Below are 72,089 nucleotides of genomic sequence, written 5' to 3'. Positions count from 1 at the left end.
ATTGGCCGGGAGGATTGATTACGCAGAATGTCTACCACTGTCAACTAGGCGACCAATAATTCTGCCAAAAGACCACCCTATATCCCGCCTTATAGCCAAACACTATCATGAAGTTTTCCATCACCATAATTTTGATGCAGCACTATGCGCAATACGTCGGAAGTTTTGGATTCCAAGCGCACGCCGAGTACTAAGGTCAATTAAAGCTAATTGTCAAATGTGCAAAAACTTATCAGCTGTACCTGAACCACCAATCATGGGCCAAGTACCCAGCGATCGAACTACGCCCTTCGTTCGCCCGTTCACGTATTCAGGGGTCGACTATTTCGGGCCCATATTGGTATCCATAGGCCGGCGTCGAGAAAAACGTTGGGTCGCGCTTTTTACTTGTTTAACTATCAGAGCCATCCATTTAGAACTAGCTAAGGACCTGTCGACTGATTCCGCCATAATTGTCTGTCGTAATTTTGTAAACCGAAGAGGTGTCCCGGTGCGACTTAGGAGCGATATGGGAACAAATTTTGTCGGCGCGAGCAAGGAAGACTGGGTAAGTGTGCAGGTTGGCATGCAATCGGAATGCGATCGTAGAGGAGTTGAGTGGGTTTTCAACACACCTGCCAATCCATCTGCAGGAGGCGCATGGGAGAGAATGGTAAGAAGCGTAAAACGCGTTTTAATATTCACACTTAAAGAACGAGCGCCACAGTTGGAAACGTTACAGAGTCTACTGATTGAAGCAGAAAATTTGATAAATTCGCGTACATTAACACATGTTCCACTAGAAAACAAAGACGCCGAACCTCTAACACCAAATCATTTTTTGCTAGGGTGCGCAAATGAAATACAAACTCCTGCACTCTCATACAAAAAATGTCTGCGCAAACAATGGCATATAGCGCAGCAACTGAAGCAAACCTTCTGGAAGAGGTGGATACTTGAGTATCTTCCCACTTTGACACGTCGTACTAAATGGTATAAGAAAGTAAAGCCGATAGCGGTAGGTGACGTTGTTATAATCTGCGACGACAACGAAAGCCGAGGGCACTGGAAAAGGGGCATCGTCACAGAGGCAAAGCCAGCTCCAGATGGTCAAGTCAGATCCGTTTTAGTTAAGACATCAACCGGAGTCATACGAAGGCCAGCATCCAAAATTGCAATACTTGACGTTGGTAGTGATTCTCTTACCAGTGACGTGAATCACGGGGGGGAGGATGTTACAGTTTAAACCATAGAATGCTCGGAAATATTCCTTAAGAACGTTACAGTATTTTAAATCTTATTTAAATGAAACTGCTTGCCAATCACTTCGAAACTGAATTTGAATTATCTTATTATTTATACAAAAAATTGCAACTTATCTGTATTGATACTCAAAAATGCAACCGTGCCAAAAATGTAAGCGCGTTTGAATTAACCGAAACGTTCCTTCGAGGAGTTTAGTTTGCTACGAGAATTCAGACGCGTACGAGGCACGAAAAGATATAAAAACAAACGAAACCAAACGAAACCAAACAAAACCGCCACTAAGCTGAGCTGTTTTAAACGATTTACCAATTTAACTAATTTAAACAATTTCTCTATAACTATTAGTAAAGCGCAAAAGTGCGCCATATATTGCATTTAACTATTCATTTTAAACTAAACAATATTCACACGTTACAAATAATAAAAGCGAATTCTGTAAAACTCAGTAAAGCCTGTTCTTTATACTTTCGAAAGCCTCGTACATTTAGCCAAAAGTTGTTTAGTCGCAACACTGATCATAAACCTTTAATTCATGTTCTAAATTCTAAAGTAGATAGATCTCCTCGTCAACTACGTCATCTTGAATACATTGCTCAATTTACAAATGATATTCAATATATACGTGGAAAAGACAACATAGTTGCCGACACACTTTCCCGTATTCCAGAAATAAATGCAATTTCAACTCAAGATATAAATTTAGAAACTTTATATAAAGAACAACAAACTGATACATTTTTACAAAAAACCATTTCTGATCAAAATTCTAAAAATAATTTAAAGGAAATTCATATTCCAGTTATTAATTTAAATATATGGTGTGATGTTTCTCTACAACCTTTTCGACCTTATGTTCCACATTCTATGAGAAGAATTATATTTGACAAAATTCACTCATTATCTCATCCAAGTATAAGAACAACTAGAAAATTAATTCAAAATAAATATTATTGGCCTAACATGCGTAAAGAGATTAACGATTGGACTTCATCTTGCATCAATTGTCAAAAATCCAAAATTTCAAGACATACTAAATCTCCTATCCAAAAAATTCAAATACCATCAGGCCGTTTTGAACATATTCATATGGATATTGTTGGACCTCTTCCAGTTTCAAATGGAAATTGTTATATTTTAACAATTATTGACAGATTTTCACGTTGGCCTGAAGCTTATCCGCTTAAAGATATTTCAACAAATACTATAGTAAAAACTTTTATTCAAAATTATATACCACGATTTGGTATACCATTAAATATTACAGTAGATCAAGGTTCACAATTCACCTCAAAATTTTTTACAGAATTAACTAAACTTTTAGGTTCTCATAAAATTCATACATCTCCTTACCATCCCCAAGCAAATGGCATGATAGAGAGATTTCATCGAACTTTAAAAGCAGCAATTATAGCATCAAACGACTCGGTTCATTGGTCTGACACTTTACCATTCATTCTACTTGGTTTACGAACTTCTATCAAAGAAGATTTAAAATGTTCATCTGCTGAACTTGTTTATGGCCAAACACTTAGAATATCTGGTGAATTAATTATTTCAAATAGTAATAAAGAACATGATTTTTCTAATGACGCTCTTCATAAAATAAGAGATTATTATTCCCTTGTTCGTTCTAAAGTTTTTCACCATAGCAAAGAAAATTTTTTCGTTCCTAAACAATTAGAAAATTGTGAGTATGTTTTTGTTAAAGTTCTTCGTAAATCTAATTTAGAATCACCTTATGAAGGACCTTTTAAAGTTATCTCTAAGAAACATAAAACATTTACAATTCAATACAAAAATACTATTAAAAATATTTCAATTGATTTACTTAAACCAGCAAACATACTTATTAACACTAATTTAAATATAAATACATTAAACAACAAAAAACAAAAAAAGGTTACATTTAATATTAATTAATAATTTGTTTGTTTCAAATTTTCTTGGAGGGGGAGTAAATATAGTGTTAACTACTTTGTACTCTTTACTTTAATTTTTAAAATAATTTTAATTGAGTTTTCGTGTTAACTTAAAATTTTGAATAACTTCAAAAAAAGAAAATTCTAATTAGTTGGAAAATATCTAAACTCAAAAATAAACAAAAATAAATTTTTATACTTAAAATCAAAATAAAAGATTTTTTAAATATAAACTTGAATGTTGATATACGGAGTATATATATGCATAAACAAATATAAAGTAAACATACAAAAGTTAAAACTAAGTAAATTATACTGCATACGCATACGGCTGATAGTCAGCAGTAAAGTCTTAAATCATCATTCGTTGATATTTCCACTGCTACGGACTCTTTGGTAACTCTTCCAAACACCTCACCTCGAAGTGTAAATACAGAGACAAATTTGCCTGCGCGTCTCAGCTTGATAGCTTCTTGAAGCAGCTTTCTATTTTCTCGTGATACGCTCTCATATATTCTAAATTGGCCATCAATACCAAGCGGAGCAGAGAGATAATAGATTTTGTTCGCTTTCGATCATAGCGGAATGATACAGGTGGCAGCATGGTGACATACCTACAAACATAAATAAAAATTCCATGTACTTTGTTTTTGTAAATTCTATGGACAAATGTCAAAATCGTACTGCGCCTGAATTTGATGTATCCAATCAAAGAAAAAAGTTTATAATCAGCTGTTCCATGCTTCCACCTTGTATCGTTGCGCCATGCTTTCGATGTTCACTAAATGCTCGCAGCGTACGATTTCGATCCATCGGACTATAAAATTTAATTGTTATTGCGCTGTCTGCATTTGTTGATGAGCGCGCAATTCTAAAAATATCTCTTATTTGCGGCGAAAAGAAGTCAATCGACAGGCAGATTTGGTTGTATAGACTTTTCAAGTTTTCTCCCTGTATATGCGGCACACCAAAGATTACCGCATCAGAGGCAAATTCCGGCATCGCTTTCGCAGTTTGCAAACTCTTCAGTTGATTTTGCAGGTTACTCATTTCACTCTTGCAAACACCAACCAACGCTTCCAAATTGTTTACGCGCATCTCTGCTTCGACCGCTTTTTCTTTAAGAGCACCAACTTCCTCATCAACTCTCTTAGTAATGCTAACTTCAAGTGCAGTTAACTTACCAGATATGTTGTCAAAGAGAGACTCCAATTGGACCGCATGTTGTTGCAATTGGTCTGATTGTTGTTGGACCTTTGCCTCCAAATCACGAAGCGCAGCAAGAACCGTACTCTCCTCCAATTTTGCTGTTTTAGCTAATGGAGAGCCCTTGCTTGACCGGCGTTTGAGAGGTGGAACGTTGGCAGAGGTAGCAGACATCATATGAAAAATGTAAAATGTAAATTAAGCGCGAAGCAACAAAAAAATAAACACAGAAGACACAGCGATGATGTATATTATTTTTTTTTTTTTATTTTATTTTTTTTTTCGCAATCACACAATTATAATGAAAATAATTGGTAACACGAACAAACTTCTTGGAAAGTTGCTTATTTTCAGTTTTTGAGTTTGTTATATTAAAACCAAACTTTATCGTCCATCAATATAAATATTTGCACGGAGCTAACAAAAACACGTCCGTACACGCCTTCGATTCACTTCTATTTGGGATAACCTTTTATGCATCAAATCATAAGGGTTAAAATTAATTCATAAATAAATAGGCTTCAAACTTCGTTGCATAATATTTTCAATTCAAACTAACAATCACATATTTTGAAAAAAAATAATATACCTTGTATAATAAGACCATAATTTCTTGAGAACCATTTAATCTATTGTGATCTGTCAAATAAAAATAAAAAATGTATTCAAATAATTTTATACACCAAGCGTACCAGTAGGAAATGAGCGCATGTTTGGCAAAGTTTCTGCAAGCCTATCTAATGGGGATTTCCTTTCTTTCTTATCGTTACTATTTAATAATGTAACGATCACTAAATGTGTACAAAATGATGCTTTTTTGGACAATATTTTATTAAATGAGGACGGAAACTTTCGGGAGAGCAACGAAAATCGTGCAATATTTATTCCAGAAAAGAACACAAACATGTCCACTGCCAAGAGTGGGAAAGGGTTTTATAAGTTTGTTTCATAAACTTTACCCTTAAATTCAACAACTGAAGTCTAAGCACTCTCGCAGCATTACTTTAGCAATTTTTTTTTGCATACTGACGACCCCACCGTACACATTAATTCTGCTTAACCGGTTCCCCAAATATTTTTTTCAGAAAATACGTACTTATTTTCAGTACTAAGAAGTTGTTTTCATGATATAAACCAAAGTAGAAAATCATGATCTTAATGTACGTTTTAGCACCATCAATTAAAGGACTTAAAGGATTCAAGTATTTTATTACTATCATTTTAAATGACCCCATCAAGCAAATGGAGCATTTTAGAAAAATTTTCCAAAAAGTGTTCAGAACGGAGTTTTTGTATTTTTATACTCAGTTGAGCAGAGCTCACAGAGAATATTAACTTTGATTGGATAACGGTTGGTTGTACAGGTATAAAGGAATCGAGATAGATATAGACTTCCATATATCAAAATCATCAGTATCGAAAAAAAATTTGATTAAGCCATGTCCGTCCGTCCGTCCGTCTGCCCGTTAACACGATAACTTGAGTAAATTTTGAGATATCTTGACGAAATTTGGTATGTAGATTCCTGGGCGCTCAACTCAGATCGCTATTTAAAATGAACGATATCGGACTATAACCACGCCCACTTTTTCGATATCGAAAATTTCGAAAAATCGAAAAATTGAGATAATTCATTACCAAAGAGGGATAAAGCGATGAAACTTGGCAGATGCGTTGAACCTATGACGCAGAATAGAAAATAAGTGAAATTTTGGACAATGGGCGTGGCACCGCCCACTTTTAAAAGAAGGTAATTTGGAAGTTTTGCAAGCTGTAATTTGGCAGTCGTTGAAGATATCATGATGAAATTTGGAAGGAACGTTACTCCTATTACTATATGTATGCTTAATAAAAATTAGCAAAATCGGAGAACGACCACGCCCACTTTTAAAAAAAAATTTTGTTTAAGTGAAATTTTTACAAAAAATTTAATATCTTTACAGTATATAAGTAAATTATGTCAACATTCAACTCCAGTAATGACATGGTGCAACAAAATACAAAAATAAAACAAAATTTCAAAATGGGCATGGCTCCGCCCTTTTTCATTTGATTTGTCTAGGATACATTTAATGCCATAAGTCGAACAAAAATTTACCAATCGTTGTGAAATTTGGTAGCGGCTTAGATTTTAGGACGATAACTGTTTTCTGTAAAAAAGGGCGAAATCGGTTGAAGCCACGCCCAGTTTTTATACACAGTCGACCGTCTGTCCTTCCGCTCGGCCATTAACACGATAACTTGAGCAAAAATCGATATATCTTTACTAAACTCAGTTCACATAATTATCCGAACTCACTTTCTATTGGTATAAAAAATGACCGAAATCTGACTATGACCACGCCCACTTTTTCGATATCGCAAATTACGAAAAATGAAAAAAGTGCCATAATTCTATACCAAATACGAAAAAAGGGTTGAAACATGGTAATTGGATTGGTTTATTGACGCAAAATATAACTTTAGAAAAAAACTTTGCAAAATAGGTGTGACACCTACCATATTAAGTAAAAGAAAATGAAAAAGTTCTGCAGGGCGAAATCAAAAGACCTTGGAATCATGGCAGGAATACTGTTCGTGGTATTACATATATAAATAAATTAGCGGTACCCGACAGATGATGTTCTGGGTCACCCTGTTCCACATTTTGGTCGATATCTCGAAAACGCCTTCACATATACAACTACCATCACTCCCTTTTAAAATTCTTATTAATACCTTTAATTTGACACCCATATTGTACACACACATTATAGAGTCACCCCTGGTCCACCTTTATGGCGATATATCGAAAAGGCGTCCACCTATGGGACTAAGGCCCACTCCCTTTTAAAATACTCATTATCACCTTTCGTTTGATACCCATAATGTACAAACGCATTCTAGAGTCAACCCTGGTCCACCTTTATAACGATATCCCGAAAAGACGTCCACCTATAGAATTAAGGTCCACTCCCTTTTAAAATACTCGTTAACACCTTTCATTTGATACCCATATCGTAAAAAAATTCTAAAGTCACCCCTGGTCCACCTTTATGACGATATCTCGAAAAGGCGTCCACCTATAGAACTAAGGCCCACTCCCTTTTAAAATACTCATTAACACCTTTCATTTGATACCAATATCGTACAAATTAATTCTAGAGTCACCCCTGGTCCACCTTTATGGCGATATTTCGAAAAGGCGTCCACCTATAGAACTAAGGCCCACTCCCTTTTAAAATACTCATTAACACCTTTCGTTTGATACCCATATTGTACAAACGCATTCTAGAGTCATCCCTGGTCTACCTTTATGGCGATATCTCGAAAAGGCGTCCACCCATAGAACTAAGGCCCACCCGCTTTTAAAATACTCATTAACACCTTTCATTTGATACCCATATCGTCCAAATTAATTCTAGAGTCACCCCTGGTCCACCTTTATGGCAATATCTCGAAAAAGCGTCCACCCATAGAACTAAGGCCCACTCCCTTTTAAAATACTCATTAACACCATTTATTTGGTACCCATATCGTACAAACTAATTCTATAGTCACCCCTGGTCCACCTTTATAACGATATCCCGAAAAGGTGTCCACCTATAGAACTAAGGCCCACTCCGTTTTAAAATACTCATTAACACCTTTCATTTGATACCCATATCGTACAAACAAATTCTAGAGTCACCCCTGGTCCACCTTTATAACGATATCCCGAAAAGGCGTCCACCTATAGAACTAAGGCCCACTTCCTTTTAAAATACTCATTAACACCTTTCATTTGATACCCATATCGTACAAGTAAATCCCAGAGTCACCCCTGGTCCACCTTTATGGCGATATCTCGAAAAGGCGTCCACATATAGAACTAAGCCCCACTCCGTTTTAAAATACTCATTACCACCTTTCATTTGATACCCATATCGTACAAACAAATTCTAGAGTCAGCCCTGTTCCACCTTTATGGCGATATCTCGAAAAGGTGTCCACCTATAGAACTATGGCCCACTCCCTCTTAAAATACTCTTTAATACCTGCCATTTGATACGCATGTCATACAAACACATTCCAGGGTTACCCGAGGTTCATTTTCCTACATGGTGATTTTCCCTTATTTTGTCTCCATAGCTCTCAACTGAGTATATAATGTTCGGTTACACCCGAACTTAGCCTTCCTTACTTGTTTTTTATATTTTTTTATGGACGTTGAGACAGCGCACTGCCCCCAAGTCGTCCAATGAAACCAGGTTAATCCTGTTCATGCCGAGTCGTTGTAAGGCAATGGTTTGTTAACCGTCGAAATCTAAAACTGCTCAGCTACAGAGGAAACCTCATCAGCTAAGTAAAATAAATACCGTATTAGTAATTAATATATCTAATCTAATATATATTATAAATGGGAAAGTTTGGATGTTAAGATGTTTGGATGTTTGGATGTTTGTCCAGACGTTTGTCTTTGTGACTCAATAACGCAAGAACGGCTGGACCGATTTGGATGAAATTTTGCACACATATAGCCAATAGTCTAGAAGGATCTACTAGCTATGTATTTTTCAAAATGGGCGTGGTCCCCGCCCCCTAGGAACAGTTATAATTTAATTATTATATTTTTTCGTCTTTGCGACTGAATCACGCCAGAATGGCTACACGGATTTTGATGAAATTTGGGACACAGACAGTAGTCTACTAGCGAAATTTTTTTCGAGCATGGAAAGAGGGGTGGGGGTCCCACGACCCCTTCGAGAAATTATTTTTCATAATTTTTACACATTATAACTTTACGTATACTGGCCTTCACCAATATCACAGACTCAAGGGGTCAAATAAGTCGAGGGCTTACAAAGTAAGCAGTGATACCCTCCGCCCGCCCCCCTTTATCTCCCCCTCTGGTGTAAAATCCATAAATTGTTATAACTCAATCTAAATTTTCTCCTAAATCAATAGTTTTTGGTATCTGGTACATACAGAACGAGATCTAGACAATTTTGGAGGAACGGTCAGTGGTCCTCTCCTCTACTCCCGCCATCCGGCATCCTTCAATTGTTTTTATTAGCACGCTTTTATTAGCTTTACCTGTATGTTTCTATCTAACTTTTTATTCGCTCCAATGCGCCTGCTGCCTTATTAACATGGTTTTATAATTAGCTTCACCTTATTTGTAATCCCGTAAGGGTCATATCGAGACCCTTCCGGGATCATTTCTGGATGGTTTTCGGGATCGGTCCGGGATTACGCCGGGGTAATTTCGGGACTTTTTCGGGACTATTTCGGGATCATTTTGGGACCCTTCCGGGATCATTTCTGTATAGTTTACGGGATCCGTCCGGGATCCCGTCGGGGTTATTTTGGAACATTTTCGGGACTATTCCGGAATCATTTCGGGACTATTTCGCGATCATTTGGGGACCCTTCCGGCATCATTTCTGGATGGTTTTCGGGATCCGTGCGGGATCTCGTCGGGGTCATATGGGGACTTTTTCGGGATCATTTGGGGGCTCTTCCGGCATCATTTCTGGATGGTTTTCGGGATCCGTCCGGGATATCGTCGGGGTCATTTGGGGACTTTTTCGGGATCATTTGGGGGCTCTTCCGGCATCATTTCTGGATGGTTTTCGGGATCCGTCCGGGATCTCGTCGGGGTCATTTGGGGACTTTTTCGGGATCATTTTGGGGCTCATCCGGCATCATTTCTGGATGGTTTTCGGGATCCGTCCGGGATCCCGTCGGGGTCATTTCGGGACTTTTTCGCGACTAATACGGGATCATTTGGGAACCCTTTCGGCATCATTTCTGGATGGTTTTCGGGATCCGTCCGGGATCCCATTAGGGTCATTTCGGGACTATTAGGAGATCATTTAGGAACCTTTCCGGCATCATTTCTGGATAATTTTCGGGATCCGTCCGGGATGCCGACGAGGTCATTTCGGGACTATTTCGGGATCATTTGGGATACCTACCGGCATCATTTCTGGATGGTTTTTGGGACTCGTCCGGGATCCCGTCGTGGTCCTTTCGGGACTTTTTTTCGATTAATACGGGATCATTTGCGGACCCTTTCGGCATCATTTCTGGATAGTTGTCGGGATCCCGTCACGGTCATTTCGGGACTATTAGGGGATCATTTGAGGACCTTTCCGGCATCATTTCTGTATTGTTTTCGGAATCCTTTCGGGATCCCGTCAGGGTCATTTTGGGACTTTTTCGGGGCTAATACGGGATCATTTGGGGATCCTCTAGGGGTCGTTTCGTCACTTTTTCTGTTTTATTTCGGGATCATTTGGGGACCCTTCCGGCATAATTTCTTGATGGTTTGCCGGATCCATCAGGGTCATTTCGGGACCATTTTGGGATCATTTGGGGACCCTTCCGAGATCATTTCTGGATCCGTCCGGGATGCCGTAGGAGCCATTTCGGGATTTTTTGTTACTTTTCCGGGATAGTTTTTGGACCCTTCCGGGATCATTTCTGGATCTGTGCGGGATCCCATCTGGGTCATTTCCGGACTATTTCGGGATCATTTTGGGATCCTTCCGGAATCATTTCTGTATGGTTTTCGCGATCCGTCGTTGATTCCCTCGGAGCCATTTCGGAACTTTTCTGGAGTATGTCCGGGCCATTTGGGGACTTTTTCGGGATTATTTGAGGCTCTTCCGGCATCATTTCTGGATGGTTTTCGGGATTCGTGCGGGATCTCGTCGGGGCCATTTGGGGATTTTTCGGGATCATTTGGGGGCTCTTCCGGCATCATTTCTGGATGGTTTTCGGGATCCGTCCGGGATCCCATCAGGGTAATTTCGGGACTATTAGGGGATCATTTGTGGACCTTTCCGGCATCATTTCTGGATAATTTTCGGTATCCGTCCGGGATATCGTCGGGGTCATTTCGGGGCTTTTTCGGGATCATTTAAGGATGGCTTTCAGGATTCGTCCGGGAGCCCGTCAGGGTAATTTCTGGACTTTTCCGATACTATTTCTGGATCATTTTGGGACCTTCCCAAGATCATTTCTGGATGGATTTCGGGATTTGTCCGGGATGCCCTCAGGGTCATTTTGGGACTATTAGGTGAGCATTTGAGGACCGTTCCGGCATCACTTCTGGATGGTTTTCGGTATCTGTTCAGATTCCCGTCGGAATAATTGCGGGACTTTTTCGGGATCATTGGGGTCCCTTCCGACATCATTTCTGGATGGTTTTTGGAATTCGTCCGGCATCCCGTCGGGGTCATTTCGGGACTTTTTCTCGACTAATACGGGATCATTTGCGGGCCCTTTCGGTATCATTTCTGGATAGTTGTCGGGATCCGTTCGGGATCCCGTCAGGGTCTTTTCGGAACTATTGGGAGATCATTTGAGGACCTTTCCGGCATCATTTCTGGTTAGTTTTCGGGATCCTTTCCGGGTCCCATCAGGGTCATTTCGGGACTTTTTCGGCATCATTTAAGATTGGCTTTCAGGATTCGTCCGGGATCCGTCAGGGTAATTTCTGGACTTTTCCCAGACTATTTCGGGATAATTTTGGGACCCTCCCAAGATCATTTCTGGATGGATTTCGGGATCTGTCCGGGATGCCGTCAGGGTCATTTTGGGACTATTAGGTGATCATTTGAGGACCTTTTCGGCATCACTTCTGGATGGTTTTCGGTATCCGCTCAGGATCCCGTCGGAATTATTGCGGGACTTTTTCGGGATCATTTGGTGTCCCTTCCGGCATCATTTCTGGATGGTTTTTGGGATTCGTCCGGCATCCCGTCGGGTTCATTTCGGGACTTTTTCTCAACTAATACGGGATCATTTGCGGGCCCTTTCGGCATCATTTCTAGATAGTTGTCGGGATCCGTTCGGGATCCCGTCAGGGTCTTTTCGGAACTATTAGGTGTTCATTTGAGGACATTTTCGGCATCATTTCTGGATAGTTTTAGGGATCCTTTCGGGGTCCAGTCAGGGTCATTTCGGGAATTTTTCGGGATCGTTTAGAGATGGCTTTCAAGATCCGTCCGGGACCCGTCAGGGTAATTTCTGAACTTCTCCGAGACTATTTCGGGATAATTTTGGGACCTTCCCAAGATCATTTCCGGATGGATTTTGGGATCAGTCCGGGATGCCGTCAGGGTCATTTTGGTATTAGGTGATCATTTGAGGACCTTTCCGGCATCACTTCTGGATGGTTTTCGGTATCCGATCAGGATCCCCTCGGAATCATTGCGGGACTTTCTCGGGATCATTTGGGGTCCCTCCCAAGATCATTTCTGGATGGATTTCGGGATCTGTCCGGGATCCCGTCAGGGTCATTTAGGGGTGCGTTCGAGATCCCGTCAGGGTCATTTCGGGACTTCTTCGGGACTATATCGGGATCATTTCTGGATGGTTTATGGGATCCGTCCATGACCCCTTAAGGGTCATTTCGGGACTATTAGGTGATCATTTGAGGACCTTTCCGGCATCACTTCTGGATGATTTTCGGTATCCGTTCGGGATCCCGTCGGAATCAATGCGGGACTTTTACGGAATCATTTGGGATTCCTTCCGGTATCATTTCTGGATGGTTTTCGGGATTTGTCCGGGATCCCGTCGGGGTTATTTCGGGACCTTTTCAGAGCTAATACGGGATCATTTGGCGATCCTCTAGGGGTCGTTTCGTGACTTTTTCTGTTTTATTTCGGGATCATTTGGGGACCCTTCCGGCATAATTTCTTGATGGTTTGCCGGATCCATCAGGGTCATTTCGGGACCATTTTGGGATCATTTGGGGACCCTTCCGAGATCATTTCTGGATCCGTCCGGGATGCCGTTGGAGCCATTTCGGAATTTTTTGTTACTTTTCCGGGATAGTTTTTGCACCCTTCCGGGATCATTTCTGGATCAGTGCGGGATCCCATCTGGTTCAGTTCCGGACTATTTCGGGATCATTTTGGAATCCTTCCGGAATCATTTCTGTATGGTTTTCGCGATCCATCGTGGATCCCCTCGGAGCCATTTCGGAACTTTTTCTGGAGTTAGTCGGGATAATTTAGGGACCCTTCCTGGATATTTTCTGGATGGTTTTTGAGATCCGCCCGGGAGCCCGTCAGGGTCATTTCGGAACCTTTTAGGGATCATTTTGGAACACCTTCAGGGATCATTTCTGTGTGGTTCTCTGGATACGTCTAGAATCGTGTCGCTCTCATTTCGGGTTTTTTTGGGATTATTCGGGGAACTTTTGGAGACCCTTTCGGGGCATTTCTGGATGGTTTTCGGGATCCGTCCGCGATAGCGTTGGGGTCATATCGTAGCTTTTTCTGGATAATTTCGGGATCATTTGGGATCCTATCAGGTTATCAGCTTTAGTTCTTTTTTTTACTCAATTACAAAAATAAAATGCATTAGACAGAAAACAAAATTTTAAACAGATAATAAGCAGGCTAACGCGAATAGCCCATATATTTAAAATTTTCCTTGCGGACGGGGCCGCGGGTAAAGGCTAGTATACATATAAAGTAGAAAATTAATTCAATATGTTAATGCATACACTTAGTTACTATTAAGAGAGGAAAGAACAGATTTTTTAATATAAAAAAGCGAGTCCGAAACATCAAATGTGCTAGAGTGGGAGTTGTAATTCTAACACAAACAGCGGAGGGGCTCATTTATTTCAAAATTTGTTCTACAATATTTTAGTCTTGAAGGCCGGGAAGGGACACTAAAGTTGTTTACTTCGCTGAACAGGAATGAGTTAGAGACCGAACCATTTAGTTATTTAATCATAAATACAATTCCAAACATTTCCCTACGACTAGTAAGGAAATCTCTTAAGGAGAAAAGTAAGAATTATTTTTGGACTGATTCTAGGCGATCAGTATGAACCTGGTAGCTCGGTTTCCAAATTATTGCACCATATTCTAATATCGGCCTGACTAATGTTGTAAAAAGAGCTTTAGTAACGTACGGGTCGCTGAATTCTTTATACCATGGCTTTTCAAATGCCAGAACACCTCTAGCCTTATTAACAGTTGCAGCAATATGAAGGTTGAAGTTAAGTTTACTGTCCATATCAACCCCAAGGTCTATAAAACTGTATACATACCTGTTCTAGATTATAATTGTTAAGAGTGTAAGAAGCTGGCTGAAGTAATATATTGTTACGAATATTAGCAAAACTAAGGAGTGCTGCCAGCTCTAAGTGATGCTAAGCAGTGACGTGAATGCACATCAATAATTCAATCATCATGTATCTACTTAAACGAAACAATAATTGCGTCTACACATATGTACCATGTACGTATACGAGCAGCGGAGAGTCAATGCACAAACACATGCATATATCTGAGATACTCCTATAAGTATGCAATGAGAAAAACTATAAAATTGTGCAATTGTAGTTACAGCTGAGAAGTTTGAGAGCTGCTGGACTAATAGATTCTGGAAGCGACTAGAAGATGCGAATGTTACAATCAGAGAGTATAAAAGGCGACAGATGTAGAGGCGCTGTAATTCAGTTTGATTTGAGCTGTCAAGCAGTTACGATTAAGCGCTATCTAGCGAGCTATAGCAGTATTATTTTGAATAGTAGAGTTTCATTTAAGCTATCAGTTTGGTTATTAAGCTATTCGTTGCACAGTTTGAGTGTTATTGTGAAGTATTTTAATAAAGGCCATTTTTCCATTATTCAATATTGGAGTTATTTATTCAACAGTTTAGCGATACGAACCTAGCAAAAGGGCAAATAAGAGGATTTGCCGCAAATTCGTTACAATATGTACACAAATTTGCATTTTTTTAGATTAAGTGGCACCAATTGAGCAATGTGTCCAAATCTGATTGCAAAAGAGACCTTTCTTCGCTTGACGCATAGGATAAAAAAAGATTTACATCTTCCTTTGCAAGAGAAAAACTAAATATTATTATTAACTTATTTATTTGGGCGAAATCCAAAATTTGGTTTGCTAACGTATTCTTGGAAAGGACACGGCGATATATATTGTATGAGCAATAAAGTTTGCAATTGGGTAGGTAGTCCAATATTGTGCTTATGTCATTAATGCAATTTTTTTATTTTTATATATTTTTTTGTTTAGAACAATAGAAAAAACATCGCCTTCCAGACACAGTGTAGCATTTTCAACAAACACGAAATATAAAGCAAAAAGCTTATAGCCAGCTAACGTGATTAAAAGTACAATATTGTTACGAATATTAGCAAAACTAAGGGGTGCTGCCAACTCTAAGCCGATGCTAAACAGTTATATCATGCACATCCATAGATCAATCATTATGTATCTACTACATAAACGAATCAATAAATGCGTCTACACATATGTACGTATACGAGCATAGGAGAAGCAATGCACAAACACATGCCTATATCTTATCTGAATTGCTCACAACAGAGGGCAATAATTTGTGCAAGTATTACTCAAATGAGAAGTTATAAACGTAGTTGTGGCTGGCGATTTTGTAGCTGAAACTCACTAGTAAGTTCTGGAATGGAAAAGCCTGGAAGTATGCAATGAGAAATCAAAAATTATAAAAGGAGCGACAGTAGAGGCGAAGAGTGGGTTTCATTTGAGCTATCAATCAGTTTGGTTGTTAAGTTATAAACGTAGTTGTGGCTGGCGATTTTGTAGCTGAAACTAACTAGTAAGTTCTGGAATGGAAAAGCCTGGAAGTATGCAATGAGAAATCAAAAAGTATAAAAGGCGCGACAGTAGAGGCGAAGAGTTAGTTTCATTTGAGCTATCAATCAGTTTGGTTGTTAAGCAAGCTAGTTGCAACGTATAAGTGTTATTATGAAGTACTTTAATAAAGGCCATTTTTCCATTATTCAATATTGGAGTTATTTATTCAATAGTTTAGTGATTCGAACTTAGCAGAAGGGCAAATAAGAGGATTTGCCAGTAAATTCGTTACAATTGGTGTCAGAAGAGGAATTGTTGAATAAATTCCAGAGGACAACAAGGACATGGCAAAGTTCAGTGAATTGAAAATCCAGCAACTGAAGAAGGAGTTGGAGAGCCGTGGATTGAATACAACCGGCATTACACTCGAACTTCAGGCACGACTACGAGAGGCAATGGAAGCAGAAGGAATTAACGTGGATGAGTATGTCTTTCATCTTGATGTCGAAGAGACAACAAAAATTGAAGAGAAAAACTAAAAATCGCAGACAGTTACGAGCACAGACTTGAACATGATATTGGCTGCAATATCTGCTCAAACATCGACAGTGTCATCTCAACTGGCAGAACAGAAGACATGTATGCCATCCCAACTGGAATCACAGGAGACATCCAAGATGGAAACTCAACTGGAAGAACAGAAAACATATATGTCATCACAGATGGAATCACAGGAGACACGTATAGCATCTCAACTGGAATCGCAGGAGAACCGTATAACATCGACGATTGAAGCACAAGAGGCACGAATATCCGAAATGTCAGCACACAAATATCAGCGCAGATCTCTGCACAACTGGAAGAGCAAGAAGGACGTATTTCTTCGAAGATGGAGGCGCAAGACACAAACATTTTGCAACTTGAGAACAAAATCGATGCTGAGATTGAAACGTTGCGAGCTCATATACAGGAGTTGCAACTAATTCGTCCAGTTGTTTCAGCAAGCAATACCAAGGTAAAAACTCCATCTTTTGACGGCTCTGTTCCTTTCCAGGTGTTTAAGATTCAGTTTGAGAAGACCGCAGCAGTGACAAATGGAGTGCTGAAGATAAAATTACTGCACTATTCGTGACATTGAAAGGATGTGCTGCTGAAATCCTTCAGACTATTCCCGAGGGAGAGCGGAACAACTACGAAACATTGATGAGCGCTCTAGAGAGGCGATACGGAAGCGAACACAGGAAGCAGATACACCAAATAGAGTTGCAAAACCGCTACCAAAAAGCTAATGAGACTTTGCAAGTGTTTGTGTCAGATGTCGAAAGGCTTGCACATTTGGAGAATGCCGACGCACCCGTGGAATACACCGAAAGAGTAAAAATTCAGAGCTTTATAAATGGCATACGGGACGTCGCAACGAAGCGAGACACATACGCAAACCCAAAGCCAACATTTGCAGAGACGGTATCACATGCATTGACTCAGGAAACTGCCTCACTATTGAGTAAACCAGCATACAAAGCTCGTCGTGTGGAAGTGGAAAGACCAGATTGGGTAGACACAATTTTGGAAGCACTGAAGGGATCACAACAGAAAAATGTCGGAGTTATTAAATGTTTCAAGTGCGGCAACCCAGGTCATATTGCACGACATTGCAACACCAACCCTAACAGTTCCAACAATGTGGGTGGTCGTAAACGCAGAGCTGAAGGAGATGAGCAAATCTCCAAGTCCACTCAATCGTTAAATTAAAGAGAGTCAGCCGCAAGGGGCGACAGCTGGCTCCCTCAGTTGAATGCCCCATAATCTCTATCTCGCAAATTGGAAAAAGATCAAGCAATCTTACTGTCGGAGGACATGTGGATGGAAAAGAATGGTTACTGACTGTAGATACGGGTGCATCCCATTCGATCATTCGATCAGATTTAGTCAACAAGGAGATAAGACCATTGCTTGGAGCAAGATTACGTACAGCCACGGGAAAGGAGTGGACTTCTTAATCAACCAAGGCACCATACTCGATATGCAAAGCAAGACGATGCGATATAAGAACATGGATGTGCCACTTAATGTCGGCTACGAGAGAGGCTACAGCAGTAAACGAGTGCTGGTGGAAGAGAGTCAGCAAATACCACCAAAACCAGAAGCAGTCATCTGGGCAAAGGTTGATGGAGATCGTGGGACAAACAAATGTTTGGTTGTGGAAGCAGCAAATAAATCAGCACTGAACATACTTGTAGGAAAAACCCTGGCTATGACAAAACAAGATGGACGTATTCCGGTAAGAGTACTCAATGAGTTGAAGTCACTATTCAATTTGACTAAAGGAGCTATTTTGGGAAGATGCCAAGAGGCCGAAGTAGTTATTAACTGTGAACAGCTCCAGGAACACGTTTCATCTAGTAATACTGATCTTTCAAATGACATCACGGCATGGACGCAGGGGCTAGAGGAAGCCTATCAGGGTAAGGCAAAACAACTGCTCCTAAAGTACGCGAGCACATTTGACCAGGATGGTTCCAAAACTGGCCGCACCAATGTTGTGAAACATCAAATTGACACTGGAGATGCGAGGCCGATCCATCAAGCTCCACGTAGTGTTCCACTGGCGAAGCGGGAAGTTGTGAGTCAAATCATACAAGAAATGAGCGACAGCGGCGTCATAGAACCATCAGCTAGTCCATGGAGCTCACCGGTAGTACTTGTAAAGAAGAAGGATGGAAAAATGAGGTTTTGTGTGGAGTACCGGAAGTTGAATGACGTTACGAAAAAGGATAGCTACCCATTGCCAAGAATTGACGACACTCTGGAATCGCTAGCTGGTACGAAATGGTTTTCCACACTGGACTTGAAAAGCGGCTATTGGAAAGTTGAGGTGAAGGAGGAAGATAAAGAGAAAACAGCCTTCAGTGTCGGTGATGGTCTTTGGCAATTTACAGTATTGCCTTTTGGACTTTGTAATGCACCAGCTACTTTTGAGAGACTCATGGACCAGGTACTGAAAGGACTACATTGGAAAACATGCTTGGTGTACATGGACGACATCGTCGTATTGGGCAAGAAATTTGATGAACATCTTAAGAACTTGGAGGAAGTTTTCCAGAGAATAGCTGGCGCTGGTCTGAAGTTAAGTCCCAAAAAGTGTGCGCTGTTTAAAAAGGAAGTAAATTATTTGGGTCACAAGGTAACGACAGAGGGCATCTGCATTGCGAACGAAAAGATAGAGGCTGTAAAGGATTGGCCAAGATCACAGAACCTACATGAACTGAGAAGTTTCCTTGGGCTGTGCACATATTACCGCCGATTTGTACCAAATTCTTCCAGCGTAGCCCACAGCCTCCATGAGCTTACAATAAAAAATAAAGCTTTTGAATGTAGCAAGAAGTGGCTTTCCAAACATTGAAGGAGCGTTTGTGCACTGCCCCAATGTTGGCATATCCGATTCCAGGAGCAACATTTATTCTAGATACAGATGCAAGTGGATATACTATAGGAGGCGTTTTATCACAACTGGTCGATGGAAAGGAGAAGGTAGTTGCATATTACAGCCGTTCGATTGGAAAACCAGAGAGGAACTACTGCGTTACGCGGAGAGCTGTTGGCATTGGTAGAGTGCATTAAACATTTTTACAAATACCTCTACGGCCAGCGATTCCGTGTCAGGACAGATCACGCAGCGTTAAAATGGCTTCTGCAGTTCCGTAATCCGGAAGGGCAATTGGCACGGTGGATCGAGCGACTACAAAGCTATGAATTTTCCATTGAGCATCGAAAAGGTAGTACCCATGGCAATGCCGATGCAATGTCACGAAGACCATGTAGTTTGGAATGCAAGCACTGTTCAAAGATCGAGGCTAAAGAAGACATTATAGATGTCCGGCTAATGACTATAACGTGTACGGATGAATGGGACAGGGAACAACTAAGAAAGTGTCAGCTAGAAGATACAGATCTGTCACATGTTATGCAAGGGCTCGAACGACACGAAAGACCAAGCAGAGAGGAGATGTCAGCAGAGAGTCCCATTGCGAAATCATATTGGGCACAGTGGGGCAGTTTAGAATTGATATCCGGTTACTTGCATCGAGTATGGGGGAGTGAGGATGGTCAAAGAAAAAAGAAACTGATAGTTGTTCCCAGAAAGAGGATTTCTGGCGTGCTCAGTGAGCTGCATAATGATCCAAGCGGAGGTCATCTTGGAATCACGAAGACGCTCGAGAAGATTAAACAGGGATTCTATTGGGTTGGTTGCCGTCAGTTGGTCACTGAGTGGATTGCGAACTGCGAGGTTTGCAGCAGAGCGAAAGGGCCCAGAACCCGAAGTCATGGCCAGATGAAGCAATATAACTCGGGTGCGCCATTTGAAAGGATCGCTATGGATGTCGCCGGTCCATTTCCTACTAGCAACGACGGAAAAAAATATGTACTGGTAGTTATGGTTTATTTCAGCAAATGGCCAGAGGTATACCCAATCGTAAATCAAGAAGCGGAAACAATAGCAGAAGTGTTTATAAACAATTGGGTTGCAAGGTATAGTGTATAAGAGTTACATTCTGACCAAGGCAGAGTGTACCAATGGAGTTACATTCTGACCAAGGCAGGAATTTCGAATCATCTGTGTTCCAGGAAATGTGTAAATCATTGGGCATTCGAAAAACACGGACAACTGCATTGCATCCTCAATCCGATGGTATGGTAGAACGATTCAATAGAACATTGGAGGAGCACTTAAGGAAAGTAGTAGACAAGTACCATAAAGAGTGGGATACCCGCATACCATTATTATTGATGGCTTACCGATCAGCAGTGCATGAGACAACGGGCCAAACCCCTGCAAAAGTAATTTTTGGCAATGACCTTAGACTGCCAGCTGATTTGAGGTTTGGGATAGATGCCAATGCGGAGAGAAATTTCAAGAAATCCACTAGTGATTTGGAAGAAGAGCTATGAGAAATACATGACCTGATAAGGCAACGAACAAAGATTATGAGTGACAAGATGAAAGCCAGATACGATAAAGCAATTAATTCGGAAGGTTTTCAGGAAGGAGATTTGGTGCTGTTATTCAACCCACAACCTAAAAAAGGTTTGTCCCCGAAATTGCAGTGTAATTGGGAATGCCCATACAAAGTTGTAAAACGGATCAACGATGTAGTGTACCGCATACAAACCATCGGTAAACCACGAACCAAAATGAAAGTGGTCCATTGGAAAGGCTGGCAACGTTTAGATCGGGAGATTTGTCTGATCGGGACGATCAGACTTAGGTAGAGGGCAGTGTTACGAATATTAGCAAAACTAAGGGGTGCTGCCAACTCTAAGACGATGCTTAACAGTGATATCATCCATAGATCAACCATTATGTATCTAATACATAAACGAATCAATAATACACATATGTACGTATACGAGCAGCGGAGAAGCAATGCACAAACACATGCCTATATCTTATCTGAATTGCTTACAAGAGAGGGCAATAATTCGTGCAAGTATTACTCAAATGTGAAGTTATAAACGTAGATGTGGCTGGCGATTTTGTAGCTGAAACTAACTAGTAAGTTCTGGAATGGAAAAGCCTGGAAGTATGCAATGAGAAATCAAAAAGTATAAAAGGCGCGACAGTAGAGGCGAAGAGTTAGTTTCATTTGAGCTATCAATCAGTTTGGTTGTTAAGCAAGCTAGTTGCAAAGTATAAGTGTTATTGCGAAGTACTTTAAAAAAGGCAATTTTTCCATTATTCAATATTGGAGTTATTTATTCAACAGTTTAGTGATTCGAACTTAGCAGAAGGGTAAATAAGAGGATTTGCAAGTAAATTCGTTACAATATAGTTACACTATTAATAAAAAATCACGTTGTTGTCATGCGAATTTCATCTTTTTATATAAACAAATTTTCAAAAAGCCTGCAAAACGATACCGGTCATATTTTTCATTAAAAATAGTGGTAAATTTTGATACCATTAGCTGCCAAAACTTTCTAAACTTTAAAAACTATTGCAGGGGCTCCAAGAAAACAAAAAAAATCGTTTTTACAAATTATAATCTGTACAAAATCCCACTTTCTCCTTGAGTTTCATCACCCTTATGCCTTTATTTGTACCAAACGCAACGGGAAGCTGAGTCAATGCACAGAGATATCACATCCCTGGTTTATTTTATTATGTTATGCACACAATGCCAAAGACTTGGCAAATCGGAAAATGGATTTTTTAAGTTTCAGAGTAGCTTGTTGTTTTTTTTTTTTTTGTTTTTTTTTTTTTTTGATGACTTATACTTAGATACATTGAAACTTTACAGATGTTGTTCAATTTCGATAAATATTTGCTAGTAACAGTATTCAAGACAGTCCCAGATGTGAGTTTTGCTTCATAAAGATATCATTAAAATGCTGTAAAGAATTCAGGTTACTTGTGCATGGTAAAATAGACAGAGGTCCAAAATTATAAAATGTAAAATCAGTGATTAGCAAAGTTAACCATATCAAGAAATGATGAAATAAATGTTTTGCAAAAACAAGCTTATATCTGCAAGTGAAATAGTCTCGCGGTCTGAGAATATATATTTGGGGAAGATCAAAAAATGCCGGGCCTTTGAATAATACAATCACATTTGATGTGTTTTTGATATAAAGAGGAACACTGTACACAACTATTTGACGTCTACCGTTTCAGGTTTTTAAACGCATTTTTCTCCACCTTCACTGCACTATAATCTACAAGAAGCACTTTATTATATTCCGTATTTATGTGGCAAATAACTTTTAAAAAAATTATGCTTATTTTTGTAGAAAATACCAAAATACGGTTATACAATATAAAATGTCAAAACATTGAGTCAGGGTTACCGTCGCTATTGAATGCGAGAACCACATTTGGGATTTATAATTGTAAATTATTTTATTGTAAATAATATTTTATTCCAGTTATGTTTTATGAATGTATTAACTCATTTATTCGTGTTTCTTATTTATTTCAATCAGAATTGAAGCATGTAAAATTGAATTCCAATAATTTCGGTGACCACCGTGGTGTGATGGTAGCGTGCTCCGCCTGCCACACCGTATGCCCTGGGTTCGCACACCGGGCAAAGCAACATCAAAATTTTAGAAATAAGGTTTTTCAATTAGAAGCAAATTTTTCTAAGCGGGGTCGCCCCTCGGCAGTGTTTGGCAAGCGCTCCGGGTGTATTTCTGCCATGAAAAGCTCTCAGTGAAAACTCATCTGCCTTGCAGATTCCGTTCGGAGTCGGCATAAAACATGTAGGTCCCATCCGGCCAATTTGTAGGAAAAATCAAGAGGAGCACGACTCAAATTGGAAGAGAAGCTGGGCCTTAGACCTCTTCGGAGGGTATCGCGCCTTACATTTATTTTTTTATGGCAGCCCGGTTACTTATAACTATTTTGACACCTTCAAACCAATCACAGGTATGTTAGCCATCAAAAGTACGAAAGTATCAACCCTGCAAGCGGATATTTCAATGGAACTGAATGTAAAAGTGATTGCAGTCAACAAATTTTGCAATCATCATGAGTGGGATGCATTCACAATCAATCTGAATGCTTTTTTTACAGTCATGCAATCACTAACGGAATTTTTGAATGGAAAAAATGAAATCGCATGCAAACTTGGCTTATATATATGAAATCAAATAATCATGTTTGTAAAATGAGTCAATCTTGATTTATAACTGTATTGATTGAATCATTTTACGGCTCTGTAATTTATTTTGCCTTTAGAAAAATGGCCTATTAGAAAATAGGCTCGCTGAAAAATATTGGCATAACAGCTTAAGTTAAATGAACAATTGAAAATCTCAACAAAGCGATTTGTAAAAAAAGCTAATTTGTCTATTTGTTTCTTATTTACTCGATATAGGGTGTGTTCGCGCTTTTTATGACAGAGCATACATAACGTTCTTAAGGAAAATTTGAGCAAATGTGGCAATTTCGCGCGTTCGTGGAACGAAATGTTGACAATCCTATAATTTCAATTTCACAAGTATACACGGTTTTGGATCTGGGCAACTAAAAGTGGTTTTTAAGTCAATTTATGACGCTGAATCCGAATCTGCATTCCGTTTCTTAAGATTGATTCTAGTTTTTAATATAGTCAATAAATTCATTTTTTAAGATTTTTGTCAAATAATATTCATTTTATTAACTTAAAAGTAACAAATCAGAAATGAAGATTGGTGGAACTTTGCCTTTTGTATTGTTTAGTATCTGTTTCGCGTATTAGAGTCCAACAATAGTCGCTCATCATGCCTTTATCCCAAAATCCTTGGTATCGTCTTTCAATGTTGACTAGATCTTGGTGTAACCGCTCTCCCTGTTCGTCGCTCGTATCACCCAAGTTTTCGGGAAAAAAATCGAGATGGGAATGCAGAAAATGCATCTTTAGAGACATCCGAGCTCCAATCTTGCGATAATTTTCCAACATATCGCCAATAATTTCCTCAAAATTAGGGGATTTGTGATTACCAAGAAAGTGGTGAACGATATTTTGAAAAGATGCCCACGCAGCTTCTTCATCGGGCGTTAAACATTTTGTAAATTCTTTATCAGCCATTAGTTTTCTAATATCAGGTCCGACAAATATTCCTTCTTTGATTTTTGCATATGACAATTTAGGAAACAACTTGACTAAGTACTGAAAAGCCGGTCCTTCACGGTTTAATGATTTGACGAAGTCCTTTATAAGACCAAGTTTAATGTGTGCATCCCAGTTAAGATGCCAATAACCTGTTGAAATAATATAAAAAATAAGTGTTTTCGATTTAATTGGAATTAATGTTTATACCTTTAGATCACCACATATTTTCCATTTATGATCATTGTATTTGATGAAGCACAGGATCTTCCGCATTGTTTCGTAGCATTCCTTCGTTTGTACTGCATGAGCAATCGGAATAGATGGTTTGTTATTCCTGTTGTGGAGAAGAGCAGCTTTTAGGCTGTATTTGGAACCATCAATGAATAAACGCCATTCGTTTCGATCGTAGGGTGCATTCATTTCATTAAATAAACCATTAATATCGTTACAGAAACTTATGTTGTCTTCTTTTTTGAAGAACGGTCGAAGTGCCTCATTTCTGTTTCTGTATACAGTAACTTTTGTTCGAGAGTCTAGATTTTTCCATTGCTGCAGCCGTGATCCTAGCAACTCTGCTTTTTGTTTGGACAAATTCAAATCACGAATCAAATCGCTTAGTTCATCTTGCAAAATTAAATGTGGCCCTTCCATGACAAAGTCGCTTTCACTGCTCGGGGGTGATGGAGTTAAAGTTTCCAGGACGTTTGCACTTATACTTCGATAAACTAGCAATGGATCATTAGCAGTACGTGGAACTGGCTTGGATACTGATGATACATCAGGATAATTATATTTTGCTAATTTTTTTGCATTTATACCCGTAACTTTCATCAAACAAAAGTAGCAATCATCTTTATGGTTTTTAGGTTCTCTCCAGAGCGCTGGCATTGAAAAGGAAAAGTACTCACGTTCTCCCGATGACCACTTATACAGCTTTGTTTTGCATGTGTTACAAATAAATTTCGGTCTCCATGACTTACGAGTGTCTGATACGCTGAAAACAAAGTAGTGCAGATACGCATCTTTGAGCGCATTTGTTATTATTTTGCCACTTTTTTTAATCATATAACCACCACAAACGTAAAAAAAACACTTTGGATCAACTTTGCAACACTGTCTCTGCATTTTTATTTTTATATAATATATATAATATGTAATATATGTAATATATATAATGGTTTAGAATATATTTTAATTCTGAGTCTTAAACTATTTTACATTTGCTTATATACTAAATCTTAAAACTATGTTCCTAAACATAACTATACTTGTAAGTGCGTTTGTGTATCTAATGTTAGACAAAGGACTAATTTTAATGTCTTCTTAGTTTATTCTATTGTTTGCTTCTATTGTTCTATTGATTCTATTGTTTGTTTGTTCAAGGGCAGGCATGCTTAACCAAGGAACCGATATCATTTCGTTACGATAATTAACGTTAATAAACGAAACAAATTCATTTCGTTTCGTTTATTAACGTTAAAAACGTCAAATTAACGAAATGATTTTGCTTCGTTTTCTGCCATATCAAAACGAAATCAAATCGTTTATGTTGATTATTAATTTCAAACTATGCTGGCAAAGCTGATTGATGGCGGAGTCATTAAAGGTGAAAGCATTAGCCAAGCTGATTGCAACTTTGCTCACGAATTTTGACAGTACGAACATTTCTCAGAGTATTTTTGACATTACCACCAACGAATTACACAAACAAATTACATGGAGTTTGTGTGTGTATGTCCTCTCGCTGTTACCACCTTACGGCTTCACCATGGCTATAGCATTGCCAGCACAATTCAAACATAAAGTATCACGTTTTTGTTAACGTTTTTAACGTTAACGAAAGCTTTTCGTTTCGGCTAAAAACGAGATACAATTTATCTTGATAATTTCTTTATCGGTAATATTTCGAAGTGTTTCAACGGAAACGGTGGAAATTTTTTGATAAACGATTAGCTTAACGTTAAGATGCATCCCTGTTCAAGGGCATTGCTTGAATATTAAGAAACCATCTGTTTTGTATGAGGGTTGTTTATACTTATCTTTCCTCAAGTGGACTGTATGTGTGTACATATGTGTGTGTATGTGTGATAGGTTTAGGTACCTTATCCTGTTTGTTTTGTAAGTATGTATGTATGACAGTATTATCTTAAATTCTAGTGGACTGTATAAATTTACTTATTTTAGATCGGCGTAGTTATATGTTCATACTTTTATGAACATTCTGCAATTTTTACTTACTTATCAAGCAGTGCCACGATTTAAAAGCTGCTATAACAGCACAATGGTGCTATCATGCGAGATCTCGGAAACTAGAATCAATCTTGAAAAACTGAATGCAGATTCGAATTCAGCATATCAAATATAGTTAAGAATCTCTCTTATCTGCTCAGATCCAAAAGTTGACCTGAATTTGTAAACTTGTGTTTTTTCAACAAAAATTGATTATTTATAAATATGAAAACAACAAAGAGAAATAATAAAATTTGTTTACTTTCTTTAATTACAATTTTTCAATCACATTTTTTGAAAACACAAAATTAAATTATAACAGTTTGGATGCCAAACGCAATGAATAGCGAAACTACTGTACCACAGTGGTAGTAAATTAAAAATTAAACCTACTAAAAAAACTTACATAAAATCTACAAAAAAATTGTTGCATGCGATAAAAATAAAGCGACACCTGGCGGTGAATAGACGGACGAGTTGGGAAAATCATCCAAGCTTTGTTCGCGAATTAAATGTAGCATGCGATATAAAAATTTAGCTCCAAAGAAAAATTGTCGCACCGCCTGGCGGAAATAACCAGAAATTGATTGCCGTTTTCCCCACTTTCCAACACCGAACACAGCGCCGCTTAGCGGTCACTAGTGACGACACCCAATGCAAAGCAGGTTCAATTAAATATCAAGTTCCGTTTAAATAATTGATTGCTCGTGTAGATTGTTTTGCATTTCATTATTTTTGTTTTACTATTTCCAGCTTAGTTTATTCCGTGCTCGTATATAGCTCTAAGAATACTAGCAAATTATAACATTTCAAAGAAGATGAATTGCTCTGAGAACGTGATAGGCCCAGCCTCTACATTGAATTATCGAATCTGCATGCTATGCAACTCCCACAAAAACAAAAACCTCTGCCCATATAAAAAAAACGATGCTTATGGAGGAGTGTGCGACGATCAAGTGCAATGTTGTTGTTGCACATAAATCATCAGCAATTAATCAAATGATTTTAGTAATTATTGATTAATAATTGAATAATTTGAACGCCCATCCACTTGAAAAATAGAAATGTTTTTGTGTTTTGTTCGGGTTTTATCAGACCTAATCTAATAGCATGAACGTGAGTTTATAAAAGGGCTAGTGGGGATATTTGTATTATGTGTTTACCCATTTAATTAAGTGTCTAAGATTAAAAGGCTTTTCGAAATAATTAACACCCACTTATTAACCCTTTGAGGGATGATGTGCTTGCTATGAGACAAGACAAAAATTTCAAACTTTGGAAAGGTTTTATATCTCGCATCACAGTTTTTTAAACGTTCGAAGTCTCTCTCATATCCTATTACTACTAAATTTTCCAAAACCAAATAATTTCGAACTATTTGAGAAGAGTTTTGTCGGCTTCCTATAGGTAACAACCGATACCGACAAGTATTTCTTTGTTATCGATAGCGAATTCTTATGAAGTAATCGGTTTGTTTTGGTTTCTTATCGTCTTGTTGTCGTTGGGTTACTGATATGCAATCGATTTTATATTGGAGTTTTATCGGTATCTGTTTTATATCAAACCAATGGGTCATCATTAACAGAACGATAACACAACGATAGAAAAATAATCAGATAAATTTTCGACAACATATCGATAAATTGTGGACAGCACATCGAAACTCTAACGATAAGTAATCGATAGCCTTTCCATGATAAATAGGTAAGTTTTTGATAACAAATAGATAACTTCGTTAACAAATCGATAGCTTTTTGATAACGAAACTTTTCAGAACATCGAAAAAACTCGACAAAAATTTGGTAAAGTTTTGGTAAAATACCCATAATTTTTCGATAGATAAACGATAACAAAACGATGACTTGTCAATAAAAAAACGATATTACATCGGTAGCCTTTTTAGCGATACAATTTTTATAATACTTCACACAAATTTATAAAAAGCTGATAACTTGTTATAACGTCAATTGACCTTATGTCACCCAACCATATAATAAGCGTGCTCTGCTTTGGTAACAGTACATAGTACTCAGAACATAATGATCATCAGTTGTCATCAGGTGGCAGTTAATCAGCTAGACGATTGTTGTTGTCTCGTAGCAGACATTCGGTAAAATTGATCGCATTATGGTTTATTTAATGTTTATATTTTTGTCAAGAGAACAAAATTGTTTAGCAATTTCAACAGAAGAGAAACTTTTGGTTACAAGATAAGAATATTTTATAAAAATTACAGATTCTCGTTCTGATTTTCCTGTTAGAAAAACAAATTTCAATCGTCATTTCAATAGCGACCATCTGTCAATATTATGCAAATGCATCGGTTATTTTAAAGAGAAACTTATACTCACGGCGCTGCCTACTTTGTTCTTGTGACCGTGATGTTTTAATGTTGACGGAAACCTGTTATTTAACAGTTTTCTATTGTATTATTAAGGCGTCGCACAGTGGCGCACTGCCATTAAAGCATGGCAAAAATCAAAAAAATCACGTAAATCTAATACATGTTTCTAATAGAGAATTTTCCAGGGATCAAGAATATACAACTGTTTTTTCACAGAAAATTATAGTTTACCAGGTAGAGCCGCACAAAGTTTACCAATTTTCAACATTGGGAAAAATTTGAAATTTTTCTTCTTTTTCGTTGTATTTAAAATGGTTTTGTGAGTAAATAAGGCGGCCGGTTGTCGTTTTCTTGTATAGCAATTAAAGCTAATTTAATTTAGAATTGAAACAAAGAAAAAATTGTTTTTTTTTTTTTGGTAAAAGTTGGCGGATATACATACCTGTTTTTCGAAATGCCTATTTCTAGGCTCTTTTTAAAACTTTGATAGAAAAAAAAGGTTAAAATATGTGCTCCGTCAAATTAACAGTAGTTATTTGTGAAATATTCAGTTACCTTAATTAATAAAGTCTACCTGCGTCCAGCTGCAACTTCACTTTCTACATCAAATAAAGTTAAACAACCTTGGGCATAAATACGCGCCTGAGCAGGTATATATAATTCAGTACGGCCGTAAGGTCGTTTTTGTTATTGGAACTTGTTAACAACATACATTTTTTTAGTTACAAATTTTATACCTGAAATTCATTTTAATAATTTGAGTAAGTAAATAAAGCTATCCATCATACAATGCACATTATCATTCGTCTTTTGGAGATTAAGGAACTAAGTATTCTGTTTACTTAAATAAGGTGAATAGTATTTTTAAATATAGCTCATATAACAGAAGCAGTTGCGGTAGCAAGTCCAGTGCGACTGATGAGGATCAAAAACAGCATTCCCACACTGAGCTACAAAACCTAATGGATCATACGTCTACACGACTCCTTCAAAGTTTTACTGACGACAAGTTGAAATCAATGCCAAAGGAGCTAGCATTGATAACTAAGTGGAGCTGTGATGGATCATCAGGCGCATATAAACAAAGAATAAATGTAGACGATGAAACAGTTACAGAGAGTAATATGTTTATGGTTTCTATTGTTCCATTACGACTAAAACATGAAGCTTCAGAATATTGAAAAAATCCACGTCCGTCATCAACTATATTGTGCCGTCCGATATTATTTAAATACGAGAAGGAGTATTCGGAACTCATAAAAGCTACAGTGAGTGATATAAAAAATCAAATTGCCAAATTAGAACCAACAATAATTGAAATTGAAGAGGGGAATGTTATTACAATAAAGCATGGTTTTCTTCTAACAATGGTCGATGGAAAAGTTTTGAACTTAATAACAAATACGACATCTACAATGAAATGTCGAATTTGTAAGAAGAGCCAAAATGACTTTGAAAATCTTGATGATTCAACAACTGACGAACTAAATTTTGAGTATGGAATATCTCCTTTGCATGCTAGGATAAGATGTATGGAATTTGTTTTGAAGCTGGCTTATACACTACCACAACAAGGAGAAGTTTTCGACGACAATACAACATGTAAGGATAAACAAAACAGGAGAAAAAAAATAATTCAGGATGCATTCTATAAAGAGATTGGCCTTAGAGTTGACTGTCCAAAGTATGGATACGGAAATACAAATGATGCTAACTCCTCAAGAAGATTTTTTGAAAACGATGAAGTGACTGCTCGCATAACAGGAGTTGATAGAGATATTGTGAAAAGATTGGGAGTAATTTAGATATTTTAAACTGCCATGAACCAGTTAATGGACCCAAATTTGGAGAATATGCATCCGAAACTACAGAGTTGCTGCATCAGAAGTATCCTGAGAAGAAACTTACACCAACGGTACATAAAATTTTAGCACTTGGAAAAGATTTAATAGAGTACCAATGCTTACCATTAGGAGAATTGTCTGAAGAAGCTCAAGAATCTAAGAACAAGGACTACAAAAGATATAGATGTATGAACACCTGCAAAGTATCACGAGTTAGACAAAACGAAGACCTTTTCAACATGTTAGCTATCTCTTCTGATCCAGTCATAGCATCTATGAGGTATGTAAGAACACAAAAAGATCTTACAGATGTGTATAGCTCAGAAATTGTTGCTTTGTTAGATATATGTTCCAGTGACGATGACTATCTTAAGATAAAATAAGTTTCTCACTTCTTATCACAACAATGAAAAAGAGATTTACTAATCAATTTTGTTACTTTATTGAAAAATAAGATATCTATGTACAAGTTAATTTTTTATTTCAAATAAAAGAATTAATTAATTTAGTAATTTATAAATATATATTAAAAGTTTATCAAATTTGTTTTAAAGCTTAGGCATTTCGCCTTCAAACGAGTATTAAATTTTTATAGAAATCAATACGTCTATCGAGTTTGGTTCAAATTGGTAAAGCGGTTACTAAGATCAAACTTTTTAGCATAAGTGGGCAGTGCCGCTCCCCTTTTCCAAAATTCGTTGGCTGTTTAATCTTTAGCTCAAAAAAATTTCATTGAACCCCTTTCAATAACTTTTAGTTATTAATAAAATACATATTTGGCTTGTAAATTAAAAAAAACAAAAAGTAAAATTTTACGATGAATTTTGAAGCACCCTGTTATTGTGGCTCCAAAAACGGACATTTGAGTTTTATAAGAGTATTGCCATTTAAAAGAAACAATACGTCTATCGATTTTGGTAGTTATTGATTACGTGACTACTTAGATACAACTTTTTATCATAAGTGGGCAGTGCCACGCTATCTTATCAAAATAATTAGTTTATCTTATTTAATGCTTAAATACGTCATTATAAGACAAATCTCATTTTATTTTTTTTATTTTTTACTAAAAACATTTTGTTTTTGCATTTTGTTTTTGACGAATTGTTTTGAAGCGCCCTGTATCTGTGACATTCTGATCTTTCACGCAATAAAACTTCAAATAATTGGCTTTCATTTGCATTTTAAATGATTTTTGCAAAGAAAAAACTCAAAAGGCGCCACTGTGCGTCGGTAACATTTGTTAAGTTAGAAGAGCTTTGTCTTGGGTTAGGTTAGGTTAGAGTGGCCACCGGTGCAAGCACCAGTGCACCTAGGCCCAAAAAGGTCCCATTGTGATACCACGTGGATCTCTTCCCTACTCAAATCAACAGCTCGATACAGCAAACGTCAGGAGTTTCTTAGGTTCCAACTTAGCCAGATCACAAAGATCGTGAAAGAAGGAGATCCCAGAGATGTCTTCCTCTTGTGCCAAAGCGCGGCACAGAAAATGTTTGACTGTTTCTATCTCCTCTTCGTCTTTGCAGCTCCTGCAGTAATCATTATAGGGAGCACCCAGCCGTTGTGCATGCCTCCCGATTGCTATGTGCCTGGTTATAAGTCCAACCACCAGAGATATGCCCCCCCCCCCCCCTACCAAGAAGAAGGAGACTTTTTGTGCGTCTCGCGTCCAATTCAGGCCACACGAGCTTGGAGTGGTAGCAGGATTCAAGATTGCTCCATCCCACACCCGCTCCCCTAAGGAAAATCCCTTTCAAAATGAGCTTACAGGTAGCGAGCGGCATGCTCAATCCCTTCCAGGACGACGCAAGCGGAACGGATGTGCCCCCTCTTGCAAGTTCGTCAGCCATCTTATTGCCCGCGGCGGTTGCGGGTGGCGGCTTCCTGCGAGGACGTTGTCTCAGTGTCGGCGGTGGAGGGGCCTGCGAGGAAATGAATAGAACTGTGGTTAGTGCCGGCCCAACAGCTGGACACCACCGCCTCCATGCCCGCACGATGGCAGGGCTGGACGCGGAGTTGTACCAGCCGGAACTCCGTAGGCCGATCCGTGGGCTGAGGGGAAGTGCACTTTACGGCACAGCGGTAGCCCCTTTAGCTGCTGAAACGGTCAACGGCCGGAGCCGGGGCGGAGGGGAAAAGGGCCGGATGGTCATAAGGCTGGCTCGTTCGCTGGACATCGCTCACCCCGTGGTCGCACACTAAGGTAAGGTGCCGGGGGGCGGTGCAGCATCTCTGTCCTTTCCGGTTCCTAGGCTGCGAGGAGAAACTGGGCCCGAAGGCACCACGCTACGCAGCTGTAGAATCGGGTCGGCTGGAGCTTTAGCTGAGATGAAGGGGCGGGGTAGCCATAAGGCGGCGACCCCCCCTTACTTAGCTGGGACACGGGCGAGAAAACCATAAAGGCGACAACCCGTTGTCCCCGCAAGCAAAGGGTGACCAGTGCCAAGGCAGCACCCCTTCAACTCAGCTAGTCAGGAGGAGTGACTGGGTTGCTTAATAAAGCAACCACTTCCTCTGACTAACCTGCGAGGAATGAAGTGACAACAGCAAATTCACTCTCTTTTATACTGCTTCTGCTATGATGCGAGTGAGAAATAAACCGCTAATTGGGTACTTCAGTTTGCCATTTACTGTAAGTTGGCGCACTGTGTGCATATTATTGTTATCGCCAAATGCTATTCGCATACATTGGTATGTAGCTGCTGCTGTTGGCTACCTGTTAATGTACTATGTATGTATACTCTCAGGCGTAGGTGAAAAAGGGTTAGAGTGGGGGTCTCAGGCGTAGGAGAAAAAGGGTTACAGTGGGGATCATACTATTGTAACGCTACAGCCGTGAGCAGCCTTCCCCAAGTTATCAGCGGCCTCATTTATAGCAGCCACCTCCCCCTGAAAGACGCTGCAATGATCGGGTAGGCTAAATGATAGATTCCACCCTAGTTGAGGTGCAAAGATACCGCTACCCACCTTATAATCCAGTTTGGAGCCGTCAGTATATATCTGCAGCCTATCGCTCAGGTCCGGCGGCTCCTTCAACCAATAATCCCTATCCGGGATAATAACCTCGTACTTTATATTGAAAAATACAGTGGGAGCGCAATAGTCCGACGAAGGCGAATCCAGATACTTTAGGATAGCTGCATGGCCATCCACATTATCTCTTCATCCGGATAACTCTCGCAGCCGCAGAGCAGAAAAGGCCGCACATTGCTTGGCCATTAAATCAATTGGCAACACATTAAAAATAGTGTCCAGCGCCTCCGCAGGGGTGGTGTTCAGGGCAAATTAGAGCACTTCTTTGTACCTTCTGGAATACCCGTAGGTTTGATTTATTATCTAAGCTCGTCCACCAGACCACTGCCCCGTATAAAAGAATTGGTCTAACCACAGGGTAATATCCGGTGATAATCCCCATCTTCGCTCAACAGCTCCCCTACAGCTGTACAGTGCCACCGTTGCTTTTTTCACACGCTCCTGAGCGTTTTCCCTCCATGATAGTTTCCTATCCAAAATTACTCCTAGGTATTTGGCCCTCGGCATCAGGGTCATACCCGCTAGCACCGGCAGCTGCAACGCAGGTATCTTATATTTCCTGGTGAACAGAACCAGTTCAGCTTTGGCTGAATTGACCGATAGACCTTTACTCCTGGCCCAGTTCTCCACCAGTCTCAGCTTTGTTTGCATTATATCGCATAGTGTCTGCGGAAATTTCCCGCTAACTAACAGCGCAAGGTCATCTGCATATGCCATTACCTTGCTGCATCCATCCTTCTCAAGAAGAGCCAAGAGCTCATTAAGTATGGCAACCCATAGAAGTGGAGAAAGTACACCCCCCCTGTGGGGTGCCTCCCGTATGTTTTTGACCACCGTTGAACCAGCCAGGTCGGCGTGAACCTTTCTTCGCAACAGTAACTGCTGACCAAGTTTCACAAGCTCCGAATCGGTCCAGCCGATTAGTCCATCAGTTATCGCAGAGAGAGTAACGTTGTTGAAAGCTCCCTCAATGTCGAGGAAAGCTACGAGTGTGAATACCTTAAACGCCAAGGATTTCTCGATCTGGGAGACAACTGCATGCAAGGCCGTCTCCGTGGACTTCCCTTTCATATACGCATGCTGGGATGTCGATAAGTTTCCCTCCAAGGACTCCCTTAATGCGGAGTCCATTAACTTCTCGAGTGTCTTCAGCTGAAAAGATATCAGACGTATCGGTCTGAAGTCTGTAGGGGTCGCGTGGCCAGTCCTTCCAGCTTTTGGTATAAAGGTGACCCTTGAATCGTTTCAACCCCATGGAATATAGTTAAGAGCACAAACTCCTTTGAAGATGTTATACAACCACAAAGAACTCAGCTCGATTGTTTGCTGGAATTGTACCGGGACCAATCCATCTGGTCTTAGTGCTATGAAGGGCTTGAACGATATTAAAACCTATTTAATTTTACCTATAGTAATGAACTTCCCCTCATGCGGCTCATCAGTGTGAGTCTCCCTCCAATTTATTACTTCAACAGAGCTTTGGCTTACGTATGATGAAATTTTTTTTAAAACGGTCAATTCGGAATCAACTATTTGTGCGAAGTTGATTACACTATGTATGGATACATGGATACTTGTTTATAGAAATTTCGGTTGTATTTACCTGTCATTCTGTTGATTTAACCAACTTTTTTTTCAGCATATGCGTAGTTTCTTCTTATTGATTACTAACGGCTATTGGCGAATTACGCACGATGAGGCAATGCAGTCAAACCATATTGATGGATTTCAATATTCAATTTCTAGATATTTTGCGATCCGGACCACGATCCAATACATGTTAAACGCTCATGCGATCCAGTATTGACAGCATTGTCTCATCGTGTGCCATTCGCCATTGGAAACACCAAAAAGAAGGTGATCCCTACCCAACTGGAAGGACCAGGTGGCGCCAGTTATCTCAACGAAGAAGTAAATGACATGATTTTGTGGAGGACCAAAGCCGTTTGAGGGGTTTAGCGCCAACTCAGTAAGTAAGAAATATACTATGAAGATTTCTTAGGTATGAAAATGCCAGATTCTGGAATGCACTTTCAATTGGCTTACTGCCTCCTGGCAAATTTAAAAAATTATCATCATTATTAAATATTATACGAAAGTGAAATCCATAAATTAATCTAAATATATTCTCCATTTTCATTTTGTTTTTTAAGCTCAACATTTTTATTTCCATTTGTATCGCAACTTGAACTTTCTTTCTATTTGCATATCTGGATTTTTCGAATTTCTGAAAGCTATGTATATTCCTACATATCATTCATACGATTATCATGTTCATTTTTTGATTGATTAATGATCTGTTGCATACATAAATCATATACAAATATTTATTTGAGCAGCTTGACGAAAATCACTCGTTGAATCTTTTTAATTCGATAATTAGTTAATGAGACTGGTGGACATTTAAGTTATTCTGACAACATGCGTAATCATTAATTTTGATTATATTAAATAAAAAAGTTTTTATTGCTTCTTACTTTTATGGATAAAAAATTCCTTGGTGGAAAGTGAAATTAAATATGCATTCATATATTTGTTAGGATGTATGTAGTTTTTGAAAGAAGGCCTGATCGATGTTCCCCAATGAATTCTCCCGCTCATGCCTCAATGTCCATATTACTTACAATTTCACCACACATTTATTTGTTGTTGTTGCAATAGCAACAAAAATGTTTACATTAGCATTTAACATCATTATATTTTTGACTAAAAAATAAATAAATGTAAGGCGCGATAACCTCCGAAGAGATCTAAGGCCGAGCTTCTCTTCCAATTTGCGTCGTGCTCCTCTTGATTTTTCCCTACAAATTGGCCGGACGGGACCTACATGTTTTATGCCGACTCCGAACGGCATCTGCAAGGCAGATGAGTTTTCACTGAGAGCTTTTCATGGCAGAAATACAATCGGAGCGCTTGCCAGACACTGCCGAGGGGCGACCCCGCTTAGAAAAATTTTCTTCTAATTGAAAAATCTTATTTCTAAAATTTTGATGTTGCTTTGCCCGGGAGTTGAACCCAGGGCATACGGTGTGATAGGCGGAGCACGCTACCATCACACCACGGTGACTATTGAGGTTTTTTTGACTAGTCTCAACTTTGGGTCTTTTGACCGGATTACTCATCGCTCTTCAGACGCCTACTAAGCCGAGTAGCGAAAAATAGGCTGTCAATTGATACTACAAACAAGATCTGCAATAGATTTTTATATTGGAGACAGTGAAAGCCTTATATTTTATTTTTAGTTTGGTAGGTCAGTTGGCAGACCTTGGAATTACGGTCGTCACTAATAAATAATGGCAAGTCATTTTGAAATTCGCTTTTTAGCCATCGATGTTTTAAATGAAGAGAAGTTATGTGTTATGGTATGATTTTCAGTCCTTCTTTGTCCAATTTGGTTTAGACACAAATCAGGTAAACTTTTTTGTGTATGCAGATATCTCGACCTTCTAGAAAATAATGTTAACGTAGTTTTCATAGGTAACGACGTGATTTATCTGAACGTTGAGTACTAAAACTGTTGTGCAACGCGGAAAAGAGCTGCCAATAGCAGCTTTCCAAGCCATACCTAACCAAGTTTCAGACAAACCTCCATTGAACGAGCTCTTTAACCTGATGCAGATAGCCATGTCACGATGTCTATTTAGGAACCGCCATTAACATTGCACTTCGGCCTATATCTCCCCGGAGGCGAATCGCATCAAGTATTTTTTGAACCTGTTTAGAAAACAATGCCAACTTTGACATAACGGAGCTTTCCTCAGGAAGTGCCTTTTTGGACTGAGTAGGCAACTGAAAAGTGAAGTCCTCTCAAAAAAAAATAAAAATCAATGTCTGCAAAACGGGGTCATGATATATATCTCGAAATCAGAAAAATGTCGAAAGAAAATGGAATGCCCTTGGAGTATCCGAGAGAAATATTATGATGAAGTCTAATCCCGACAAGATACAATGCCGACAAAATAACAAAAACATATTTTAACGAATTTACTTGCAAATCCTCTTATTTGCAATCCTCTGCTAAGTTCGAATCACTAAACTGTTGAATAAATAACTCCAATTTGTAATAATGCAAAATGGTCTTTATTAAAGTACTTCACAATAACACTCAAACTGTGCAACGAATAGCTTGCTTAATAACCAAACTGATTGATAGCTTAAATGAAACTCTACTATTCAAAATAATACTGCTCTTGCTCGCTAGATAGCGTCTTAGTCGAAACTGCTTGACAACTCAAATCAAACTGAATTCCAGCGCCTCTACAATTGCCGCCTTTTATACTCTTTGATTTCAACCTTCGCATCTTCTAGGCGCTTCCAGAATCTACTAATCTAGCAGCTCAAACTTCTCAGCTGTAACTACAATTGCACAATTTTATAGTTTTTCTCATTGCATACTTATAGGAGTATCTCAGATATATGCATGTGTTTGTGCATTGACTCTCCGCTGCTCGTATACGTACATGGTACATACGTGTAGACGCAATTATTGTTTCGTTTAAGTAGATACATAATGATGGAATTATTGATGTGAATTCACGTCACTGCTTAGCATCGGCTTAGAGACGATAGCATCGCTCAATGCTACTAACATTCGTTACAATATCTTTCCGTTAATTTCGTATACGAGTTTTCAATAATAAAGAAAATTTCAATGTTTTTAGAAAAAAAAATCGTCAGTCTCAGTTTTGAGGCGTGGTTGGCTCCGGTTTCGGTTTTATTTCGTTTCCGTTTCGATGTGTTTTCGGTTCCGCTCTCGATTCAGCATTCAGTTTGGTACGATCCATCCATATTTGGTCTCAAGTCAGGTTCAGGCTTAGGGCCCTTTTGACATCTTTTCATATTCATACCCGCATTACGTTTGTTTTCGGTTCGCTTTCGGTTTCAGCTGCAATTAGGTTTCAGTTTTTCAGTTCCAGTTTCTATCCCGTTTCGGTTATCGTTTTGGTCCGGTTTCAGTTTGATTTCGGTCCAACTTCGGTTCCGGTCTCTCTAAGGTTTCGAATTAGGTTCCGGATTTTCTTCGGTTTAAAAGACAGCTCCTAATTTGGTGCGGTTTCGGTATCGGTCTTGGATTCTAGTATCGAGAAAACCAACATCAAAATGTTTAGGAACATGTTTTTCAACTAGACAAAATTTTCCTAAGCGGGGTAGACCGTCGACAGTGGTTTAGCAAACACTCCGAGTGTATTTCAGCCATGAAAATCTTCTTAGTGAAAATTCTCCTGCAGCTGCCGTTCGGTGCAGATTTAAGGAGAAGCTCGGGTTAAATCTCCACGGAGGTAAATCAACCCAAGTAAAAAAACTTTTTTTTTTATAACAAACCGATTTGTCGATAACCAATTCCGATAAAAAATCGATAACTTTTCGATCAAGCGCCGATAATTTATGATAAATTTTCGATAGTAAATTGGCAACTTGGTGATAACAAATCGATAACTTTACGAAAACAAATTGATAACTTTTCGCCAAGAGATCGATGATAAGCAGATAACAATTTGTAAACACTCCGCTTAAATATCGGTAACTATTTGATAACATATCGATAACTTTTCAGTAAATAATCGACAATGTTTCGATAATAAATCGACAACTTTCGATAACAAATCGATACCTCGCCGATAAAAAAACGGCAACTCATCCAAAACCTTTCTTGTCGATAGTAAGGTTATTAAAGTTCGGTAACTCGTCTCTCTATCCTCAACAACACACCGATAACTTGTCGATAAGAAATGAATAACGCGCCCATATCCCGTCGATAACAAGCCGATAACTCACTTCGTTAACAAATTGATAACACGCCTTCCGATTTTGGTTCAAGCTTCGGATTTGGCTTTTAACCTTTCATTTCCTTTTTCTTTTCTTCTTAAGGTTACTCCCCGAAGGCTTTGGGGAGTGTTATCAATGTGATCGTCCTTTGCCGGATACAGATCCGGTACGTTTCGGTAACACAGCTCCATTAAGGTGCTAGCCCTACCATCTCGGGAACAATTTATATGGCCACATTAAACCTTCAGGTCATCCCACCCTCCCCACCCCCAAGTTCCATGAGGAGCTTGGGATCGCCAGAGCCTCGTCTGTTAGTGAAACGGGATTCGCCGCTCGAAGGTGAGGTTGACAATTGGGTTCTGAGAAGCTATATATGCGCTGGCAACCTGAAAAGGTTGCGCTACACAACCCCTTGAATGTGGTATTTTAGTCACCTCTTACGACAGGCATACCTACAGCGGGTATATTCTAACCCCGTAACCCGTTGGGGGTTTTCCCTTCTGTTCCTTTCCTTCTCCCTCCCTTTCCTTTACTAATTCCTCACATATTCAAATAAAGAAATTATTTTTTTTTAAACGCGAAGTGAAAGCATCTCCATACCACTAAACCCTTTTACAACACCTTTTCAAAAATAAAAATAAAAACGTCAATAAAAAAACTGCATCACATAAGCATTCCATTGTGAAGTGTGAAATTGGCACAAATCATATACAGTTGCACGATTAAGATTTAATATAGAAATATACTTAACTTAAACAGTTGCACATTAAATGTGACCCAGAAAGTAAACGAAAGTTTAACAGCCAATTACATAGATACCTTTTTTATATGGGACACCGTCGATGCAGCTGAAATCAAATCGAATTCCCATTGATGTTTTATTTTTATTTTTTTAGAACTTTCATTCTTTAACGAAGGCAATGTTGAGTATTTTATGCTTCATGTTGGTTGACGTTCAATTGTCTAATTGTAAAAATGGGACAAATTTCTAGCGAATACAAAAATAAAATAAAATGCCAATTGCCATGTATTAAAAACCGCAATGCCGCAAAATAACCAATGCACTGGGAGAGGTTGCAGTAGCGAGAAAAAAATAGGAACCTTCAAAAGATTATAGTAGCGGCGAAAGTAAGTAGATAAGGTCATATCAGATAGCTGCCAAAACGTTACCCCGTAGTTGAGCAAAGATAAAAATGTACAGAATTCGAAAAGAGTTTCTTTTCGAATCGAGATACAGGAATAAACGCTCAGGCGCCTTATTATGTAACAAATCGAAATACGGGATTAAAGGCTGAAAACTATTCTCATCAAAGGCGTGAATTGAAAGGACATATCAATATACTTGATTTTTGGTCACCAAGTAAAATCGGGCGTGTTACGTGCTACTGTAAAAGATTAGTGCATACATTTTTCACACAACTGCACCTCTGGCTACGTGGGTGTTGTAAACAAAAGAAAATAGCCGTGGCTGGTAGGTGACAAGCTAGCGGGTGCTCGGGCGTACTATGAACCAGCGGAAGCATTTAGTATCTTAATGCCTATTGAAAAGCGATCATTGGAGCGAGTTTAACAGCTACAAAATCAAACAAAGCACCAACAATAAAAAAAAGTGTAATAAAAATAATGTCGCCCGCAGCGTATTTTAGTGGTTTACTGATCTAAAGCGATCTCTCGGCATTGAATATTCAATCTAAATGTTAGTGCTGATTTTGCAGACCTACAAATTTTATATAATACGTCCGATGATGCTAAAACAATGGTATGCGAAAGTACAATAAAAGTGCACAACAAAAACCTACAAAATTTGATCGATTTATAAAGAGGAGTACGATTTTTTTGTTTTCTAAACAATTGTAAACAATCTTTGGACTGTTCGTATTCATCATATCATGGGTTGACTTCTATGCGCACAACAATCATTTTTTTGATTCATCATTTTCACTGTCCATCAAGTTGCATTGTATCAACCCCAGAATTGTTCATACTCCCACAAATTTTTGCATTGTTAGAAACTGTTGGCCAGTCTTTGATTGACAATGCTGTTGATAATATTGGTATACGCATAGTAAGTAGAAATTGGGTCAACGTGAATGGCAATTAGGATTAACAAAAGTAATAAATATATTATTTATATTCAATATAATTGTTAAACTAAAATTTAATTTCATTTGAGAACAGAAGCAAAAATTAACTTTTACATATGTACACTGCTCAACACAAAGAGGGCAATTTTTGCTTCTAATTTTCTACGATTTCCAAAATCGTGTGGCATAGCTAGTAGAATCTTATGGTGATGCTGTTGAATCCACCCAAACTTATTTTTACTCGTAATATATTGTTTTCTGGTACGATGAACTTATTTTTATATTTATATATTTATATATATATACATACTTAATTACCGTTAAGGGTCTCACAAAGACTGAATTTGTCAATAGTGTTAGCAGAATTTCTTTGGGCGACCAAACTGAAACCCCTAACTCAGAACTGGAATTAATATAAATCCATTCTATTGGCAAGCTTTTAGAACCTATCTCTTGTTGCTTCGAGCTCTAATAGCTAGATTTTGCATCTAATATCTAATATGAAGGGCATGAGATCATCAACAGCCGAAGATAGTACCGTATTTACTTGTATGCCCTGAGTATTGCTTATTGATATAACTCTAAGCTTGTTAAAAGTTTCAAGCCCTAGCTCACCGGGGAGTTACTTTCGATCACGAAATTTCCAAATTCGGAGGAGTTTTTAAATATCATGTTACCGTCGACATTGAGCGATAACATTTTTCCCTCATGCGGTATTACCATCGGGTTTTAAAATATATTTCAAGATGCTTAATAAACAGGAATTTACTTCTAATTAGTACAATATCCGAAAAATTACGCAAATCAGCCCTCAAATTCAAATCTTTGCTAACGCTAAAACTCCATCGCCTAAAATATATAAAACCGTATCAATTGCGCAGAAAAGTATTTAACTACCATATGGTCAAAAGGAACAACAGCCTAACTCTTATACTTTTACATAGGACTTAAGCGCTTATTCCTTATGACCACATGGTACTAAATATTGCACGAGTTCCTACGCACTTGATGCTCTTTTAGATGGAGTTTTAGCGTTAGCGAAGATTTGAACTTGGCGCTGATTTGCGTAATTTTTCGGATATTGAACTAATTAGAAGTAAACTCCTGTTTATTAAGCATCATGAAATATACTTTAAAATCCGATGGTAATGCCACATGAGGGAAAAAGGATATCGCTCGGTGTAGACGGTAACATGATATTTAAAAACTCGTCTTAATTGGAAAATTTCGCGATCGAAATAACTTTCCGGTGAGCTAGGGCTTGAAACTTTTAACAAGCTTAGATTTTTATTAATAAGCAATACTCAGGGTACACAAGTAAGGGACTGTCTTCGGCTGTTGAAGATCTCGTACCCTTCATGAATGGAGCTGAGCAACAATCTGATAAAATTTGAAAAAAACTCATAAAATCTGAACAATCAAACGACCGCTTTTTTCAGACGAAAATATATGCAATATATGTAAGCATCTGAAAATGAGCAAGAAATGAGGAAACCCTATTATCCGAAAATAAAGGTTGTATGGCACCAATATGATATATTGTTTCGATCGAGATATTTAAAAAAACAACAGAAAGGAACAAAATTATTGCTAGGTGGCGCACGCATTGGGATAATTAGAAAACTCATACGAGATTCGATATCTTTCTGGTGAGCTAGAGACCTGTAATTTAAAATGTGGTTCAAAGTTGAATGACAGAGCTTGGCATGTATAACAAAAAGTTTCGCTAGGCATCGCGCGCATCTTGCGATAAATTTTCAAGAGAACTTTTGTGAAATTTCGAATTTAGAGACGATAAAACCTTCGTAACCATTTCTTTGAATCCTGAAACTCAAGTCAACGATAACAGCATTAGATTTGGATATTGTTTCGCTTGCTCACACAAGGGTATGACAGAATTGCTAAGTTGTACGGCAATCAAAATGTGGTTCAAGCATTAATATGTGAAAAACTTGCCTTAACAATCTTTAAACCAGCATTTTAAAATCCTGCAAATTTCAAGATAAACGGAGCATGTTTTACACAGTTTTATTGTTTATTAATTTAATTTATCGGCTGCTGCAATATTGCGATTAAAAAATCTTTGGTTTGCTAGTTGAATCGAATAACATGAAAGTGTCTACACATTTGCGAAGTATTTGCATTAAATTACAACATTAAAAGCGACGGAACATACTAAAAAGCGATTGAAACCCTGAGGAGTTTCTGACCCTGCAAGGTTTTACTAAAACCAAGGGTGTACTTCAGAAGCTCATTAGAACGTTCCAGATTTGAGCGAATCGATTTCTCACGGATCACGATCCAGCTATTAACAGCTTGTGCTCACGTTGCGAATATTACTACCCACTTTCTCAAAACAAGAATAAACCATCTTTCAATAGAATAATATGTTTTGAGTCGAAAATTCCTTGTTTATATGGTCGGAAAGAAGCCGCCCTAATAATTCTGCGAGAATACGTCGCTTCTAGGATACTTTCGGGAATTTTTTTCGAATTGTAAATAGGCGACAAAGGAAGTAATGACTGCTGAGAAAATGTATAAGTATGATTGGAATGATTGCAGTGAAACCGAGTTCAGGAGAAATATCATCACATGCTACAAGAATTACAGTAACACAGACTCAAGAGAGCCCAGACTGCGCTTGAATTGAATCCCATCACTCGCAAAATAAAGTCCAAAAATTTACATGTACTGATATCATATTAAATAGTGAAAGGTTTTTTGGTTTTAACAAGTTGTTTTATTGTTATTATTATCGATAGCGATTTTTTTATCGTATAATATATTGTAACGAATTTAGTGCAATTCCTCTTATTTGCAACCTTCTACTAACGTTCGAATCACTAAACTGTTGAATAAATAACTCCACTATTCAATAATGCAAAATAGCCTTTATTAAAGTACTTCACAATAACACTTCTACTTCTGGACAAATAGCGTGCTTAAATCAAACTGTTTCGTCGTACCTCAGCTGCTACTTTTATACTCTTTGGTTTCCTCGTTGACATATTTCTAGGCGTTTCTATTTCTAGAATTTGCTTACCAGCTATAACTACAGATGCACGATTTTTATAGCTTCTCGCATAGCCCATGCGCGTGTATATGTGAATGATACTTCAACAGGTGATTGCCTACTTTTGGGAGTATCTCAGATATAGATATATGCATGTGTTTGTGCGTTTCTCCCTGTTGCGTGTACGTACATATATGTAGACATGATGATTGATTCGTTTATGTAGATACAAGTGACTGCTTGTTTTATTGTTGTTGTGGCTTTATTTACTTAGTATCAGATTAGTGATGTGAGTATCACTTAGTGTCACTAAAATTCGTCACAATATGTATAATATAAAACCGACATCAAATAACAAATTTTCTATATCTTTCTAATAAGTAATCAATAAACTTTCGAAAAGAAATCGATAAGTTTGATCTTGAATAATTTTTTGATAGCAAATCGATAACTTTTATATAAGAAGCCGGTCCTCTCCATTCCTTTCCTTTCCTTGCCTCGCCTTGATTTAGTATCTGATTTCGGCCATATCAACTCTACCACATACATTGTGCCTTCATTACGCTGCAGTGTAGTGACTACACTTACACGATAACAACATTGGGAACTAAATCAGCTTATTTATTGAGTACAAAATTACTAATATGAAGTTTGAATTTCAAGTGCGTCTTGGAGAATTTGTGTAACTGTGGCTGAAGAACTAACATCGAAATACTTTTTAGAACAATTCACTAAAATAGGGTCGCTAGTCTGCAATGGTTTGGCGAGCCCTTCACCTGCCTTACAGATGCCGCTCAGAGTCTGCATAAAACAAGTAGGTAGCGTCAATAGGGAAAAAGGAAGGGTGAAACGCCATAAATTGTAACAGAAGCTCGACCTAAATTTTCTCGAAGCAATATTTATCTTGCGAATTATTGAAAAGCTAAGAATGAGAATATGTATGCTTCAGATTCTGAGAGTGCAGCATCTGGTAGGCTTTATTTACCTTTTTTGAATATTTTTTGTTGCTTCAGTAAATCAAACGAACCATATCTAAAACAAATTGTTGTGATTGATACTATCAACAAAACAAATACGAAATCATTTCAATTGAATTAGATTGTTAGCCTTAAATTAATCGCTACATTTAAATTCAGTCAAATATTGCAGTTTGTAACTGACCCATGCCTATTGAGTTTGCAACTATTATAATTTATTAGCAGTTAAAGAAATAGAAGGTAAAGTTGCAAGCTTATGCAGAAAAAATAAATAAAATAATAAAAAATTAACAGCCTTAAATTTAAATTTTGAGTTAAGCCATGAGCAATTACGCACAAACTATAACAACCTAACCTCCCATCAACAGCTAAACGCCCGCTCAAAAAAGATAAGCAAATCTTAGCTGAGGCAGTACGATTCGCCGCCTTCCGATCAAAGCTTTTCAACCAACATCTATTGTCGGTTAACTCTTACAAGCAACTTTAATTACTACAGCAACAAGATCAAGCCACGTTTCAACGCAGCTGAGCTAAGCCAACGCCAAATAAGCGGGAACACAGCAGCCAGAGTCAGATTGTCACGAATGTTAGCAGAGCCACTGCCAGAGGCGAAAACAATTTTATTGCTTTTTGCTAACGCTGGCCAATTTGTTGCGGCTGCTGCTGCTATTGCCAGATTAAGCAGAAAAGGTATAAAAGGTTTGCTGCTCTCGCCGAGCATTTCAATCTGATGTGAAACGTTTGAGCTTTTGGGTTAAGTGCGACAGGCAACAACAGAAAATTGGGGCTTCTAAGCTGAAAATAAAAGTACTTGCAAATAGAGTGTGAAAAAAAAACGTTTAATTTTTTTAATTAATAAAATAAATGAAAATCACGTACTGCCAAAACTGAAGAAAAAAAATATTAGTTTTCGCAAATAATGTGCTTGCTTACTTGAAATTTATGTGTTGCATGTTGCAGCATTGAAAAACAAAAAAACTGCATTCTCGATTCCTTGTGAGTGATATTGCAATCGCTTAGCATAGCTGATACGCTGATACGTGACACGTGTGAAGACAGTAGCGTGACGCATGGGCAATTAACATCCTGTGCATACGAAAGACTAATTGCAATAGCAACAACAAAAAATGTGGGAGATACCCTGCTGCAAATATCATTGAAACTGAAAACAAATTATAAATTCAAAAAACGTTAAGTGGGACAAGAAACATACAAAGAAACCAAGGCGACAAAAGAAGTTACAAATTGTGCAAGTTAAATGAATAAACAAAAATAATTTTTAAAATAAACAAATTTAATTGAAGCAGTTGAAGTGCGAAAAAGGTGACCGAAATACAAGGCTTTAGCAAATATTCGATATCGATTCACATATAATTGCAGTAATATGGAAGCTAAGGTGATTGTTTTTTTTTTTTTAATTCAAAAGTTTATTTTACATATTATATATGTTTTTATATACTTTGTAGTAACAACAATCCAATCGACTTTGAATTCGGGTATGAAACCAATAAATATTTCCTTTCGGAAAAGACAAAAGCTCTTACCTTTTTATACCCAAAGTGTACTTGTACTTTTATAACTTTGATTCGTAACGGTTGTATGTAATGCCATGAGGGAATCGAGATAGGTATAGAAAAATTCTCAGCATCGAAAATGAAATTGATTAGGTCATTTCCGTACATTCGTTAACACGATATGTTAGGTTGAACTTGCCGGCCAATAAGGACCACACATAGACTGAATGTGTTCATAGTGTTACCAGAATTAGTTTGACGACCAAACGAAGAACTCCCAATTGGGCACCAGGACTTATGCTAGCAAATAAGGACTAGAAGTTTTCTAGGACCTAGGTTAATTGCTCCCTTGAGATTGAGTTGGAGTTTTGACCTCGTAGGCGAACACAGAACTCTGCCGTCCTAATAGCTGGAGCCTTGACCTGGCGAGTTCAACTGTTTCTTCCTGCAGCTCACACTTCCTGCACTTGCTGTTACTGACGAGGCCTAACTTATAAGCATGTGACGCCAGAAGACAGTGTCCAGTCAGTATGGCCATCGTGAGCCTTAAGTCTTCAGAGATATGAGCCACTTTGCACATGGTCTTAGAAATATTGCAGTCCGCACTTTTGTCCACGCCTTTCCTGCTTGATTGATCATATGCAACTTCTGTCTCCTTTTGATTTCTCCCAAATGGATTGGGACGTCTATCGTCGACTCAGCGAGTGTTGCACCCTCCTTTGCCAACTCATCGGCCTTTTCGTTACCTTCGACCCCTTCATGACTGGAAACGCAGTAAGGATGTATGGTTTTTTCAATGCTTCTTTGCATTCCAGAACACTTCTTGATGAAGTGCTGTGTGAGATTATTGCCTTAATCGCAGCTTGACTATCAATATATAAATTGACGCGACTGCAGCTTAAGCACGCTTCCTCCAGAATTTATGCTGCTTTCTTCACTACTGTAAAATCTGCTTGGAAAACGCTGCAGTTATCTGGCAGCCTGTAGGATCTACTTTCCTTTGGGGCGGGATGTAAGGATGGAATGATGAGGAGGTAAGTGGGAGTATGGAGCATGGCATTAGGGTGACCGCAGAGTAGGTTACATGATGCGAGCGGTCCAAGGTTGGGTGGGATTCCTGGGGTGCGGTGGGTAAGTGAATCCGAAGAGGTTGAACGTAAGGAAATGAATATATGTGTGCGTCCGGTTCCAAGATGGCGGATTGAAAACCACTGCCCGCTAAATGTACTGCGCTGGCCAGGGACACCATCGGGAACCAAAGCAACGTGTACGTGACATATATTTATAACACATATATTATAACACAGTAAACAGCAGACCCAATACTTTCCATTAATTTGGAACCATCCGTATACACGTGTATAGCATGTTATGCCAGTTCTGCACCACGGCACCAACCCTCCGGCTCAATTGGGGCCCCAATATCTCTTTCAAATTTTTAAGTCTAATGTCAACAACGCGCATACGTGGATATCCCAAATATAATAAAATTATACGTAAAATTAAAAAACTGACACAATGCATAAAAAAAAACTGATAAAGTGAAGTAGAAATTTAGTCAGAATGGCTAGCCAGCAGTGAAGGATTGTCGATCGTTTGTTGTAACGATTGCTTTGAGTGTGCGATATGACAATTCAATGCATCCCTGCCAGAAAATACGGCTCTATTTTGCAATGGGCCTTGCTGGATTTTCTATTTTAAAATTTCGAGCATTCCAAGAAAGGTATAGCAAGGCCTTTTCAGGTTATTCATTCTTCTTACGGTTGGCCCGGGTAGTGTTGTTTATATGTGTAATTTTCTTTATCGCCCACCTACACACACATATATCTTTTCCATACTGGAGGAATGATCATAACGAAGGGAGAAGGAAGGGTGAACAGTAGGGAAATAAAAGGAACAAGGTCAGCCAAGTCTACTAGCTTTAACTTATTAACATTACATGTGTGTGAAAGTTTGGATGTTTGGAGGTGGTGATGTCAGTACGTATACCGTATGTTTGTTGACACATAGACAGCCTGGAAGGATCTACTGGCTATATTTTTCTCTGAAAAATGAAGATTATCAATCACCTGGCTTTTTGTGACTAAGCCACTCCAAATAATAGCTAAGTGGATTTTGATAAAATGTGGCACACGAATATCAAATAGCCGAAACGGTAGTCTCACGTCCCTGGGAACAGTTTTTTTTTTATTATTTTTAAATCGCAATAGCTCTAGGTGAGTGACTTAAATAAATTACTTTAGCTATAGGCATTTTTCTTTCGTTTGTTTCACTAGCCTTTGAGTGCATTGTAACTCTCAACTGGTTAGTGAAAGTTTCTTAAGACATATTTTAAGTTCATTATCTCAAACTTATTTAAAACTAACTACTCGCCATTCGAACCATCAAAACTTAGATACTAAATATATGCAACTAAAGCAATGGTATCCGTTATATAGGCCATATAAAACGAAGTCCAAGCAAAGCGAAAGGTGACCCCGTGGTCAATTCGGGACCATCTCTCTGCCAGTTTATGGCTGTTTTTAAGATTACTTAGAGAAGCATGGAAATGCATCTAATTAGTCTTAATAACTATAAGCAGGATTCTTGGTTACAAAAATTTTTTTACCTTAACGACCAACTATTTTCATACGAAGTGCACAATGAGAAAAAGTCAAAACTAGCAAAACAAATGAAAAAGCCAATTCAGAATAAACAAAAAATTAAAAAAGTACAACATTCCACCTTTCCATCTCCATCACCATATCTCACTTTTTAATAGTAAAATATTAAAAGCAAAGAAAAAACAAATGTAAAACTTTTCATTTCAACTGTAACTGTTGCCGCTCCTATCGTACAATTTTTTTACACTTTCACTTTTCAAACATTTGTATGTCAGTCAAAAAGTAAGTCAATCAAATAGCAAGTCAATCACTATTGCAGACAGCTGGTCTACAAGCAAATCCACAAGTCATAGACTAACTCACTTAACGCCCACTCACAACATCTGACTGAGGTCAAGTACGAATACTACATTTTACTCGCTTTTGCAAAGGCGCTTTAGAAAATAATATCTGCTTGTTTATAGCCTCAAATACATTGGTCGACTATAGGAAATGAGTTTTTGTATGTAAGCATGGATGTATACGAAAGAAGTGAGCTTGAGCTTATGCAAAGTCAACAATACCCAAAACATTTTACAGAGATAAGTGGAGCATTTTTTTATACACATTTGTGGGAGTACTTAATTTTATTGTTTTTTTTTTTTTGCACTTTCTTGCTTCACTTTTTTGTAGTCTTTTTTGTTATTATTACAAGCTGTTAAAAGGTTTAGCGCGAAATGAAAGTGTAAGGGAAACTTGCAAAGCCATTAAACGAAAATGTAGCAGATATTTGCACGAAAGACTTAGGAAACGAACTCGCTTCGCCAAGAATGTAAATGTAGATCAACGATTTGTATAATATTAGGTACATAAATAATGGAATAATCCCTAAAAACTTTTACCAAGCTATTGCCACTGAAGCTTTCTTTATGAGGTTGCCACTTATTTAAATTTTTTTTAAAACTGGATGAGATATAACAAAATGGGTATCAAACGAGAAGTATTTTACGCCGTATTTCAACAAAAATATTTCAAAGTGGGACTGCTACCTAGGGTTACTATCCAAACTTCAATTACACATTTATTTATATATCTCCTACTTTCTCCAAACAGGCTAAATTGATTTGGATAAATGTTAGTTTACGGAGTATACTTAACATACTAAGCTTTTTCATTAATGTATCTACTTAGATACTTTTAATAAATTGCCGCCCACGTGAAATTAAATGGATTAAATGAAATGGTACAATATGGAGATTAAAGGAAGGACACTTATTGCATAGATGCTGTTTGGATATATTTACAAGGTTGCTACCGATTCCAAATAAAAAGGGAATAATATGGGTACCAAATGTTCATGAGTAGGATCGCCACTTAACTTTATTCTAAAATTAGGGTATAAAAGAGCTTAGAATAATGCCGCAATAGGAAGTGGTTATATCAAATAATTCCCGCGATTGTCGGACTAGTAGCTTTACGGATATAAATGTAATACTTTGGCACAAATTTAAAAAATGAAGACAGCTCAGATAATTTTCCAAAGTGTTTCGGCTGATATAATTTGTTTTAGAATCATTATTAATTGAATTTAGACTTCTCTCTTAATGTCGTTTACTTTTTTCGTAGTAATAGTGACCGATAAAATCTATAAAACTCAAAACAACAACCAAAGCAAAATATTTCTAATCTTATTTGCCTTTGAGCAAGTGCATAGCCTTGAATATCAGACTTCTCGCTGCAGGATAATCGAAGTCAAGTTTGCACATTTATAAGTTAAAAAAAAAACTATAAGCAAATTTATGTAAACCAGCCCGCGGGCTCTGCAAGCTCTCTTTATAAGTATCTGACAACAGGGAGTGGTAAAAAAAATTTCATATTCGTAGTAAAAATAAGTAGGTTTCATTGACATATGAGATATATATTTACATAAATAAATAACACCAAAGCCCAATTCTTTTGTCAGTCGTGGCGCAAAAGAAAAACTACAGCTGTCGCCTTGTCCGTCCAGATGTCACGTTGTTTAATTTTTTCCCAAATTATTAAATAAATTTTAAATTAAAAATTGCTTCAAATAAATATTTTCATACATTTCCCCGCTTAAAAACTCATATAAATAGACAACACTGGTGTTAATTCGTTGTAATTCTATAAATAGAACAGAGCAACAACACCAAGTTTCTCTGAAACCGACTTACCAACGCATAACTTTACCATATGACTATGAATAAAGAAAATATGCAAAGACGGCAATGGGGATAAGGTTTACAACAACTAAAGCATGACGTGGCTGAATGCGTTTATAACAATTCAACCATTGTAGGAGTGCAGGTTCAAATCCCACTCCCGGGAGAAAAGGCTTTGAAGAGATTTAAAAAAAGGTATAATCGAAACAGCTGTCGCCTTGTCCGTCCTGATGTCACGTTGTTTAAATTTTTCCCAAATTATTAAATCAAAAACTACAGTCGCCGACGATTTTCTTATAACAAACATATAAGGTAAGAATCGGTGACTTTATTTGTAAAAATAAAATCATCGCCACTACCACGGCTTAGCCGTTGATTAACGAGCAACTAGGCAAGATGTGCCTTATCGCTACAACAACAACAAAAAACGTTGTACTGCATGTCTTTTAAACTAAAAAAATAGTTCGTAAATATGCTGTAAAAATATTATTTAATTGCTTGAGTCTAACAAAAAATTTAAACCAAATATTTTGCTTACATTAAACAGTTTAAGCATTCTGCCCATGAGTGTTTGTTTGCAAAAAATGTTTTTTTTTTAAAGCGTAAATAAACAATGTCTCTTTCGATGTTGCTACTCTGCTTGTTCAGCGCCAGTTTTTGAGGTGAGAGCGAATAACTGACCTCTGGACTAGAGCATAACTGCATATACAAACACAGACTGGCTGATTTCAGCTGAAGCCAAATATATGGACCTATAAATAAGGTTATGTAATGAGTATACCAAGACAATTCTACAACCTAGGGACCATAATTTCGGCGGCGCGCTATATATTTATCGCATAACATAACTCTCGCCACGGTAAAGAGTACTTTGTCATCCATCAGTTATAAATCTACAAGCAAATTTTCCACGAACCCCACACTGCTCTTTTAGCTTTTCCAATAAATAAACCAAATTAGCGCATTGACAGCGACCCTTAATAAATCTACAATGTTCTAATCAAATCTTACCGTATAAAATGTGAAATTCCCCGCTATCCGTGGTATCACCACTCCCCATATCCACGTCACTGCTCTAATAAAATTATAATATTTAAATCTATTGTACCTAATTATAGCATTTTAATAGTAATCTTGCTGATAAATTACAGGTTGTAGATTACTCGAATTTCAAGGAATAATATTTTGCAAGGCGACAACAAAAGAATTCTACTCATATATTTTTTGCTACTATCCTAAGTGGCATTGCACTCTTACGTACTTATAAATGATCTAATTTTGTATAATGCGATTGATATTTCCAATAAGAACTTCGATATGCTGATATTGTATGTACAGTACTTAAATAATGCTGTTTTATTGAAATAACAAAAGTTATTGAGTAACAACATGCGAATTGAAATAATCGTGAATGAGTTAACACCTCCAAGCCTCCACAGCTTAATGCGGAAGCTGAAAAAATATTACGATTGTTATGCAACAAAAAAGAGAGCTCTAATTAATAGGACCTTAATTGAAAAGTAAGAAGGTTTTATTCTTCAAAATTAATTTGCAACGATGGTGCTTCTCTTAAGCGCTATTTTGGTTAGTAAATTATTCGGCGGCCACCGTGGTGTGATGGTAGCGTGCTCCGCCTACCACACCGTATGCCCTGGGTTCGCACCCCGGGCAAAGCAACATCAAAATTTTAGAAATAAGGTTTTTTAATTAGAAGAAAATTTTTCTAAGCGGGGTCGCCCCTCGGGAGTGTTTGGCAAGCGCTCCGGGTGTATTTCTGCCGTGAAAAAGCTGTCAGTGAAAACTCATCTGCCTTGCAGATGCCGTTCGGATTCGGCATAAAACATGTAGGTCCCGTCCGGCCAATTTGTAGGGAAAATCAAGAGGAGCACGACGCAAATTGGAAGAGAAGCTCGGCCTTAGATCTCTTCGGAGGTTATCGCGCCTTACATTTATTTTTTTTTATTTTAAATTATTCAAATGTGATCTGTATGATCAGATCAGATTATCCATATATGCTTGAAATTAACTTGCTTTTGTCAATTTACCCTAGCTCTAGTTCCATCTTTTCCGATAGTTACTTGAATATCAATGTGAGTGCACGGTAAGGTCTTCAAATAGGAATAGTCAGCGGTAAAAAGGGGATTTTAGGAGCGGATAAAAGCGAAACTTATAAACATATCCGTAAAATTGCGGTAAAAGAAAAAAGGACAGTAAAAACAGGGCTCATGGTATTTTGCTAATTTAATCAATTGCTACAATTAAACAGGGACTCGTCGTTGTTATTATTATTTTTTATACTCAGCGTGCGTTGCACACAAAGTATATTAACTTTGATTGGATAACGTTTGGTTGGACAGGTATAAAGGAATCGAGATAGATATAGACTTCCATATATGAAAATCATCAGTATCGAAAAAAATTTGATTGAGCCTTGTCCGTCCGTCCGTCCGTGCGTTAACACGATAACTTTAGTAAATATTGAGATATCTTCACTAAATTTCGTACACGAGCTTATCTTGGCCCAGAATAGATTTAGTATTGAAAATGAGCAAAATTGGATGATAAACACGCCCATTTTTTATATATATAACATTTTGGAAACCACAAAGAACCTGATTATTTAGTAAATAATACACCTAGAATGTTGAAATTTAACGTGTGGACTGATATTGAAACTCTTGATAAAAAAACTTCAAATTTAAAAAAATGGGCGTGGCACCGCCCCTTTTATGACTAAGCAATTTTCTATATTTCGGGAGCCATAACTCGAAAAAAAATCACGGATCTTAATAAAATTGGATACACAAATTTTCCCTATAGCAGGAAATATTTTAGAAAAAATGGACGAGATCGGTTAAAGATCACGCCCACTTTTATATAAAAGATTTTTAAAAGGGTCGTAGACGAAAATAATAAGCTATATCTTAGCGAAAACGGGCTTTGTATAAATCGAATTTTACTTTCTAAATTGAATTATAACATTAAATTGGAAAACACTTAAATTTGAAAAAATGGGTGTGGCACCGCCCCTTTTTTGTCTAAGCCTTTTTCAATGTTTCGGCAGCCATAACTCGAAGAAAAATTTACATGTCGTATCAAACTTGGGTACACATATTTTCCTTATAACAGAAAATATTTCTAGTAAACATTTCGAAACTATTTCGCTGCAATTTCAGGATCGTTTCTGGATTATTTTCGGAATAATTTCGGGATTATTTCAGGTACACTTTGGAATAATTTCAGGATCATTTGAATTGAAGGGATGTGGCCAACCTTTTTAACTGGGAGGTGACAGACCGCCCAATTACAGGATCATTTCAATATTATTTTCGATATCACTCTCAATTTCAGGCTCATTTCTGGATTATTATAGATTGTAACAACGTCAGTATCATCTCGAGACTATTTCGAAACCATTTCTGGTGAGTTACAGGATACAGGAGTTATTTTCGAAATTATTTCTAAACTATTTCTGAGCCAATTTGGAACGATTTCAGGATTATTTTAGGTTTCATTTCGGGACAAAATGTAAATTATTTCCAGACTGTTTCCAAACCATTTTAGCACCGTTACAGGACTATTTCGGGACTATTTTAGGAATCATTTAGAGACTATTTCGGGTTACTTCGGTTATTTTACCATTCATTGTGAGATTATTTTGGAACAATTGCAGGTATCATTTCGGGGAAACTTCAGAAGCACTCTTCTGGGAATAATTTTGAGACTATTTCGGGACCGGATGGGAGACATTTAATTTTATAATCACTTCGGGATTATTTTAGGTATAATTTCGGTTAAATTTTTTCGTGATTGTTTAGAAACAGTTTCACCTTTTCTAATAGTTACAATCACAAACACAATCACAATCATTATTTGTGCTGCAGATGGCGCCACCTCAGATTAAAAACTGCGATTTATATAAATTAATGCGAATATAATCCACGAAAATTAGTGCATCCATTGAGAATACGCGGTCGCAAATCACGTTACTTGCCAGCGTTGCTATAAAAAATTTATAGAAATGAAAAATTCAGGGAACTGCCATTTGCAATACATTGCTAATAGCTTTCGTGATCATGAAAAATGTTGATTTAATTAATTAATTAAAAAACCCATCTGAACTGAAATAAATAATGTTTGTTACCAGGTTGAAATATTTCAATCAATTAACTGGTTACGGCAATAATAGTTGACCAAACGATTTGATGAATTGTATATATATATAAAAATTTACAAGGCGCAATATACCTCCGAAGAGACTCACGGCCGAGCTTCTCTTCCACTTTGCGTCCTGTTCCTTTTTAATTTGTCCTATTGGGCCTACATGTTTTACGCCGACTCCGAATTGAATCTGCACGAATTTTCCCGGGAGTGGAACCCAGGATCTTAGGTGCGGAGCACCCTTCCAAAACACTAGGCTGGCCACAAATTATAGTTTGCCATAAATTGAGTAAGTGAGACATAAGGTTAATAAATAAATTTATAGACTGTCGACATGATACTTAATTAAGTTTTTTATTCGCAATTCATTCTCCCACTATTTATTGGATCACCAATTCGTCATTATCATAAATTGCCCAATGCAAAATCAGCTTGTGTATTTTGTGAAATAAGTACAATATAATTGAATTTGAAATAAATGTGTAATTAAAAAGGAATAAATTATTAACACTCATATATGACATACATAATTAATCAAATTGAATATTCATAGCCGATAAAAATAAAAAAATACTAATGGTATAACATCAAACCGAAATGTACGAGCATAGCTAATCAAAGCGGGTCATATGTCGGGCTCGGGGAGGTCTTTTTTTATTTTTTTAGCATAGTTATAATACCTTCTGTGCTAAGGTCAGCTAAGTATATAAATAATTTGCCAAACTTATCATAGTTCATTTTTTTGTAATGTTGCACAGTTATAAATATATGTCACAATTCAAAGCAACCAAGCAGCAAGTTTCTTTTCTGAGAAAATCCTATTTAACTCTAGCGAGCTTCACTTGAGTTTCCGTTTGCTATAAACCAAATCCGTAAAAAGCAAGAATTCAACTTAAAAATAATAACATTAAAACAATGACGATAGGAGCACTTTTACTCAATGTCACTTTTTCTTTTAAGTGCAAACTGCGGCTTTTTTGCTTTCATTAAGAGAGTAGTTTGTTCATTGCCATTTGATATCTAAGGAAAGTAGATAATATTGAGCCTCCTAAGCCGCAATGTGGTTCAGCATTTATCGTGTCACTAACTCCTGGAGTGACTCAGTAAGTCAGTCATCTAATTGGTTGCTGTTTGATCTAATTACCAATTAGATATGACTTTTTTTAGCTCGAATTGAACCATTCATAGTTGCTTGGTTTAAAAAGCATTCAGCCAGCTTGCTTGCATTATTTAGTAGAAATTTAAACGTTTTAAATATAATAGTTTTTCTAGTGTGGCAATGAATGTGGTTTATTTTGTCGCTGCGCATGCGCAATTATAATTGTCTAAGAAAAACTATTTTATGTTCTGTTTCATGTTCAAGATTTGGCGTGACTTGCAGTTGCGACTACAGAAAGTGCACAGAATAAAACTGGAAGTCGAAGTTCAAGTTTAAGTGTTTTTTTTTTGTATTATTATGCATTATGCAGCGCAAGTTTTCCACTACAAAAACATGCCATAAATAGCAATGGGAAAATGGTTTTTTAGTTTGCTGATTAAGCAATCAGTTTTGAGTCAAATGTAATCAATCAGGTTATATTAGAATCATATATGTTTTCAAAAATATGTTGCACGGACGCTTCGGAATGCAGAATATAAGCTTTTGAACTACTGCGACTTCATCCCTTGCAGGACGGACTACTATGCGCTGGCGTCCTCTCTTGTTGCTGCATTTAATACTGATATTTTTGAAAGATGACTGTCAGGGATTGTTTGGACTCACTCGCGTGGCTGCAAATTATTCATTGATACCATCCTTTTATCTGGGTTTCAGGGCATAAGGATACGTCACGATGAATAATTTTCCCGATCGGTAATTTCTGAAATAAACTTGGCTGCAAGTATAGGCCTAGGGATTCCACTGCCTAAGCAAGCGCTCGGCTGACACCATTCATTATTTAGCCAGGTGGCTAGGTCTTTCTTATCAGTAGTTGATTCGAAGCGTTCGTCAGAGCAATTAGATTCACACAGGTTGATCTTTTCACAGTAATTGGAATCTTAATAAGGTACTGCCAAATGAAGCTTCATGTAATGCGCTTTAATACCAGCTGTGTTAACTGCATGGAAGACGACGAGATGGAGTCATTTGTCCACGGAACTCTCCCAAGGATTAATTTATTAACACGAAATTCAATTGAGCTCTCCTTTAACCGGGCAACGACCGTCCACCCTAACCAATTTAACCTTAGGTCGAAAGTTGAACCTTACTTACCTCTGGCAAACTATAGAGAAAATGTGGCATCAGAAATTTGCTTAGAAGTGTTTGTAGGCCTGCCACAAAGGGTATTGAATCGACTTTTCTTCCTCCTCATACTGACAACGAGAACTTGTTGATCTACATAAATCATACATGATGGCCCCGTGGATGTCTTTATTGAAAATTTGTTAAGTTTGAGAAAATAAGCTTTTTTCCTATTCAAACACTTCTATTCATGTCGGTTAACTAACCATTAGTTAATAGCAAAGTTCGTTGCCTACACGGTGTATTCTTTGATATTCTAAAGAGATCCCCAAAAATAGCTGTCCACATCGCTTGTATCTAATTCGTAAAATTCTCTTCTGCCCGTTTCATTAGACAAAGGGTCATGTTGTTGGTTACTCGATCTGTTATACTATCCGCTCTTTCTGTATCGTAGACTTCTACCTTGGAAACACGCTATACATTTTTTCTGGGTGTTGTGGTGTCGAAAATGTTTATGCACTTTATAAATCGCACATTCATCAACTTAAAAACGTCCCTCATTTGAACTTTTCTTAAGAACATGCCTTTCTTTCTGAAATAGTCAGTGTCGGATGTTATGTCTTCTTGTTATCTGGTAGCTTTTGCAATAGAAACATTGGAGAGAGGAGTGGGAGTAGGGCACATCTAGTGGAGTGAACTGGTGAAATTCACGGAAGTAGATGGAAGTATTCCGTTATAAACTCAAGCTATTTGCTGAGTTTAAGGTATTTCAAATGGCATGTACTACTTACCTTGTACCCCCTTCGAGTTAGGGGACTTAAAGTACACCCGCGGCAGGTATGACTGTCGTAAGAGGCGACTAAAATATCGAAATGACTCAAGGTGTAGCGCAACCTTTTCAAGGAATTACCAGCCCAATATACAACTTCTCCAACCCAATTGTCAACTTCATCTACCCGTGGCGATTCCTGTGTCTTTTGGCTGCCGATGCTCTGGTGACCCCAAGCTCCTCACGGAACTAGGGGTGGGGGCGGGATGACCCAGAAGATTCAAGGGGGTCATATTAAATCGTTCCCGAGATAGTCGAGCTTGTACCTTAATGGCGCTAGTTACCGGAACGTACCAGCCGGTAAAGGACCATCAACTTCGATAACACTCCCCAAAACCTTCGAGAGTTTCTTTATCGCTACAACAACAACAACAACAAAATAATTTAGCTTGCCAGTTGAAGTTTATTCCTTGGCAGGTCGGATTTGTTTATACTAAACAAACGCAGAGCTGACACATGGACTGTTGTAGAGCGCCTAGCTCCATCTGACAATGTAAAAGTTCTAGAGTTCAATAAATCATATCTATCCTATATGATTGGTGGTTTTACAGGATATTCCATTATGGGAATCTTTGAAGCGTACCCTTACATTCTGGAAAATACCTTCTGTGGATAAATAGGATATGATTGATTATCTTCGAACTTTCGAAACGCTTATCCAAAGTGGAAGTTAGGTTAGGTTGAGCTGACTGTTGAATAAAATGGAAGTTAGCTTTACCTAAAATTGTGTACATCAGTGAACACGAATATAATAGTGGCAATTGTTATCACATTTCCTCAATTAAACTTAATTAATTTCTATAATCATCGAAAAAACTGTCATGTGATTTGTAACTGAAACTATCCAAACCAATCTGAAAAGAGTTTTCGAAAGAAATCCGAAAATTCGAAAAAAATTTCAGAAAACTTCGAATTTTTTATTAAAGCTTTTGGACTTTTTTTTAGTATGGAGCAAGGCGAATCTATTCAAGGTGATGGCAAAGCGAATTCAACCAATTCGTCGTGCAGAAAAATGTCATGTCAAAAGAAATTTTTCATTGACTTCGAGTGTTGTATAAATGCGTTGTATGGAAAATAATCAAGAATAAAATATCAGCTGTTCAGATAATAACACCTGGTACTGAATTCGCATTGAGTTTTGGAAATTTGTTTACCGGAGTGCGTTTTATATTTCTTCCATTTTTATACTCAGCGTTCTTTGCACACAGAGTATATTAACTTCGATTGGATAACGGTTGGTTGTACAGGTATAAAGAAATCGAGATAGATATAGACTTCCATATATGAAAATCATCAGTATCAAAAAAAATTTGATTGAGCCATGTCCGTCCGCACGTCCGCCCGTCCGTCCGTTAACACGATAACTTGAGTAAATATTGAGATATATTCACCAAATTTGGTACACGAGCTTATCTGGACCCAGAATATATTGGTATTGAAAATCGGATGATAACCACGCCCACTTTTTATATATATATCATATTGGGAAACACATAAAACCTGATTATTTAGTAAATAATACACCTAGGATATTGAAATTTGACACGTGAACTAATATTGAGACTCTTGATAAAAATCTGAAAAAAAAATTTTTAATAGGCGTGGCACCGCCCACTTCTGATAAAATCAATTTTACAAATATTATTAATCATAAATCAAAAACCGTTAAACCTATCGTAACAAAATTCGGCAGAGAGGTTGCCTTTACTATAAGGAATGCTTTGAAGAAAAATTAACGAAATCGGTTAAGGACCACGCCCACTTTTATATAAAAGATTTTTAAAAGGGTCGTGGACGAATAAGATAAGCTATATCTTTGCAAAAAGAGCTTTGTATCAATAAAACTTTACTTCTTAATTGAATTATAACAATAAATAGGAAACATTTTTAATTTAAAAAAATGGGCGTGGCACCGTCCCTTTTATGACTAAGCAATTTTCTATGTTTCGGGAGCCATAACTCGAAGAAAAATTTAGGGATCGTAATAAAAATTCGTACACAAATTTTCCCTATAGCAGGAAATATTTCTAGAAAGAATGGACGGGATCGGTTAAAGGCCACGGCAACTTAGATATGAAACAAGTTTAAAAGGGTCGTAGACTATAATATAAGCTATAACTTAGCAAAAGATAGTTTTGAATCAATGATATTTCATTTATCAAGTTTTATTGTAAGAGGAAATGGGGAGACATTTTTTTAACGGGCGGTGCCACGTGTTATGTAGAAAAGTAATTTATCTGAAATGAAATATACAATTGAAGCTCACGCTGAGTATATAATGTTCGGTTACACCCGAAATTAGACACCTTTACTTGGTTATTTATTATATGAAAGAAAATCCGAAACACCCTACTAAACAAAGTTGTGAAAAATTAATGCGAATATTGAGTTATATGTCCGAAACGTTTTCAGATTGGTTTGCATATTTGTAGTTACAAAGTTTTCAAAAGTTTTTTCTTAAACCATAGAAAGCAAAAAATAATATAAATCGAATGACGAAATTTAATAAAAATGTTCACTTCTAGTTTCGTTTTCGCCGGTTCGTTGCTACTGTAATTATAATTAAATTTATAATATAGGTAATATGTTTACTGTTACTTTTGCACTGTTTTGGGTTCAATTATTATAAGTGATTTTAAATCAGCGCATAAATAATGCAGAAAGATAAACAACGCGTTATTTACTTGAGTGATGAGAATTGGAACCCGCCTATGGAAGCCACTCCGTTGGAAGGACCAGGTGGAAAACGATTTAAACTCACTTGGTGTGACCAATTGGCGCCGGTTGGCGGAGCGAAGGAGCGACTGGCGCGCCTTGTTGGACGGTCATAACCGTTTAGACGGTTAAGCGCCAATTAAGTAAGTAAGTAAGATGAGAATTGGTGCGAAGGAGTGGGGAATAAAAATGTGTAGCATAAATGTCGTCGAACCAGCTTTAGTAAGTTCTTAAGTCAAAGTTAACTAACAGTTAATTGTTAATATTGTAACGAATTTACTTGCAAATCCTCTTATTTGCCCTTCTTCTAAGTTCGTATCACTAAACTGTTGAATAAATAACTCCAATATTGAATAATGGAAAAATGGCCTTTATTAAAGTGCTTCACAACAACACATACTTTGTAACTAGCTGGCTTAATAACCAAACTGATAGCTGAAATGAAACTGACTTTCAAAATAATACTGCTATGGCTCGCTAGCTAGCGTCTTAATCGATACTGCTTCATAGCTCAAATCAAACTGAATTCCAGCGCCTCTCTCTGATTTCAACGTTCGCATCTTCTAGGCGCTTCCAGAATCTACTAGTTGCCATCAGCTCTCAAACTTCTCAGCTGTAACTACAATTGCACGATTTTATAGCTTTTCTCATTGCATAATTTCAGGAGTATCTCAGATATATGCATGTGTTTGTGCATTGTTTCTCCGCTGCTCGTACATATGTGTAGACGCAATTATTGTTTCGTTTATGTAGATACATAATGATTGAATTATTGATGTGAGTTCACGTCACTGCTTAGCATCGGCTTAGAGATAGCAGCACCCTTAGTTTTGCTAATATTCGTAACAATATTATAAAATTATATTCGTAGATAGATATGTATGAATGTTTCGCAGAACATGTCGATATGTGGATTTGGTCAAGGGCTAGTGGGCGATGGGAAAAAAACATTATATAATAGACTTGAACAATTTTTCATTGAAATTTTTCGTACAATGACCGGTGATATCCCATCTAATGGAAATAGCTGAGTGGATAGGGGCATATGCCTTAACACCAGTATGAAGTATGAATGTTGGAGACTTCGAGTTCAAAACTCAACTCCCGTAAAACTAGCTGATGAAGTCAATTTCAGGAGCATGTCCCAGTAGCCATCGCCGTACGCAAATTTGGTATTTTTTTCTGTTATCAATAACAAAAAATGGACTTAGGCAGTCTTAAGCTAACACGCCATATATTATCAAAAGCATATCCATAAAAACGTCGAACCCCCTCTTCTTATCTGAGTTAAAGAAAATTTTATAAAAAACTAGTTTAAATCAAAGTCATAAGCAAAAATTTCAGTGCGCCAGAGATAATTGTAACAATTTGAATTGCTCTTTAAACGTTTTTATTGAACTTGTGTGTTGCTCTAGAATTGATTTATTACCTTTTCGACCGATCCCAACATACGATATAATCCAAAATGTATACATACATGCATAGATACTATTTATATTGTCACGGATATTAGCATCACTAAGCTATACCATCACTAAGGCGATGCTAAGGCCATGCCAAGCAGTATTTAAGTCAATAATCAAATCATGTATACACATATATAAGGCAGCCGAAAGAGATGTCACACACAGATGCATTTACTTATACGCATATGTGTACTCGAGAGACTGTAAACTACAAACATTCACTTCAATAATTCAATCATTATGTATCTACATAAACGAATAAATAATTGCGTCTACACATATGTACGTATACGAGCATCGGAGCGGCAATGCACAAACACATGCATATATCTTATCTGAGTTGTCACAAGAGAGGGCAATAATTTGTGCACGTAGTTGTGGCTGGCGATTTTGTAGCCGAAACTAACTAGTAACTTCTGGAAATAGAAGAGCCTAGATGTATGCAGCGTAAACTATAAAAGTGGCGCAAGCGAGTAAGAAGTAATTCAGTTTGATTTGAGTTGTCAAGCAGTTGCGATTAAGACGATATCTAGCGAGCAATAGCAGTATTATTTTGAATAGTAGAGTTTCATTGAGCTATCAATCAGCGTGGTTATTAAGCAAGCTATTCGTTGCACAGTTTGAGTGTTATTGTGAAGTACTTTAATAAAGGCCATTTTGCATTATTACAAATTGGAGTTATTTATTCAACAGTTTAGTGATTCGAACTTAGCAGAGGATTGCAAATAAGAGGATTTGCAAGCGCATTCGTTACAATTGGTGTCAGAAGAGGAATTGTTGAATTAATTCCAGAGGACAACAAGGACATGGCAAAGTTCAGTGAATTGAAGATCCAGCAACTAAAGAAGGAGTTGGAGAGCCGTGGATTGAATACAAGCGGCGTTAAACTCGAACTTCAGGCACGGCTACGAGAGGCAATGGAAGCAGAAGGAATTGATGTGGACGAGTATGTCTTTTATCCTGATGAGGACAAGACAACAGCAAAAATTTAAGAGAAAAATGAAACACCGCAGACAATGGCGAACACAGACCTAAACATGATGTTGGCTGCAATATCGGCACAAATGTCCGAAATGTCATCACAAATATCTACCAACATGTCGTCACAATTGGCATCCCAACTGGAAAAGACAGAAATAACATCTCAACTGTCATCACAGATGGAATCCCAAGAGACACGTATAACATCAAAGATGTCGTCTCAGCTGAAATCGCAGGAGAACCGTATAACAGCGAAGCACAAGAGGCACGGATATCCGAAATGTCGGCGCAAATTTCAGCACAGATATCATCGCAGATCTCCGCTCAACTGGAAGAGCAAGAAGAACGTATTTCCTCGAAGTTGGAGGCGCAAGATACAAAAATTTTACAGTTTGAAGAAAAAATCGAGGCCGAGGTGGATGCTTTGAGAGGACGTATCGAGCAGTTGCAACTAAATCGCCCAGCAGTTTCAACGAGTAATCCAAAGGTAAAAACACCATCCTTTGACGGTTCTGTTCCTTTCCAGGTCTTTAAGCTACAGTTTGAGAAGACCGCAGCAGTGAACAACTGGAATGTGGAAGATAAAGTTGCCGCACTCTTCGTAGCATTGAAAGGACCAGCTGCCGAAATATTACAGACTATTCCAGAGTACGAACGGAACAGTTATGACGCATTGATGGCTGCTGTAGAACGGCGATACGGAAGCGAACACAGGAAACAGATATTTCAAATAGAATTGCAAAGCCGCTACCAAAAAGCTAACAAGACTTTGCAGGAGTTTGCTTCGGACATTGAAAGATTGGCTCATCTTGCAAATGCGGATGCACCCGTGGAATACACTGAAAGGGTAAAAATTCAGAGCTTTATAAATGGCATACGGGACGCTGAAACAAAGCGAGCTACATACGCAAACCCAAAGCCAACATTTGCAGAAACGGTGTCACAAGCTCTGATTCAGGAAACAGCGCACTTCTGTGTAAGCCAGTTTTCAAAGCACGCCGTGTGGAAGTAAAAAGGCCAGAGTGGGTAGACACAATTTTGGAAGCACTGAAGGGATCTCAAGAAGAACGCCGGAGTTATTAAATGTTTCAAGTGCGGCAACCCAGGTCACATTGCACGTCACTGCGATCTTGGCCCTAATAGTTCCAACAATGTGGGTTGCCGTAAACGTAAAGCTGGCGGAAATGAGCAAGAGCGTGTCGAATGTAAAGAACGAAAACTTGCCCCGGCTGTTGACTGTCCTGTGATATCTGTGTCGCAAATTGGAAGGAAATCAAGCAGTCTTACCGTCAGAGGGAATGTGGATGGTAAAGAGCGTGTACTGACTGTAGATACGGGGGCATCTCATTCCTTGATTCGATCTGATTTGGTCTACAGGAGAGTAAAGTCATTACCTGGAGCAAGGTTGCGTACGGTCACAGGCGAATATAATCAAGTCCAAGGCGAAGTGGTATGTGAGGTATTAATTGGAAAAGTCATGGTTCTACACAAATTCGTTGTGGCGGAGATCGTTGATGAAGTCATATTGGGAGTGGACTTCTTGGTTGATCATGACGTCAGGATCGATATGCGGAGAAAAATTATGCGCTATAAGAACCAGGACATACCACTTAACTTTAGTTTGGAAAAAGGGTTCAGCAGTAATCGGGTACTGTTGGAAAAGACTCGACAAAGACCACGAAAGTCAAAGGCAAAGGTTGATAGATCGAATGGGCCAAATAAATCAAAATCAAAAGTACCTGCGAGAGAAACACTGGCATTGACAAAACCTAAAAGACGCAGGAAAACGAAGCAACGAATTTCCGAGAAAGAATGCGAGGGTAGTTTCAAGCCGGAGCGCACTACTGTTGTGAAATGTGGGAACGATACCGATTATGCAAAGCAAATCCGTCCAGCGCAAGCTCTACGAAGTGGTTCATTGACCAAACAACAGAGTGTGAAGGAACGGCCCAGGGTAATGAGTAGTAAGATGAAACACTGGCATGACAAGAACTTTAATTCGGAAGGCTTCTTGGCGGGAGATTTGGTACTGTTAAACAACCCTCACCGGCGGAAAAGTGTTCCAGCCAAATTTCGGTGCAATTGCGAAGGCCCGTACAAAGTTGTGAAGAAGATCAGTGATACCATCTACCGCATACAAACCACTGGGAAACCACGGATTAGAAGAGTGGTACATTTGGAGATGCTGGCGGCAGTTAGATCGGGAGATTTGTCTGATCGGGACGATCAGACTTAGGTGGAGGGCAGTGTCACGGATATTAGCATCACTAAGCTAAACCATCACTAAGGCGATGCTAAGGCCATACCAAGCAGTATTTACGTCAATAATCAAATCATGTATACACATATATAAGGCAGCCGAAAGAGATGTCACACACAGATGCATTTACTTATACGCCTATGTGTACTCGAGAGACTGTAAACTACAAACATTCACATCAATAATTCAATCATTATGTATCTACATAAACGAATAAATAATTGCGTCTACACATATGTACGTATACGAGCATCGGAGCGGCAATGCACAAACACATGCATATATCTTATATGAGTTGTCACAAGAGAGGGCAATAATATGTGCACGTAGTTGTGGCTGGCGATTTTGTAGCCGAAACTAACTAGTAACTTCTGGAAATAGAAGAGCCTAGATGTATGCAGCGTAAACTATAAAAGTGGCGCAAGCGAGTAAGAAGTAATTAAGTTTGATTTGAGTTGTCAAGCAGTTGCGATTAAGACGATATCTAGCGAGCAATAGCAGTATTATTTTGAATAGTAGAGTTTCATTGAGCTATCAATCAGTGTGGTTAGTAAGCAAGCTATTCGTTGCACAGTTTGAGTGTTATTGTGAAGTACTTTAATAAAGGCCATTTTGCATTATTACAAATTGGAGTTATTTATTCAACAGTTTAGTGATTCGAACTTAGCAGAGGATTGCAAATAAGAGGATTTGCAAGCAAATTCGTTACAATATAGAACACAAACTTCAATTGTCGAACGAATTTCTTAGTGCGGGAAAAAAAACAATCTCGGCTACTGACCATTCTCGCCTGGTGTGACCAGCCAGTGAATGATTCACAGCCAAAGTGTTGCTATTAATAACAGGTAAATATCAGCAAATTCGTAGTTAGACATGCGCCTATGCGCGCAGCGATATGCAGGGCCGTATTAGGCTTAGGAGAAGAAGGCCCCTGCACACACACATTTAGTCATCAGCCGAAGTAGTTACCCACACATACACGTGCATATGGCTAGTAGAAAAGAATAAACTACAAATATACATGTATATAGCTGGTAACCAAGCATGAGATACAACTGTTCGCGAAGTTAATAGACCTTAGGAGAAATTGGTAAACGAGAAAACCGAGAGTATAAAAGCAGCGCAAGCTGAGGAATCAGTAATCAGTTTGATTTAAACACCCTATTAGTTATGAAGTGAAGTATAATTGTGAATTACTCCCAAAGTAATCTAAATAAAGACCAGTTTGCAATACTGAATATTGGAGTTACTTATTCGACAGTTCAGCGATTCGAACATAAGCAGAATGTGCATAATAACCAGGATTTCCCTAAATTCGTACAATATCAATGGCTCTTCAAATATTTGTTTTCATTGGATGCTATGCTACCCTGATGTATTTTTTCTTCATTAAACTGGCTTTGAACATGAACAGTACATAGAGTAGGGACAATGCATAAGAGGGTGATGGCATTTCTTAGGCTCTGCTATGAGCTACGTCGTGTTTTAAAGCGGAGAAAAAAGCAGAATAATAACTACGAACGAAACGCTACTTGTTTATACATTGCTACGAAAAGCTCCCAGGATTAACCCCGAACAGTTCAGCAATGATTTCAAATTTGTCCTGGAAATAGACCCTGGGTGACCCCAAAATAAAAAAAAAACGATTTAGTAAGTTTAAATTTTGAGGAATAACAATTATTTATTGTTTTTGTTGTAGCGGTAAAGACACTCCGAAGGGTTTGGGGAGTGTTATCGATGTTCATGGCCCCATTTCCGTTCCGGTAACAAGCTCCATTAAGATACAAGGCCGATTAACTCGGGAACGATTTAGTATGAACAAATTGTGCTTTTTATGTCATCTAGGGGGTGAGTTCCCATGGAACTCAGGGTCGCCAGAGCCTCGGCTGCTAAAGAAACAGAATTCACGCATTCTCTACACAACCCCTTGAAGCACTTGGATATTTAAGATTTAAACGTCAAGTGCAATCTCCGAATGGAGGTCAAAATGATCCCTTTTTTTTAAATAAAAATAAAAAAAAAAAATTTGCTTTTGCAATAAAATCCAAAACTGTTTTTTTTACCTTTACAATAAAAGTTAGGATATAACTACTTTTTTACTTTTGTTTTAATGCAAATTTAACTTTTTTACGTTTTACCCGTAATCTCTCTTTTTGCCTCTCTCTCTTTGCCGTCCTTTCTATAAATTTTAGTGTCGTGCCATCGTTTGCTCGATGAACGGGTGCGACGTTTCAACCTTCCACTATCAATGATGCAGTAACGATCTTAGGGCGAACGAAAAAGCAAGCTGATGTCAACATAAATTATTCGCAGGATAGTCGTTAGATGGAAGTAGCCAAGTGAAACACACGATTTTTGCATTTAACCCGGCCGAATGATCGGTGGGAGTCAAGAGAGATGTCACACTCGTGAACTAAGCAGTGCCCATACAACTGCGATCATTTAAATCCGACCCTGTTTTTACACATGAATATTTATCGCGCCCAAATTTTACCACATTACAATCTCAAATCATGCAAAATAAAAAAAAAAATAATATTTTATTTGAAAATTCACATGTGTCTTTGCAGATACTTATCGCTCTATTGATAGCCATCAACTGTGGTATTTCCAGCTGTGGTGCAGCGTTACGTCGCACGCCAAAAGTTTACAATGCTCTAATCACAACGGATGAGAATTTAACTTCGAGTCGAGCTTTTCCGGTCATACAGCCAACCATACATGAAAGTGGTGTGACGCATTATCCTTATGGACCTTATAATCCCTTTAGTTACTATACGCCACCGGTGGTACGCTTTGGTCAGCCCATAGTGCCGGGTTTCGCACCAAATCGACAGGTAATTTGGTTGATTTTGGGATTTTTTTCCAAGCTTTTTTCTTAACGCATAACAAACAATTTTTCTATCAATTGCAGTATCCCTACCCATTACCGCAACAACGTTTTCTGCCACAATTTATGCATCAGCTAGGACCAAATAGTGGACCACAGCTTGTGCCTGCACCAGATGCTGCAGCGCAGCAGCCACCACCACAAGATGGTGCACCAGAAGAGAGTCCAGCACCTACAGCCGAACCACTCACTGATGAACAACAACCTGTACAACCTCCCACATTCCCCCCACCCGGCAAAGCACCACCCTACATTCCACCGCTGGCACAGAATGCACCTAAGCAAATGCCTAACGAAAAGTTGCCTATCCCTTTGAATGAATTCGGTTACCCACCTTCATTGATACCATTACAACAGCAATACCCTAATCGTAAACCTAATAGTCCAGTGCCTATTCCTGCTTACGGTTATAATCAATATCCTCTCATCTATGATCCAATCACCGGTTATCATGAACAATATTTGCCACCTTATGATTACTTCCCAAGTCAAAATCAGCAACATTTTTCACCGAGCGGCGGTCCTGCCGGTATACCAACACCATCCCAGCAGCCGACAGCACCAACGGGAAATCCTTTTTTGCCAAAACGAACAACACTACTACTGCCTCCACCACCAACACCAAAACAGCAGCAACCACCACAAGCACTACCTTCTGAAGAAACGGCAGCGAGTGAACCACAGCCACAACCAGAGCCCCAATCCCAAACGAAGGAGTCACCACATTTGACAACCACTGTGGATTTTGACAGCATAAAGAATGCTTCGAAAAATAAGAACAGTGAAGTGCCCGATGTGCCGCCACCGCCGATACCATCCGGTGCTAAGTCGCAAGAGTCGTAAGGCGGGGTGCAAAATTTTGATTCGAAGATTACTAGGCTAAAAGTTCACTAATGGTACATAAAAAAATAGCAAAATTTTATATAAGTTATTATTGTTTTAAAAAAATACTCTTATTAATTTAATTTATTGTTAACTAAATTTTTTTTATAAGAAAAAATGAATTCGTATTTATGCATTTAATTTTTATACGATATCGTAACTATGTATGTATATTGGATTTATTGTAGTAATTAAAGTTTGATAAAGCGTGGAACTTAACCGTCTATCAATCTAACACCAACAGCTTTAGATAAGAGTTGCTAGATCCCGCAATTTTTGAGGAACAACGTGGTTTGTGACTTCGATTTCTCAGTCTCTGCAATTTTTCTCATTGACTGTGACTGATAGCAGCAGAACAAACCACGGCAATATGAATTAATTTGTCTTTGATTTGTGCTGATATTTTCGGTATGTGCCGTAGTAAGTTTTCTATCGTAGCCAAAGAGGATAAATACAATAAGAGCCGTGACTCGTTTTTGGCATTTACTCGATGTATACTGAGAGGTAGTCGCTACTTTTTTTTTTGGACGAGATGTTTATAAACGTCTTCTATACATTTTCGTGGGGTATTTGTGTTTATTTTTCGAATGTATATAATTATTTTATTTAATTCTCTTTCCAAAAATTACAGTTGCACAAGGGGCCTACACGGCATGGATAAATGCGAGACAATTAAAAATGTCCCTCTCAGAAAACATTCGGCATCAATTTTTTCAATTTCCAGCAAGATACTCGCCACAAAATAACGAGTGACGTCTCTTATTGTATTTATCCTCTTTGTCGTAGCTCACTATAGCGCCAAATACACGACACGAACATTTCCGCGAAGATTCCGCAATCTTGTTCGCAGCTTTGGTCATACACCATACGAACTTTTGGCCGAACATTAGTTCTCTTTCAGACAGCGATGAATACGGACAACAATTGTGCTGCAGCAATATTGCTCGCTGTGGCAATTAAGCGTAAAAAAAAGAGAGAAGATTCAATAAATTCACTCAGAAATTTTTTATTGTCCATTTTACTTTTCCGCACACGTCTGTTCCGTTCAGAAATTACTACGATTATGAGCTATTTCGCCATACACGCACGAAATGTTCGCCAAAAATTAAAATATTTTGATTTTTGGCGAACATTTGCGCGAACTGGCAAACACCACCATACACGACAGAAAAGGTCGCAGAGACATGACATAACGGGAATGTTCGCGGAAATGCTCGTGTCGTTTATTTGGCGCTTATGCCAAACAGTCACAGCAAAAATCACAGGATCGGTGATTTATATTGTCGCGGCTAATTGTGCGAGTGATAAGAGATGTGATTGGTTTTTGTGTTTGCCATTGTTGGTAAGCACTCCTGCGAACGATACGAAAATCCCGTCACAGTCAGTCAGTCACGGTAATTCCTTCGAAGCGACCGCTGTGAGAAGATCACAGCTATATGATTATTTGTAAACGGCACAACCCAAATCAGGTGGCAGGACTTATGTTATAGAATAACTCCATACTCGTGGCAAATACTAGAAGTTTTCTAAGACCTAGCTTAATTGCTGCCTTGAGATTTGGAGAATCTGCCGTCCTTA

General features: G+C 38.0%; 1 protein-coding gene across 1 annotated transcript; it reads left to right on the top strand.

The window, feature by feature from the left end:
• The first annotated feature begins 46,543 nt into the window (after positions 1-46,543).
• LOC137237186 (uncharacterized) lies at positions 46,544-70,725 on the top strand. Its single transcript, XM_067760521.1, has 3 exons — positions 46,544-47,223; positions 69,310-69,576; positions 69,654-70,725. The coding sequence occupies exons 1-3, from the start codon at positions 47,212-47,214 to the stop codon at positions 70,470-70,472; spliced, it is 1,098 nt and encodes a 365-aa protein (XP_067616622.1). The 5' UTR covers positions 46,544-47,211; the 3' UTR covers positions 70,473-70,725.
• Positions 70,726-72,089: the final 1,364 nt, after the last annotated feature.

This window comes from Eurosta solidaginis, chromosome 1 (assembly GCF_040869045.1).
Source record: "Eurosta solidaginis isolate ZX-2024a chromosome 1, ASM4086904v1, whole genome shotgun sequence".
Taxonomy (NCBI): domain Eukaryota; kingdom Metazoa; phylum Arthropoda; class Insecta; order Diptera; family Tephritidae; genus Eurosta; species Eurosta solidaginis.
Note: the sequence above shows the minus strand (reverse complement) of the source record. Positions and strands in the feature narration are given on the sequence as shown.

What these genes read in the sequence shown, in the direction of transcription:
- LOC137237186 (XM_067760521.1), top strand. An exon ending in GTTTCGCACCAAATCGACAG is followed by an intron (nt 69,577 to 69,653) that starts GTAATTTGGTTG and finishes TATCAATTGCAG; the next exon opens with TATCCCTACCCATTACCGCA.